The 60,948-nt window shown below is 40.3% G+C and overlaps 1 protein-coding gene across 4 annotated transcripts; it reads left to right on the top strand.

Moving 5' to 3' along the window:
* The first annotated feature begins 323 nt into the window (after positions 1 to 323).
* On the top strand, positions 324 to 55,757 carry ahdc1 (AT-hook DNA binding motif containing 1). 4 transcript variants are annotated; one of them, XR_004221304.1, is made up of 6 exons: positions 324 to 759; positions 37,731 to 37,863; positions 42,772 to 42,809; positions 43,104 to 47,952; positions 48,810 to 48,858; positions 55,180 to 55,757. XR_004221304.1 is itself a non-coding variant. In XM_031896888.1 (4 exons), exons 1-4 carry the CDS (start codon positions 693 to 695, stop codon positions 47,900 to 47,902), a joined length of 5,037 nt encoding a protein of 1,678 aa, XP_031752748.1. In that variant the 5' UTR covers positions 324 to 692; the 3' UTR covers positions 47,903 to 48,503. The 4 variants fall into 4 exon arrangements, 1 of the variants encoding a protein (XP_031752748.1); XR_004221303.1 differs by lacking the exon at positions 48,810 to 48,858; XR_004221305.1 differs by lacking the exons at positions 324 to 759; positions 48,810 to 48,858 and adding an exon at positions 7,283 to 7,520.
* The last annotated feature ends 5,191 nt before the right edge of the window (positions 55,758 to 60,948 follow it).

Genomic DNA, 60,948 nt, shown 5'->3' with positions numbered 1-60,948 from the left:
ACAGGGGTTCAGTTATGAGCCAATTCTCTTGAGATGTCCCATGAGCCACTAAGCTCTGTATACTGACTTATTTAAAGTCTCCGATACAGCCATCATATAGGGATAAAAAGAACACTAGAAACTACGTATCCCAGCGTGCCTTGCTGCAAGAGACTATTAGAATAGAACGCTACAGTCTAATCTGAAAGTAGAAACTGTGCGCATGTGCACTATCCGTGGCCTTCACAGAATACACACTACAATTCCCAGCATGCCTTAAACCTCTTGTGAGAGGCCCAGTGGGGAGGACTCCATGTCCCATCACGCTACGCGGCACTGGGAGGGGGAGTAAGATAGAAGGGGCGGAGCCAGCAGCGGGCGGAGGCGGCTCAGACACACTCAGCGCAGAGACACGGAGGAGGAGAGAGAGTCGCGGAAAAAACGGGGATTTACCGGAGAGCAGTAAGGGCGCACCGTGTAATTCCGAGAACAAACAACCCCCCTGGAGTGTATAGAGCAGCGGGTGACCAAAGAGAGGCGCAACAAGGGCCTGGGGGAAGGAGAGATAGAGAGAGAAATTCCCGTGTGTGTGTGTGCGACTGGGGTGAGAGCCAGATCCCTCGCACGGGCAGCCGGGACTATCTGGACTACAGCCTTATATCTGGGGGTGCCACCTGGGAATTGGATCGCCGAGGCCGAGAGATGATGTGACTATGCTGAGCGTGACCGGAGCCGGAGCAGCCATGAGTGGCCGAGAGGAGCAGGAGCCGGCGGGGAGCGGTCAGTCTTTGCTTCGGGGGTGCTGCTGCTCTGTGTGTGTGTGTGAGAGAGAGAAGCACCGTGGGGTGTCAGTTTACGGGGGAGTGTGCACGGCTAGCATGTAATGTGGCTTTGCAAGTTCCAGGGGGCAATGGTTAGTCCAGTGCAACATCTGGTCCTCTAGCTGTTATTGTACTACAAGTCCCAGCATCCCCCCACCTCCTGACAGCTTAGTGTTTGGGGAGGGGGGGTTGTGATACTTCACTGCGTTCAGAAATAGCCGTGGGGCCTCAATTCGTCCATCCCTGGGGGACCCCAGACATTTGTGTGCTGTTAAGTGTCTCTGGTGTGTGTTAGCCAAAGCCATTCATACTTGTATCTAGATGGAGAGCGAGATTGTAGTAATGATGTACATTCGTATACATAATAATAGCTGTATTCTTTAGTCCATTTATTTATATCGCGCACACATACACAGAATTGGAACGTTCATGCACTCTGTGCTGGGATCTAATCTCATGGGGGCCAATTTGAGTCTTCCTCTGGTAATTTCTATACCAGGGGGTCCGTCTGCCTCATACCTACAGGATACACACAGTGTGTCTCAGGTTTATAGTGTCCGTTCCCCTGTGTGCTATTTCCTTAATTACCTTTTCTGAGATGCTTTTTTTAATCATATGTCCCTGTCTCCCCTGCTAGCAAAGGATACATTGTAACATTTGGTAAACTGAATGACAAGCTGGCTTGCATTAAGGTTTATCTAATTTGTTGCAGGCAATATCCTCTCGGGATCCTATGTCCCCATAACTGTTTATATCTATTTAATACACTGTATCCTTCCCAAATCTGTGTATAATATATATTACATATACAGCAACAAGCTTTGTCTATTTTCTTTCCTTTTTCCTCTTTTATCAGTCTTTAGGTGTAGGTATGCATTAAGTGTGCACCTCCAGCTGTGGTTGTTGAATAATACTGAAATATTAGTTAAGCAACAGCTGGAGGGGATATGCTGGAGGTCCCTGATCAAAATACACGCCTTATGTTATCAACTTCCTATCTTTTTGGGGCTTCCCTACTAATGACTTCATTCTGTGGTCTCTATGTATTATGTACCTCTCAGTCTTTATGTCTCTATAGGCCTCTACATATGTAGGGATGAACATGTGCAGTAGAATGTAAAACACCTAATACAAGGATAACTAAATGTGCTATGGGTTACTTATGAAATAAAAGTTTATATAACTTGGCACTTGTGCATGTCATAATTGTACATACCCCAAATCTGTCTCTACATCTTTCACTTATTGTAGAGCTTTATCTTACTACCCTGCATGACTTGTCTGTCATTCCAGCATTATGCTTGTCTATTTAAGTTTTTCACTACCATGTATGTTACATTGGTTTTTTTTTTAGTGTTTTCATGTTAAATGTCTTCTGTAGCCAGGCACCTGCATGCCACTCTGTAACTGAACATGGTTCAGTTGTCTAGTGGGTAGATTTGTCTGATTTAGACAGCCATGTAATGACCACCTTGTTTTGTTGATAGTTGAATATGTCCAAACTAACAGACCATATTGGCACACCTAAACAGTAACTGTATATCAGAATTTCATTAATGGTACAACAAGAAGTTAGGAGGCAATACTTCTTGTAGTATCCAGGTATTCACTGGCACAGATTGGTTCATTGCTACTTGGTCATTTGATGGGCTTGCATGCTCAAATTTTTGTCTCAGGGTTTTCAATTTTTTTTGCATTCAAGCAACCCGTTTTTGAGCAGACATGTAGACAAATCCCTTCTTAGCATGTATGCTATAGATACATGAAAACTTTGTAGTAGTCGCCAATTACAGTTCTAGTAATAACCAGAAAAATAAATGAATGGATTTTTTGCCACATTTTCCCTTCATTCTTCATTGTTCTGGGCTCCTTACCCATTGGCTTGACCTAGGGTGGGCAAACCCACAAGTTTGAAGCATCTTCTCCAACAGGTATATTATAGTAGTTAACGACCTACAACTCTCAAGATATTATGGAATTCTGCCCACCGATTCATTCTTGGGACCACAGTTGAGCAAAATATGAGTTTTGCTTGGGGTTGCACACCTCTGTCACATTCATCCTTTCTGTGTATACTGACCTGTCTGTCTGCACAGTTGTAGACTGTTTTTTGTTTTAATTTGACCAAATTTAATGTGGAGCATGCTTGCATATACCCAAATTATCCTTGTTGGGTTTCACTTTAGGTTTTACCCAGCGGGTATGCTTAATTAACCCCAGGTGATAGGATGCTAAATGGATGTAATACAGTGTGCAAAGTTTGCCACAGTTCTTATCACCTATAGCAACCAGCATTTACTGGTCTCCTGTATAAAACAAACATCCCTTTGGTTGCTATGGGTTACTGAACCTGGGCAAACATTGTGCCTTTTATTACATATAGGGGTATGTGTTCTGATTTTAAAATGGTGACCACCATTAATGAAGTGGGCCAAGGTACTGCATCTGTGTATTAATATAGTTTTTTGGGATTGGGGAATCCTTGTTACAGTCAAAAAGATGGATGTAATACTGCCTTTTCCTTTACAGACTCCTGCATCTGCCATTCTGCCCATAAATAATATAGATCAGGAAAGACCACAGTTTGTACTCAAACTGCAACATCTGGAATCATATCATTAAAAGTTATTCAGCACAGAACTGCCTATTCCATATGTGGAGCTATCCTGAAAACCTTCTATTGTTATCGTTAATAATAAGCATTTTTAAAAAATGCCAAAATATTACACACCTCTGTACAACAGAGGTATGAATCCCTCAAAAACACTGACACAGTAAAGAGGGACCTGTTTGCTAGAGCATACAGTCTTTTGAAGATTTTTGCTTATGTATTCCTGTTTGTACATAAATGTTTAGATAATATCTTTTTCCTGCAGTCTATTTATGTACCTGTATAGTTATCTTTCAGGCCTCATTCAGCAATATATAGATGAACCCATATACATAATGATGCCTGAATTGTAGTACATGCAGTTTGTGGCACATGTAAACTAGTTCTCTAAACCTTTGTGTTATTTTTATTTTGGCTAATCATTTTGAAAAGACCATCTTTTCAACATGTAGGTGTGTTTTTGTCTGTTGTTTTTTTTTTTTTTTTAATTGCAAAATGATCTGTTTATATCTCCGAAAGCGAACTGAATGAGTATTGTTCTTGCCATCTCTCTCCCTCTCCCTCTCTCTCTCTCTCTTTCGCCTTCTCTTCTAATTAATAGTTGCCATTATACACAGTGAAAAGGGGGGGAAGGTCAGGGGACATACTCCCCAGCTCAGGTGACATTCATTGTCTGCTTCCCTCACTTCCTCTTTCTCCATGAGTCCCCTGAGATTAGATAGCTAGCTAGGGCAGTGGGCATCACTGTATGTTAGCTGTAATTTGTCCATTATTTTAAATACTGATAAAATGACCATAGCCACAAAGAAAATAGATGGAGTTTCCCACCTATCTCTTATTTAGTTGTCCTTATTAGGAAGGGCAATAGATTGGTCAATATGAATGTCATTTTTGTATATCTTACCTTCAGTACTTATACAGCGGTTAAGAATCAGTTATGGTATCTACCCTGAGTCCCTCAAAAGCATAAAACATTGCATTCAACCCTTTGTTAGATTCTTTCTTTGTACGTCTTAAAGGTGAACTAAACCTTAAAACTCATTATGGCTAAAATACCAGATTGTATATATTGAATGTACTGCAGCAACCCAAAGGCTCAGCATCTCTTTAACAGTAATGATCCAGGCCTTCAATGTTGTCCCCAGCAGCTCCCCACCTTAGACTTTGTTTGGCATGTCAGTGACACTGCACATGCTCATTGCACTCTGCACAGCTGTTAAGAGAGTAAGCTTTGAGGTCATGGCAAATCAAGCAAAAAAGTAGGTTCCTCTGTCAAAGAAGTTAATACTAAAATCCTGAGTACTACATTCTGATGCAAATTGCACTGGTTTCTGAGCTGCCGTGTAGAATGTATTACTAATAAGCTCTGTATCATAACTTTTTAAACTTGTGTTGTGGAGCAGAGGTGTGCTATTTAGGGTGCGCGGAAACCCATCTGGAGACAGGAAGAGTATACAGAGAAGTGTCTGCATATGTTACTCCATAGGCCTATGTTTTAATAGTTATTGTCCAGAAATGGTTAGAGGCACGATAGTGTGATCCTGTACTGCAGTGCATGTGTATTTGGCAGGCATATAGAGTTTTATTCTAATTCCTAAGGTCCAATAGGTAAATGCATTTTAATGATATTTAATTGAACATTAGTTTTTTTTCTTTAGTGAAAGAACACATTTTACTATTGCCCAAGTTATAGGGTGGTAGTGCCTACATTTAATTTCCTGAAAACTTTGTCTTGCCATTTTAAAAAGCTGATTTACATAAATACTATTTGCAATAACAGGGAGCTACACATCTGTCTTTTTCCATGCTAATTGGTACCTCAGTAATACACAGGGACCCCAGTTCAGCACCCTTATTGGTCAGGTTTGAGTACTTATCCACTATGCACATTCTCCAAGGCACTGATTTGTATGGCAGAGGAAGAAAAAGTGTTGTTTAGGCTCACAGAGTGAAACTGGTATTTTTTTTTTTTTTGATCTGTGAAATGGTGGAATGGCAGAATGCCACTTTCTGGAATTCAGGGCTGAGAGCACATTTGCATACCTCGATACATTAGGAATAGTTCTCCAGGCATGCAGCATGGTAAATTAATGCTTAAAAATGTCTTTCCTGTGAACACTCCTTTATATGCATTGCCCTGTACTCACTAATTCAGGCCATTATGGTAGAGCATGTATTGGCATTTTATACTTACACTGAAGCAATTTACAACAATTAAATATTGGTCAGGAAGGGTGGGATTTGTAAATCGATATCACAAATTTCAGTGTCTCTGATGCTTTGTGATACACAATTATTACATAGATTTAGATCATTCCTGTTTAGTGTGAGGTAAAGTTTTGCACAGCATATGTGAACTTACGAAAATGGTAGAAAAAGTTTGCATCCATCAGGTCAGCACAGTTTTACTTAATAATAGACATTTATTTAGTGACACTGAAGTTTGCCTTTACTATTTTATATGAAATATTTGTGTACTTTCCCGTTATATATTGATTGTTATAATTTTAACCAACTAAACCAAGTAATTTGTAAAGCTGTGAGCTGTGAGCATTTTTGTCACAAGATCCTTTTTCGATAAATCCATAACACTTGATTTCAGGCAAATAATAAACTAATTACAATGCCTTATTGCATAATCTGTAAAACAAATGTATGTGTGTGTATATATATATATATATATATATATATATAATGTATATATAATGTATATATATGTGTGTGTGTGTACTGGTATATAGAAATTTTTATGCCTTCATATACCATCCCCAGTAGAGTTACCCATACCTGAAGGGAACAAAAACTCTGTAGTTTTGAATTGTAGGAGGAAACCGGTGACATAGGTCTGATTTTGTTATTTAGTTCAGCTGAAAACAATGTTTGGGAATTCTGCTGAGATCCAAATTAAATCCTGGGGTTAATTTATATAGGTTATTTACCCATTTATTAGGCCACAGAGTGGTAGAGAGATATTCTATGATTCTGCAATCTTCAATTTTGTGTGCAGGAATACCACCACTAAAGAAATTCTACTGTATGCTTCTTAAACATGTCAAAGGAGTGCAAATCCATTCTTTACTACAAGCCTTCTAACTTTCACATTGTTTTGTCCTAGCTAACTATCATCTATCATATGCGTATAGCAGGTTGGGTACCTGTAAGTACTTCAGGGAAAACCACAACTCAGAGTAGGTAGTTTTCCTTGTTATTGTTGCTGTGTTTTTGCACCTCCTCAGATCCCTACATCAGTGGGAAGTTTAGGTCAGAAAAATGGCATGCTGGTTCAAAACGTACATAACTGCTTTGCAAAGAACAATTTAGGTAAGGTAGTTTGGTAAATTTCAGACGTTTTGCAAAATCATCTCCAAATGCATGGACCCTTTGGGAAGCAGTTTTAACAAACTATCCTGCAATAAATTGGGTAACAGTTGCAATATCCTGTCTGCTAGTCCTTCCCATTGGCTTCATCTCCTTCCTGCCAGCTTCCTTTTGCCCTAACAAACAGTGCAGTTTGGTCATGTGTCTATGTGGCCCAACGTACAATAACAAACTGTTTAACAGGGAGATTAGTGAGATGACCTGAAAATAGGCTTCTTTTATTGTGTGTCAAATTGTGGCAACTGATCAGTAACTAAAGTTAATACGTATACACTTACTAGTTATACCACACTAACATTAACAGCAATGTTATATTACCTTCTCCAATCTAGCAGACACTCTGCTCTATACTTTTTGTGTGCTATCTGTGCAGGAAGGGAGAGGTGCCAGCTTAAGCTTAGTTATCAGATCGATGGTGGAGCCCTGTCGGATTTCTCCTCCCCACCCTCTCCCCCTTCATGCCCTGGAGCCTGTGCTGGCGCTCTCCCCCTCCCTCCCACTCTGCTGCAGCAAGGAACGGTTGGGGGTCAGCGGAAAATATGTGGCAAGGACCTGACAGACAGCAGGCATCAGAGAGTGGGCCGCATCCCAAAGGAGAAAGGGAGGAAAACAAGAGAAAGAAATGGAGAGAGCTGTGAAGGAGAGAGTTGTATTTTGTAGAAATGGATAGAAGAGAAAATAGTGCAGGAGATGATAAAGTAATGAAAGAGGAAGATGAGCGGTTTTGTAAGGTAAGTTGAGAGAATAAAATCTGGCCTTGTATGAAAAGGAGTGAGTGGTGAAGAAAACACTGACATGGAGTACCCTATGGTTTAAAATTTTGTGGCAGGTTAAGTTTAAAGGAGGCACAATTTCTTGCCATTGTAGCCATAAGTTTTCCACCCAGGGCTATAGGGAGTTATACTGCCTAGCAACTTTGTTGTACCAAATCAAAATGAAATGGCCTCTTCAGTGGGTGCATCGATCTTATGAATAGTATTGTAAAGTACAGGTATGGAAACTTATCCAGACCTGTGGTTTTCAGGATACAGGATCTTTAATTAATTTGGATTACCATACTTTAAATCTGCTAGAAAATAATTTAAACATTAACTACACTGAATAAAAGTGTTCAATTTCCAATAAGAATTAATTATATCTCAGTTGGAATCTGTTACAATGTACTGTTTTGTTTTTACAGAAAAAAGGGGAATAATTTTTGTCCGTGGGAGATGGCCTTCCTTTAATTCAGAGCTTTTTGTGTAACAGGTTTCTGGATAACAGATCCCATCCAAGATAAATATGTAATATTATAGTGTTTGTGTACCAATATCCAGTTTATTGCACCTGTCTCTTCCAAGTTTTGAATGCTGAGAAATCAAATCTGTTTGAAACTGAATGGCAGTGTCAGCATAAACTAATGTGTTCTATATTTGAACCTGATTTTATATGACTAGGCATATATATCACTAGTCATGTCCACTAATCACTTGCACCTAAGATTTGGGAATTAATTCTATGTAACTTAATAAAGACATTAATAATTTGCCCAGTTTTTTCCTACCTAAAGGTGTATGCATGCTTAAGGAACAAAAAAACTTAAAGGGGTCCTGTCACCTTAGGGAATAATTCCAATAATTGTCAAGCAAAATAAACTTTACTTACACTATATAAATTATTGAAATCTTGTGTCCTTCAGTCTTAGAATTCACAATCACAGCAAGCAGGAAGGTGCCATTTTGTGTCTTCTGTTATTAAAGCAAGCTTTGTATCACTTCAAAATCTTGTTTATGTGCCAGAAGGGAGGACCTGATGCCCATGCCCATGCACTGGCTACACAATTAGATGTTGAGGTGGGAGGGGGAAAGTTACTGCTCAATGGAAATTAGAAGTAATTCTCTTCCCCGCCGATATGGATGCAAAAAAGTGTTTCAATTCCAAACTGGTTACCTGATGAGCAAAACATTACGTAATTCAAAGGCCACAATTAAAAAGAGATGTTTTAGTCAAGCAACATTTTGTTAAGAGATGACAGAGACATTGCTTTTAGGGTAAACCTTCTTTATACTATATAGTCCAGGAGTGGCCAAGACGTTGATCGTTGTCCACCTGTCGATCCCCCGTGGATTTCTGGTGGACTGCGATGGCGCCGGGGGATGCAAAAGTGCGGTGTGAATGCGTACGTATGCCGCGTCTTGGGCGAGGAGTCATCGGTCGATCGCTGATGGAAAAAGTCTGGCCACCCCTGATATAGTCCCATGGAGCAGAAGTGGCATCTCAGGAAAAGAGGCCTCTGAAACTAATTGAGTTAGAAATTGTTAGGTTTGCTGCCCTACAGTCCTGTGATCCTAGATTAATTTATCACCAGGGAACTTTGTCTTGAGTTTCTATCCTTGTGCGTCTTTAGGGTTTCATACGAATGCATAGGATTTCAGGGATGCCTCCAGCACTGAGCCTAGTAATGGTTAGTGGAGTGGCCTCTTGTGATGAAATTGTCCTTAGTGCCACTGTAAATGTGGTAGGTATCTAAGACTTTAAGCTCAATCGGCACAGGGTTTGAAGTGCATGATAACCTCTATAAAGCACTACAATATAAATCAGGGATCCCCAACCTTTCTTACTCGTGAGCCACATTCAAATGTAAAAAGACTTGGGGCGCAACACAAGCACCATAAAAGTTCATGGAGGAGCCAAATAAGGGCTGTGATTGGCTATTAGGCAGCCTCTATGCACACTATCAGCTTACAGGGGCTTTATTTGGTAGGAAATTTTGTTTTTATTCAACCAAAACTTGCCCCCAAGTCAGGAATTCAAAAATAACTCCCTGGTTTGGGGGCACTGAGAGCAACATCCAAGGGGTTGGGGAGCAACATGTTGCCCCCGAGGCACTGGTTGGGGATCACTGATATAAATAAATGGCAATAATTAAAATTACCCTTGCTGATGATGATTTGTAATCTTTAGATACTGCTTACACTGTGCTTTACAAAGATTGTTGACCATTCATTTACTGCCCAAAGGGGAGCTTACAATCTAAGTTCTCAACCACAGGCCAAAAATAAACTGTTACATCAGAACATAATTAACCTTAAGGCTGCATTGCCTTTGTATTAGTTTCATGGGTCTTCAGCAGGACTTTTTTTATTATTACTTGTAGTTGGATTTAACAGGACATCTTGCACAAACTTTAATATATCTACTGCTGTTAGTTCAATGCAGATTTTTCCATTACACAGGACTAACAGTTAACACTTGACCATTGAGCTGTGAAGGCTGACCGCTATTGTTTTTTTTGGGGGGTTACAGTTTAAATGGTTTCTGCCCAGGCCTAGACTAGACAGGCTTACAAAACAACATGTGAAGAAACTTCAGGTGAAGGATAGGGGGGCATTTAATGATTGGAGGCAGCTGCTCCAGAAGTTAATTTTTTTTATAGTTATCATAGTTTTTATAACCCACCCAAAATTGGGGTTTTGAATTGGAGCTTCAGGAAAATGCAGTCTGTCTTTTTGTAGCTGGCACCAGGCATCCAGTATTCAGCTATATTTATGAATAGAAATTCGTAAATATAGCTGAATACTGGATGACTGGTGCCAGCTACAAAAAGACAGACTGCATTTTCCTGAAGCTCCAATTCAAAACCCCAATTTTGGGTGGGTTATAAAAACTGATAACTATAAAAATATAGTTATATATTTTATGTTATATTATATAAAATTCCTGTGATGTTATCAGTGGGTATGGTTTGGTATAGCCAAACTGATAACATCACAGGAAGATGCAAATGTTAATGGATATGTCAACCCCAAAAATATTTTTTTTGCCTAGTAAAAGAAAACCTAATGCTAAACAACTTTCCAATATCAATTTATTAAAAAATTATTAGTGCTTTAAAAGTTATTTGTAAATGTAATTGCTATATAAAGCAGCGTTTGCTGAACTCCTGGTTGTTGCTTTTTAAACAGTGTTGCAAGTGCCAGGCTCCTCCAGCAATTCAGGTCTGTCAGGCTGCTGCCTTTTGTTACATTGTTTCAATGCCAGAGCCCCCAGGGCAGAGAATAGAAAGGACAGAGAGACACTGCTTTAATAGCAGTTATATATACAAATAATAAAACAAAAACATGTCCTTTAAGGAAAAACAGTGCATAGGATGCTGTAGTGCAGTTGGGAACTACCACATACCCTTAGGTATAGGTAACATTTACATACAGCTTTCATGTCAGTCCACTTCTTTGGTTTTAAGGAGCTTTGTTTAGTTGTAGATACTTGAATGAGATTTTCATTGAGCAGGGATTTACAAGGGAGAAGATTTGTACTGTTGGGTAGAATATAGACAGTCAGGTATGCTGTGTTTGTGTGTGTATTTGTGTAGCTGTAGAAACGCAGTTGGGTGCTATATGTGTAGTGTTGAGGTATAAAGGGTCGCAGCCCATTAGACACATAAAGTCTCCCCCAGTCAGAGTTTAGGGGAGGGATGTAGGATTTCTCTCTACAGCATTGAGTTGCTATGGAAACACCAGAACTTATAACAAAAATCCTACAAATCAAAGGGAATTTAAGTACTTTCTGCAGGCTCCTGATGCTGAATTAGTTAAAAACCTAGTATATAGACTCCATGGATTAAGTTCTTAGAAACTGTTTAATATTAAGGACATGAAGATGTACAATGGACAGAATAGTAAGCTATGTTAACATGGGGACATAGGCAAACACTTTGCACCTTTGAGATTAAAAAGTGGTAACTGAAGGAAATAACATCTTTTTTTTGCAGGGAGCAGGTGTAATAGAAAGTAATTTTATGCCTCACATGGGGAAAATCATTGGGTAGTGTTGTAAAGAAAGAGATAGGGTTAGAAAAGCATTATATGATAGAAAGCATTATAAGGAGGGGTTGTGTGGAGAGAGGAGGAGTTATGGGGTGGAGTTACATGAAAAGAGAGAGGAGGTATTACGGCACAGAATATAAATATATACACACACACACACACACGTATCGTGATGTTTTAGTTGACGCCCCTTCAACTCCTGCTTTTTAAATGGTACATAGCCATGTACAGCACAGAGGTGGCACATCTTAGAATTGTGAATCTGTGGCCGTATTAACAGGAGAGAGGTTTTTCTGCTCCCATCTGAGGATTAAGACACGTCTGGCTGCTTCTACCAACTTTGCCTCTGACAGCAAGCTTGGAAGCAGGGATCTGTGGAATGGGTTTGGTGGTATTTGACATGACCTTTGAGACACAATTCTGTGAGAAACGGGTGTTGCCTTTCTCTTAAGTAAAGGATTATCACTGGCATTAAGGGGGATATATAAAGTTTTAGCAATTCAGCTATGCTTTTAGAAATTGTCAATATATTCTGCAGTACTGTACAAGTTATTTCTTCATATAGATGATTGTACGTGTACAGTTAAGATTCTGTTTCATTGTTAATATTCTGTGGCAGTTACTGTGACCTAACAAGGAATTTGGCTCCCACTCTAGAATTCTTGTGTTACTATTTAAAATCTGTTTTGGTTGTAGGTTGTTAACCTGATTACACAACCCAGAGGTGGATGTACTGTGTCACATCAGAATCTTAACACAGCAGTGGCTGTATCATGCAGCACTGCATACATATTGTATTACTCAGGAACCTAAGCCAGTTGTGTCTCTATGCTTTGAAACTGCTAATGGGTGTTAGTCTTTAAAAACACATGTGTTGAGCAGCCAGAGCCTCATTTCTATGGGCCTGGCCAGCTATGTCCCTCAAGCTCACCTCCTCCCTCTCCTTCTTTCCTTCCCCCCACCCCAACAGCCGCTGGTGTTCTGGCCTCCTATCCCCTGGATGTGCATGGAGGGAGAAGTAGCCAGCCGCATTCCTGGAGGCTGAGGGATGTGCAAAAAAACCAGTGGAAAATTCCAGCCCTGCAGCCTGGGAGAGAGGGAGCAAGAGTGTGTGTGTGTGTGTGTGTGTGTATGGGGGGGAGGTAGCATTTGGACGCTGAAAAGAGATTGAACAACATGCTACTCCTCGCATTTCTCTCCCCCCATCTGTGCCGTGTTACATGCTGAGGGCTGGCACTGCCAGGTCCCCTGCCTGCTGCTAACTGCTGCCTCTTTTCCTGCTCTCTTTCCTTTTGTATATATTAGCCTTTTTTCCTGTGCGCTCTCTGTATTCTCTGCTCAAAGAATTTGTCTGCTTATGCACCACTGCCTTCAGTGGTGTCTTCACCTTTTTTTTCACCTCTTGATGCATATCAGCTTTTGCCTGATCTGTGACTTTTTTAGTTTTGCTGTTTATGCTCTTAGCCTTCCATACTTCCCTTACTCTACATAATGTTGCCCTCCTATATTTCTTTCCTTTCTTTTTATTCTTTTCATCTTTACTCTCCTCTTCATTTTTCTCAATATATGCCTTTGAGCCACAGTCCCTCTTAGTAAAAATCATGTCCCTTGTTTTTTTTTCCTTTTATGCTTTTTTATTTTTTTCTGTTTAACTTATTTTCTGCATCTCATCTGAGTGTCCACAGATGTACACATTGCAGCCTGCTTTCTTGGGTTCCTTAGGGTGTGTATACATTGTGACACTAGTGCCCTTTCTTCACACATTCTCCCCATGTCAGAGGCTGTAGCTTCCTTAATTAAGGTGTACCTCTTCGCTGCTGTTGCCTGACGGCAATTTCAACTACTTACAATCCCATCACTATTTAAGCCTGTCACTTTGCTAACTATTATCAGTTCTCTTAACTTTGATCATGTTTGTGCTACCATTACACAATTTTAACCTTTTTTCCTACTTGTTCAGTTTTTATTCACTCCTTATTTTCTTCCTGCTTCAGTTCCCATCTCTCATTCTAGCCTTTTCTTTGTATGCTTTTCACGCTCTTGCCTTATTCTGTGCTTGTCTCACTCCCTCTGCTTTTTTCACTCAACCCCCCTCCGTTTCGTTTCTGCTTTTCAAACTCCTTGGCTTCTCTCCCTCTCTCTCTTGCATGCTCCTTTGGTTTCTGTTACCTCTCTCTTCACTTACATCTGTACATTATTTGATGTCTGTGTTTTCCAGTATATATACCTTTATTTTTATTCTCTAGCCTCTGCAGTATTTTTCCCGTTTTGTGTTTTTTTTCTCTTAGTCCTCATCTGTCTCTTCTTTCTCTTTCCCATTCTGCTATTCTTGCGCTTTTCCCTCTTTGTGCTCTCTCTGCACTTTTTCCATCCTGCTTTTCCTACACTCAGCTCTTCTCTCCTGTGCTCCCTCTTTTTTTTTTTTACTTTTTAATTCTTCTATTTTTCACATATCTTCATTGTTCCTTTTTTTTTTTTTAGATCTGCCCATATTTCCACTTTTTGCCCTTGTATCCCTACATTTTCATGTGCCATATCTTCATTTGACTTATTTTGACTCATTGTTTAGTGTGTATTCTCCTGTGCCATCACTTTCTTTTCACAGGCTATCCATACACTCTAGAGGGCAGCTGCCACTGGAGAATTAATCAGGGTCTCCAGATTTTAAATATTATGTCAGCATTATTTTGCTGGTGCAATCCAGTTATCCAACTCCCAGATGTTTTCCTGCCTTGATGATAACTTGTTCTTGCTGCAGCAGATTACTCGAGATAAGGCTAACTCCTGGCTCCTTGTCACACTAATTGCATATGAAAATGGTATATAAGTTGATTCATTTTTAAGAAAGGTCTCTATATCCAAGCCACTTTGGCAACAGTGGGGTTAAGCAGATGGTTACCATATGTTATTTTGCCCCAAAAGTTTGTCTTGAAGAAGGATCTGTTTGGAGCACCAACCCTGTAAACAGGGCTGCAAAGGGCAATAAGACTAGCTGTGTGCTCTTTTAGAGCCTGTTACTGCTATGGTTTATTTTTTAGCCTTAATATATACTTTCTGTATATTATTATATATTAGATTAGCATAAATGTTATCATTGAATTGAAGGTAATCTCAATTCCAGTGTTATTTCACATTTGCCTTTTAGATTTTGATCTTTTTTTCTGCTAGTATCTCCCTGCAAGAGTAGAGAGGAAGGCTGTTTCCTGTATCTTATTTTACCCAGACTTGGTTGTCTCAGTGAAAGTGACACAGGTCCTTCTGTGTCCCTGTTCTACCCCCACTCTCCCATGTCAGGTCCCACACAATGCTGCTCCTGTGAGCTGAGAGCTGCATTGTGAGACAGAGCGCAGTATCCTGCCAGGTGTGTACAGATAGGAGAGTGGAGGGGGGGGGGGGGGGGGGGTGAGGGTCAGTCAGGCCTGCAGCTGGGAAGGAATTCAGAAGATCCCCCCAATCCACTCATTCTCACCTTAACCCTAACAGTCATGGACATTTCTATTTATAGTTTAATAGTTATGAATACAGTTGGCTTTCAGATTGCGTATGTGTACACATATATGCATATGTGCTTATGTATATATTTATATAGTGCAACTTGTTAGTGTATTTAGCATTAACACAGTGTACTTTAAGTAGTTCATTTCTTTCTATTAAATGGTGAGTAAAATAAGGTACTTTAAAAGGAAATAAGTTTAGTACTTAAGATAATTTGGGTCAACTGCCATTCAAGGTTTTCTACACATCTATAGAAAAATAAATCTGTGTAAAACAAGGCTGTTACTTCCAAGAAGATTTCATTTATTGGTGCAAGAAATAATCTAGTGGTCTTTATAAATTCTTTTTCTTTGTTGGAGTTCCAGGCATTTAATATTTGTATCATACGTGATGTGCCACTGATATATTTCTTGCTACTGGTGTATGGTGGCAAAATTTGAAATACATTAACTGCTCCACTCCATGCTACGAAATGTGTAAAAATAATGTTGCATTGAAGTCAATGTGACTCTTGCTTGGTAAACCATTTGAATGTGTGAAAAATGCAAGAAATGTGTGTTTTACATAATTGAAACTTTTGCCAGTGGAGATTCATATTGACTTCAATACAATACTCTTTTTGGACATATTTATACCCAAGCTAAATCTCCTCCAGTGGGCAACAAAATATCTGAAGATACCTTGGCATTGAAAGTACTTTCTGTCTAAGTTGGCACTATCTCCACCTGTAGAGAAACTACCAGTTATGCTCAATGTCGCCCCCATGTGTTTAGACTTTGACAGGAATGGTATGGTCATAGGCACACAGGTTAGATCCCAGGCACACATGAGCGCTAGGCTTAATTACCAAACTGTGCTTTCTCTGGCAGTGGAGGAGAGGCTGGTACAATATGCTACCACCCCCATGCACAGTGACCAGCATTTATTTAAAAAAAAAAAAATTGCTGTTTTGAATTGTTACTGAAGTAACTTTTCAGCATTTTGTCATGAAAAAATTGCTACATGTGCCATAAGCATGATGGGTGAGAATCTTAAGAATTGTGCCACAGTATTGTATCTTAAACCCAGCATACGTAATAATTTACTTTGTGTACAGGGGCATTTTCCACTGCCAAAAATGCCTTGTTCCGTTAACCGCCAGGTGTGTTTAGCCTTAGATCTGAAGCCTAGAGCTGGGAGTTGAACTTTGAAAGTACTTTGAGTTCAAAGTAATGAAGCAAGTGTACAGAGAATATTTACCCTAAATATATTCATTATTATATTTTATTAGGAGAGATAATTATATATAATAAATATAAACCTTGCTTATAAAGAGGTTACCTGATCTCAAAAGGTGGAGCTGCACAATGGGGTTGGCAGCTGCCATGATGACTGTGTCTCCTCCAGTCCCTGGCTCTCTGGTGGTGATAACCAGCCAGGAACACATATGCTGAAAGCCATGACCAGATGAGGATGGCATTCCTGTCAGTGCTACTTATCACAGGCGATATTAGAGCAGATTGGGTTTTTTCTGAGGGTCTTTTCCCACTGGCAGACAAAATGCCACATGTGCCATTAAGCTACTAGGACACATACTGTAAAGCTATTATTGATCTTGATTGGGCGGGTATGATTTTCCCCTCGGATTGGGGAACAAATTGGTTTGTTGATGTGGTCCTTGGTCTGACCATTCATAAACTGGACTTTTTCATTCTTGAATTTGCACAATATCGCCCACCTTAGATGGGCCTTGCCAAACAAGCGACTCTTACCATGTATGGCCATCTTAATATAGTAGCAGGAACAGAGGCAAGCAAGGGAGTTTAGAAAGAGGGTTGGGTAAATCTATGTTGAGATTCAGAATTGACCCTGGCATTTCAAGTACACATAAGTCCGAACAGCACCAATAAATAGTTAAGTCTATGGCATCTTATAACAGCCCCTCTGGCAATTTGTGAATACTGGCAAATGTCAATCTGGGCCTTAAGGAGGGTGAAAGGGAAGAAACAGAAGCGACTGGCTCCCTTTTTTTTTGTTTTGGAAAGTCTTGGGTCTTTTTACCGAGAGGATAAAAGTGGCCATACACAGGCCGATTGTAGCTGCCGATATCGGTCCATTAGACCGATTCAGCAGCTTATCGGCCTGTGTAGGGGCAATAACAAGGGGCATGCCCGACTGACATCTGGCCTGAAATCGGCCAGATATCGATTGGGAAGGTTAAAAAATTTAGTCTGATCGGGGACCGCATCAGCTCGTTGATGCGGTCCCCGAACCGACTATGCCCATTAGTGACGCTATAATTTAATCGTTTGGCCCCACCGAATTAGCCTACATTCGCCCGATATCGCCCGCCTGTAGGTGTATGGCCACCTTTAGTCTTGCCAAGAGATCTGTAAGGGAGAAGACACACGGGGCGCTTACTGACTAACCGCAGCAGGTAAATCAATTATTGCTCTGAAAGGCTAAAATTTGATGGTTGTTGTTACTTTTTATTACATAAATTCCTATTCAGCCCCCATCCTATACTTGTTACTTATTTAAACTACTGCATGGTTGCTAGCCATATAAGACCTTAGCAATCCAATAGATGCTGAAATATCAAACTGGAGAGCTGCTGAACAAACCACTAAATAATTTGAAAAATAAGAAATAATTAAGGAAAAGACCAATTGCAAACTGTCTCTGAATATTGCTGTCTACATCATGCTTAAATTTAATTTAAAGGTGAACTACCACTTTTAATGCTGCTTGTATTAATGCATTCTGTAAGGGGATATTATGCTGAATAGTTATGGATTTAAAAAGAATGCATGTTTTGAATGACTTTGCTTCCTGAGTAAAACCGTTTTGCCACCTTGTGTAGCTGCTGGTTGAAACATAAGGGTACCACTATTTTTCCTAATAAATTGCTTGCACAATAGAGAACTATTATTTAGGCTGCACTAAAGGCTTCCCAGATGGGGCATATGTGGCTGCTCCTATTGTTATGAATTAAAACAGATAGATAGATCTTTAAACATGGCACCTCTTACTGAACGCTTCTGTAAAAATAGCCTAAAACCATACTCATGTGTAGACTAAAGGTGGCCACACACGTGGCGATCTGACGATGTTTCGTGCGACCATCGGTCGTACGAAACATTGTCAGATCCGCCACACACTGTCAGGGCTGAAACAGCAGATAAGGAAACAATAGGATTTCTATCTCCTTCTGCCGATTCAGCCCTGACGGCAGATTTTGGTCAGGCACCTTCTATGGCGCCCAATCAAAATTTTCTAACCTGCCGACATGCCATACACGCACCGAATATCGAGGAAACGAGGTTTCGTACGATAGTATCGGTGCGTGTATGGCCAGCTTAAAGCTTGGCCATATATGTACCGATATAATCAAACAAAATCTAGTTTTGTACGTTTTTTGGACCTTGTGTGGGCTCAGAATTATCAGCCTGATTATTTTCATACCATGGCGACTGGTAGTTGAGTCAATCGGCCAGGTGAAAAAATTCGGTCAGATAATGAAAAAATAAGCCCATGTATTGTGCACGATTGCACAATATTCTTGAGGGACCTACAATGGAAGTCACTTTCATATGATTGGTGCCTTGTAACTATTTCACGTTCAGAGCATTCTCCGATTTATATTTTAAGGGCTTAATCTTACAATTTCAGTCTGAATGTTAGTTTCAGATCGTTGCATTTCGACATACAACTGATATCCAAAAGCTCGTCAGAAGAAGACTAAAATGTGAATGTATATGGCCACCTTAAGGAACATGTTGACTAAGGAGATAAGTATCACAGATGATGTTGCCCATAGCAATTAGATTTGAACATTAGTATTTAAAAACACACCCCTAATTTCCTTTGTGTTTTATATATTATATATCATAAATACATACACATAGACTCACACCTGTAACATTTTCCTTAAAGGTATTTATAAATTGTTTGTCCAATTTATAAATACCAGTTATTGGTTGCCTTTCTTCTGCATTTCTTCTGCTCACAGATCTGCACATATACACATTTCATTTCTGGGTTGCACACAAGTGGCCCAATTTCTGCATTTCTTTACTTTTGGTCCACCATTTTATGTCTCTACATGCAGACAGCTCTGCCTCCACTTAGTATCTACTCTCTTGTAAATTGGATTCCCATATGGGAAGTCTGCTTTACCACATTTTCATTGGAGCCTACTGTGGCTTGTCTAGACAGAATTAGTCAAGGATATTGGTGTAATGTGGAAATTATACCCTTATTCACCAGTGTATTACAAAAGTTGTTCCTTCTAAAACCTTCCCCCCCGCCAAAAACATGCACTGATATATACCTGTTAAAAGAGGAGTGCATGAGTAACAATAATAGTCTCTAGAACCTGTCATACATGGATAGCAATGAATATTTAAATAAATCATATCAGTTTGTTTTTGCTATACTTTACCTTTTCTATGTAAAATGGAAAAATGTAATTAAAAAGGAGAAATTCTTTCAGAGTCTTTCATTATGTTAATGGTACGAAAATAATCTATTTGAAAGTTTTTGATTTTTTTACTTTTTTGCATATTTGGGAAAAGACCCTTTTGCAATTGATCACCCACTCGTTCTAAGGGTGATGGCAGATGAGTGAGGAAAAGCCAATAATACTCATCAATCTATTTTCCAACAACCCCCCCCCCCCACACACACACACACTTCAGTTTGTTCCACTATAAAGAAATTGATTTTTGCAATGGGCTGATATTTTCCCTTTTAGAAGAGTTTTGTCTTCAATCTAATCAGTACAAGGAATTATATTTTATAGTTTGGTCATTCACTTTTGCTTTTTCTTTTGCAATCCATGTATATGCTAACATTGCAGATAGTCAGGATGGGCTTTCTCATCTCATCATCTATCTCTGTACATGCATAGATTTGGTTGCTCAGTTTGGCTGTTTCATGGAAAGTTGGAACCATGTTAATGTTGCATTCCTGGTAAATCTAGGATTATCAGTCCTGAAAGCAAATTTCACTCCACCAATGGCATCAAGTCACCCCACCAAATTATATTCAGGCTCTCCTCCCCGATGTGTTATATAGTGGTATAAACACAATAGGAGTCTGGGAGATGAAAATTAAAAATGAATTCACACTAGCCATGCTCAAGAGTGAACTGCTTGTTTAATCCTGGTTACTACTTTTATGTTAACTCTGTGTCGCCTTGGGCAAAAGTGTATGTTATTTGCATCTACACCTGATGGTTTTTAACTGTTTTGTTGGAAAAAATACCTTTACTGTGACTGTAGGACTTATGTGTCTAAACTGAGACGAATTCGAAAGTAAAAGTACACCTTCTAAAAGCTGTCGAGGTCATGTAGAAGTGGCAGGTGTCTTTTAGGGCAGTGACACACGGGGAGATTAGTCGCTGCGCAACAAAGCTTAGTTGTCGCATGCGACTAATCTCCCCGCAATGCCATCCCACCAGTTAGACTGTAAACCACTGATGGGATGGCATACGCGGCGCTGCAATTTGCCGGAGTCGCCTTGAGAGGAAACTTCGGGAGACTTCCGCAAATCGCGGCGCCGCGTATGCCATCCCAACGGGGATTTACATTCTATCCGGTGGGATAGCATTGCGGGAAGATTAGTCGCTCGCGCCAATGAAGATTTGTAAAAATACATTTAGTGTTAAGTGCTAAGTATGAAGAGACAGGAGAAACGTTGTCTCTGCCCTCTACGGCTTGCAATCTAAGTAATAATTCAGTACAAGTATGGGATCCTTTATGCAGAAACCTATTATTCATAAAGCTCCGCATTACAGAAAAGTCTTCTCCTTTTTAATTAAATAATTTGAATGTTAAAAAATGATTTCTGTACATACATACATTTCTCTAAAAACTGTACCTGATCACAGCTAGGGTATCATTTAATTCTTATTAAAGGCAAAGCAATCCTTTTGGGATTCATTAATGTTTAAATTAATTAATAGTAGACTTAAGGAACAAAGGATCCAAATTACAGAAAACACCTGGTCCCATACATTCTGGATAACAGGTCCCATACCTGTACTTGTTTGTCCAAGCAGTCTGGTCACACTTTTATCTAGGAAGCCCAAAATTGGTGACCTTGCTGCACAAAGAAAATAAAGAGGTTTTTATATACTTACCCAGTGTTGGTCTTTGTCTCGGTTGCCTGTATCCCTTACCCTAGCATCTGGATAGCACTGAGCATTTTTACTACATATTGAAACCATACAAAAATATGATTAGTTATGAAATTTCTTATATGAATGCCACCTGCTAGATGCTTTAAACTTACTATATACACAAACGTTTCAGACCATACTCTGTTTCTCAGGTGCATAATGAACACACAAGCTACTGCTTTCTTTACATATAGATGTAACTAAGAAGGGCACATTTTTACAAACAGATTTTTTTTTAGTCTTCTGAATTAGGGGGCAGGTATAAGGTTACAAGATTTCCCCTATTATTAGTTCAGAAATTGTAAGAGAGTATAATGTTCTTGGAAAAATAAATGTGAACAATCCTAACCATTGCAAATGGTAAAAGAGTCCAGAAGCTTTGTATATTCAAGTGACCTGTTTATGAGTTAAATATTCAGCCCTGCTTATGAGCAATGTGACCCAGTGTCAGAGTGTACTCATTCCTCCCTACCGTCCCACCACAAGCCCCTGCTGATCTCTCAGTATTTTGCAGGGGGTGGAACATCCAAAAATAGCCTCAATAGTTGTTTTAATCTGGCTCAGACTGGTCACTGGCCTGAATGGTCATTAGACAGTCCCCTGCTCCAGTCCTGCAGATGGTCTTATCACCTTTCCATGTTTATTTGGCTTAAGGCTACTTAACCCTTCTCAAGGGCCCCTCCTCCCCCAAAATCACTAGGGGCATATGGTGTGGAATTTAAATCCCCATACAGAGCCCTGTGGAGCATGGCATTGTGTAACCCTTTCCCTGCTTCAATGGTGAAGCAGCAAAGCATTTTCTGAGCAGTGTCTTTTTTTTTTTCTTCTTTGTAACCCCTACTTTGCTAGAAGCAAATGGAAAAAGGTCTATAGAGCGTGGCAGTGTAACCTCAATCTCTCTCCCTCCTCCCTGTTTCCCTACTGCGTGTCTGTGTGGTTATTCCTGGTCTGTCTCAGATGTTGGAAAGAGGTGATAATGTCTTGGCGGATCTGTCTCCCTCCCTCTGCTCTTCCTCTCCCACACTCCCCCCTTCCCCAAACTACTCTCTCTCCCCTCCTTACTCTGTTTATTCTCTGTCTTGCATTTCTACCCCCCCTCTGTTTTTCATCTGACTTATAATACTCTTAACCTCATCAGTCTCAGTTTATTCTTTTCTTATTGTATTTTTCTTGTTTTGATGCTTTATTTGATCTCTTAACCATTTTTTTCAGAATATCACTTTTCAAATAATTTTTTCCTCCTTTTCTGTCCAGTTCTTCTCTCAACAATACACACCATACACACATTACTTCACATATGTTTGGGAAGACACTATCCTTTCAGCACCCCCTCCCTTTTTTCCCTTTATAGATACCACCTCCCCTTCCCCAGGGGCAGGGGTCCTGGAATCCTAGCTCTGCCCTCTCTTGCTCCAGGCCGGATTAGAAGTGGGTGGAGTAAATAAGCCATGTGGTGTTACGACAGAGAAAGCAGGGTGTGAGATTACAGAGGCTTGTTTATTCCCTCATAGGTCCAGATTTTTCCAAATCTCCCAGGTCTTACATGTAGAAAAGCCTTCCCTGTCTAACAATATTTTCCTTCACTGTGCATGAATGAGCAGCACCTTTTTTCCCATCCATTTGTATGGATGCATGTATAACTTTATTTATAAAGCTCTACAATAATAAGAAGTGCTGTACAATCTTACAATATACAAAATTACACATAAGGAGAAGTGTATAATAAATACAATAAATAAGTATAAATACACAGAGATTAAGTGGCATGTGGTAAAGGACACAGTAGGAAGAAGGTCCCTGCCCCGTAAAGCTTACAATCTTCCATGACATTTTGACCATGCGTGCCCTGTGGAACTGTAGGTGAAAGTAATTTTTTTTAGTTTAGCTGGCAGTTTCTTTTATCCTTTGTAAGAATGTGGGTGGGGGTTCTGGGTTAACTGTAATATGGCTTTGTCAGGTGCTAGAGGTGAATTACTGAGTTATTCCCCTGTGCAGAGTGAGGATTTTAATATGGGGAATATGAATACTTCAGCATATAAAATGTGCAAGGTGTGTGCTGTGTAGCTGTATTGCTGAGGGCACACTCTTCTCTCCTCCCTCTCTCCTTGGCCTTATCTTCCTGCCTCCTAATCTCTCTCTGCCTGTCTCTCTCCCTCTTGGCTCTCCATAATTACAGGGTGGAACAGATGTCCCTGGATCTGTTTCAGATCCAACATCCATTAGAATAACCTTCAGCACCGTGTTTAGAGGGAGGCATGCACTCTTAGTGCATCATATAACAATAGTGAGCATGATATACTGTGTCATCACACAATGCGGTGTGTTCTTGCTGCTTTTAGAGACTTAACATTAGTGCAGCATGATCAATATCTGGGGACACACAGTATATTTCTTTACCAAGGTCTGGATGCTAATTATGCATAAAACAGTGTATTTTAAATCCTTGTTCACATATACAAAGCATTATAGAGTACACATTATTCATCTTCATTGCAATTTTACATGAATATAGATGACGTAGATGTTATGTTATGAAATATGTTTTTCTCACTTTGTAGCAGTATTTCAACAGGTCCATCATGTAATGCATTTGTTTCTGAAGAATCCAGTTTACCAGTATAGTTCATTGAGTATTTTAGTTTATAGATTTAGAGCATATCTTCACTGTGGACACGACTCTTATACTTATGTCATAACCATTGCATTAGAAAAGAACAACAAAGCTTTAAGGAACAGTATACTCCTAAAAAAACAGGTGCCTTTTAGCCGCTCATTATCAGGGGCTTTTTGGTGGACTGATAATTAGTTTTATTAGTTCCTTTGAAGTTCTTTAGGATCAGGAAGTACTAAAGTGAAACTAGTTTCATATTCCTCTTTAGTGCCAAAAATAACAAAAACAACAGATATAGCTTAATTAAAACAATAGATAAAAAGAATGTTCAGCACAGGCCTTAATCAATGAACTTATGTTTAAAAGGGGTGTTTCCCTTAAGTAGTGGTCACAGCTTCCTTCCTATTAATGGTTAAGGTCACTTTTTAGGTTAACCTTTAGGATGTCCTATTCTTAGTAACTTTTGAATTCTTCTTTTTGGTAGTTTTTGAATTATTTCCCTTCAATTTCCACCTCTGTCCACTTTCAGATAACATTCTCTGACCCTTGGAGCCAAAAAACATTGTGACGCTTGTTACTGTTATTGTTGCTATTTATTGGTTTATTTATTTATAAGGTTCTAGCCAGGCACTCTCCTATTCATCTTCTAGTCTCTCAAACTATTACCTGGTTGTTATGGTAAATTATAGCCCAACAACCAGATTGAAAAAAATGTATCTATATAATTTTAAAAGTTAATTTAAATGGTAAATACCCCTTTAAATACAATGGAAATTGCACAAGTATGTAACACCAGTGTTTTTGCTAACCTGAAAATACAGCTGCCATGATTTTGGCAACAGTTATATTAGTGTTCTATACTAGTGGTTATCATTGAAAACAGAAAGCAGTTGATTACTGTTACCAGTGCTATTTTTTCAGTTAAAAATAATCACATCAAACATGGATAGATAATTATGTTTCATTTACCCTTTAGTAAAGAGTTTTTTATGAGTGATCTATAGGTGTTCCAAACCTAAATAAATGAATAATTATATTTGTATTGTTAGTTACTTAGTTTTCCAAACCTTTTCTGTTTATAAATACATATATACTACTATACAAATTAAGTTAGATTTTTAATTTTTATTTATCCTTTTCATGTCCAGACTGGTTTGAGGCTACAGTAAACGTAGTGATGATCAAAGTATATTCATGGTACAGTTGTACACTGACAACTGGGAGTGCTTTTTGACATATATGTTTTCACAGCACTGCTACTGATTAGCCACTAACTGGCGGGGAAAGGGATTTTCCATCACCAAGTTGGTGGTGGACAATGAAGCACCAAAAATACCTGTCCCTCTGTCCCGTCTGTCTTAGCCCTTAGAGCGAAGACACACACAGCGATTAGTTGCCGCAACTTTTTAGTCAATTAACCGAAGCCTCTTATACCCTACGGCGGGAAAGTCACTGCGATTAGACGCCGCAACCACATTTTTAAAAAGTTTTGGTGACTAATCGCTGCACTGTATTCCAGTGAGAATAAAAATGTTTTTTGTCTGGCCTCTGATCAGCACCTACTCCTATGAATCTCGGTAGATCACTATCTGCTAAAAGAGTATGCCATAACAATGGAAGACTTTGAAGAAAATGGTGGCATCTTTCCCCAAATTCCTGTTACTGTGACATCATTAGAGGATAATACATAACAGGAAGTACCCAGAAGAAGGATCTTATGTAACCATTTATGTACAAAGCAGTACTGCTGTAATCTAGTGGTCACCAACTCACAATCTACCTGGGCTCTGGGTATAATATAGCAATCATACCATAAAATCCAGTCTTGCTTTCATCCCAGGCTACCTATGTGTCTGTCTGTCTTTCTATCTATAATCTATCTATCTATCTATCTATCTATCTATCATTAAACGTCCTTTAACCCTTGCATGTGTAACAGCTTTTTGGTCCATTTAAGTTGCAGTTTGGGAAGGATTAAATACTTTGTGGCCATGCATGCCTCTGTTGTCACATACCTCTGGTGCACATTTTGTATTTATGCCCTGACAGTTTATGAAATATTTTTTTCTTTACATATTAAAAGGCTTACCACTAAGGGGCAGATTTACTAATCCACGAATCCGAATCCCGAAAGGGAAAAAATCGTATTGGAAATGAATATTTTGCGACTTTTCGTCGCTGTCGTGATTTTTCGTATTTGTCGCGACATTGTAGTCACCGTCGCGACTTTATCGCATTTTGCGTGACTATTTCGTCGCCGTTGCGTTTTTTGACGTATTGAGCGATTGTAAACTGCGGAAAAACCAATCCGATTTTTTTGCAACGGCAACGAAAAAGTCGCAGAAAATATACGAAAAAGTCGCAGAACATACGGAAAAGTCACGACGGCGGCGAAAAAGTCGCAAGAGTACCGATCATTACGAAAAAGCGCATTCTGACGCCTTCGGACCGTTCGTGGATTAGTAAATCTCCCCCTAAGAGTAATAAGGTTCAATTGTCACCTCTCTATTAGATAGTAATTTGCTAGATGATGTACGATTATGCTTATGCGTGTACCACATATGTATCATGAATATCACATTGTGCTCCTCTGTAATAATTATTATTTTATGGTTACTGTCACTTCAAAGATCTATTTGGTAACTTACTCTGTCAATAAATGTTAAATATACACATTTGCCTTCATGTAAAAAAAATTCAACTGTGCTTTTCTAGTGCAAAATTTGGTTTAACCAGCAACAGTGACAAAATTGATGATTGCTAGGAATGAAAGTTTGTGGTGTTTAAAGTGTTAACAGGGGAACTAGCTGCTATCACCATGACATTTTGCTTCAAGTACTTGCTAAAAGAAAATTGTGTCCTTCTTTGGTTTCTATTTACTTGTGTTCTGCTATCAGAGTAATGGTCCACCCCACTGCATGATGTTTACCTTCTATAAACTGATTTTAACTGACATATGGGTTAAATTGTGAACGTGGAAAAAAGTATTACTTCCTAAACAGACTTGGGGCCTTAAAATTTGTGTGCGCACGCACAAGCACACAGCTTAGAGGGAACAATGCTCCCACTCCTTTTTACCATTCGCTTCTTAATACTGGATAACTTTCAGACCCCTTCATTCTCCTCTTAAATTTTTAATTTGTTTTCTTGACCCTATTACTCTTACCCACCATCACAGCCTCAACTCCAGTTGGCATTTTTCCATTTTGAGAGCTGAAGCACCAGCTGACCTTTTTCTATGTTTCAAAGAAAAGTTTAAAACTCCTGCAGCACATTCCACTTCCAGTAGGCTGCTTTCCTCTTACAGCTATGGTACCAACTGCTTGCTCTTCATATCACCCTTCCACAACTTTTTATACAGCTTTCTTTATTTTTACTCCAGTAAAGCATCAGAATTCATTTCAGAATTGTACTGGTATCGTTTTACACAGAGTTAGAAAACTTTGTGAGTTGTCCCCGCTGTGGAATGTAACATTTATAGCCCTGTCTGACAGGCCACAGTAGCTTCATGCCATGTACCTTTCTTGGTGCTTATGATTGGATTATATACACAACAGGAAACCTGTGGAAGGAGCTTGCCAATGAGACAATAACCTATTTATACACAGCAGATTTAAGATGCCCCTTCAGACCAAGTCAGCAGCTTATGTGCCTGCCTATGGCCCTTCCAGTTGATGCCGTTCTCTGCTGACAGGCCTGCATTATGATCCGATCATTTGATCATCAGGTGCAACTACTTAGATTTCAATGCTTTTTCATGTGTTAAGAAACACTGCATTCAGGTGATACTGACCCATAATCGAAAATGTAAAGGTTTGTATTAGACAGTGCTAAATAAATTTAGACGGCGAAACAGCCGATCTGCAAAAATGTTTTCGCATGTTTCCACAGCGGATTTCATGTGTCTGCGCACATGCCGACACAGTGCCTGTCAGTGCAGTTACATAAAGGAGTGGATCAGTTGCTTCTCTATCTTAGGAGGAGAAACAGGTAAGCATTATCCATACAATCACTGACATGGCACACTGGCATATACAAATTTTCAGACGGATTATCTGTCTGAGTGCAGTATGGTATGTTAAAACAGTGTCACCATCTGGCATACATGTCCATATGGTCAGGGCTGGATTGGCAATCTGTGGATCCTAGCAAATGTCAGAGGGGCTACTATATGATGTAATAGACAGGCAGTATTTATTGGGCTGGTGGGGGGGCTGTTTGTGGCTCTGTGAACTTGAAATGCCAGGGCTTGTTTTGAATCCCAATCTAGGCCTGCATTTGATTAAAACTGGCCGAACCACTAGTCTAAATCTTGGCTAGTATGACCAGCTTATGTTTTAATTGCCTAATAAAATACATGATCCTAAGGCTACTGGCACACACGGGTGATTTTTGCCCTGCCTTTATCTGCAGGCCGAGAATCAAAAAAATACATATCACGATACATTCATTTTGGGCATTCTTTTACAGAAATGATAATAATCGGCCCTGCAGCATATGCTTATGTGACAGCTGTAACCTCACTTTCGGCTAATGTTTTTATGATTTTTTGGTAACCCCCTGGCTTCTTCACAGCAGCACACTGAATATGTGTCTTTGGATATAGATGAGGCTGGAGCCTTACCTTGGGTGACCTTAAAAATACAAGTAAAAAATGTATTGTATTTTTTCTTTGTAACTACAACAAGACAGGCCTTTATTTGAGTAGCCTTTGAGGCAGGTCCACAATGGCCCAACTTCTTTGTTTTAAGCCTTAAATCCGTTGCCACGGAATTAAACTATTTCCATTCTCATCGCAAGCAGTGTGGGCTATTTAAGATGATTTGGCTTTGCCTCTGAAGCTACTCAAAACTACAATGTGCCAAGCACTTGAAAATGCCCTGTTTGCCATTAAATATGTAAAGTTAATGTTGCTTTTTCTCCAGGTTTCTTTGGTGACTCGGACTAGGAGTTTTAAGCTCATAGCACAAAGAAGTCTGCATGCCCACTCTCCTCTTAAGGAGAAGCATAAGACCATGGTGGTAAAAATATCCGTGCCAACTGCTTACCATTAATATGAAAGTGAGCATTCTGTTTCAGAGATGGCTATGTTGGAATGCTGTGGCATATCTTTTTGAACGGTAAGAGGTCTACCACAGCAGTGCCAAGCCATAGGCAGTACCTTTCTCATTCACAACAGTGAGAAGCAGCTGTTAGTGGCCATCGCATTTTGATCTTTGTTGCTTTTCCTGGGATGACCATATTATAAACACCTGCTGGCCTTTGTTTAACCCTTGGATGCTATTGTCTGTAGGCTAGCTGGTCCAAACTTCATCTCTATCACAGTTCTGCTGATATTTTTATGATTCCCATTTCAAGAAGGTAATATGACCTGAAAGCCTGTAGGACATAGTGGGACATTACTGGAGGCATGGACAGGATTGTAAATGGACTTATCCACAGCAGCTGTACTCTTGCCTTGCTCATATCCTTACAAAATAAAACTAAGAATTTAAAAAAAAAAAAAAAAAAAAATCTCTTTACTAAACACAGTTCTGTAGAAAAAATTGCAGTAGCCCTTTATGAATGTTCAGATTTTTGCAGACTGGAAAGCAGTGAAGTTACTGGCCTCAGGCCTCTCTAGTATTATTATTATCATCTTATTATTATTTATATAGCGCTATCAATTCACTCAGCGCTTTACAGAATGAAGGGGTACAAAAGACAAAACCGTTAACATGTACATTTAGACAATTCACAAAAAATGGTTTACAGTTACTTTTGGATAAGGATTGAAGACACTAGGGGGAGGGCGCTGCTTGCAAGAGCTTACATTCTAAAAGGGTATCTGGTATCTGCACTAACAAGCACTGTGTGGGTGCACAAACACATGGAATTCAGTGCAAAATCATGTGAATTAATTTTTACGAATTTATCTGTTCCAGTGTCTGTTCACATGCACTGCACTGGCCTAGACACCAGTGGGATAAGGTGAGCAGTTTGGCTGTTTCTTGGCCTGCTTTTAGACAAGAACTGGCCAAGCCACCTTCCACTGAATTTAAAGGAAACCTCTGCCACAACTTGTGTACTACAACTGGTACTGGTTTCTTAAAGTGGTAGTTTACACAAATGTTGTTTTTTCAATCCTATTTTTGTATTGTATTTGTATTGTGCCAGAAATGACTTTTTAATTGCCCTTTTGTTTTTAACACCTTTTGTAAGTATAAAGTCTACTTTTATGTTTCTCAGTAACAAGGGGGGGGGGGATTATCAACTCTGTGACCTATAAAAATTTGATACATTAGTTGATTTCTTTATTTGTGCTTCCACAACTTTACTAAAGATTATTGATACTTTAGTTGTTCACATTCCTTTGATGATGCTGAAAAATGTATCAATGTAGTAGATTGTAACAACTTTGTGACATTGTACATGGCTTACTGATCCCTTAGACTGAAACGCTAAATAAAAGTAACTGAAAAAGTATTCATTGCTAATGTTTTTATAGAGATTTAATGATTTTATACATACAATAAACCAAAACTAACCAACCAGAACAGGAAAACTATCCAGTAAAAATACCTTTCCTTTCTTATTCCCAACTGCTTTTAGCCCCCTCTCATTTTGCTTTACTGCGTTTGATGGGGTCAGTTATTTAGTAATGAAGCTTTTGGTCTACAGTAATTTGTGGATCATGGATAAAATGGCTGCCTTCTCCATGAACATTCCCCTAATGTCAGTTTTAGGATGCAGCATCAGTGGCTTTGTTCTCCGCAGTAGAGCTATCTAGCCAAGGCTGGCCATACAGAGGCCCATCTGGCCTGTGTTTTTCAGGATCCGGTAGAAATGTTTCACAGGCACAGAGTCCAAATCACTGAACTGATTACACTAAGAGAGGTCAGACTCTCTGAGGCCATCCACTGCAGAGCATAGCAGTGTAACCCCTTTCCTACCAAGCAAAGAGACCTACAGAGCGTTACTCTTTAATCCTTTCCAAGCTCTGAACTGAGAGAGCCCTGTAGTGTGGCACTGTTAACCCTTTGCAGACTTGAAGAAATTACTGAATCTGTATAAAAGTGTGTAGTCTAGTGGCACCTTCAGTACCTTGTCAGTTTGCATTTCCCCACTATTCTATGAAGTCAGAATACTCTGTAGGGGTGCTGTGACCCAGTCAACCAGGAACAGAGAACTATATAATAGGAATAACAGCTTTCTGCTTATAGAATGACCATGTATAGATTAATACACACACAAACGCAAGGCAATGAGGGTAACACAAAGCACAGCTTTCTTTAATCTAGCTCGATATGTAAGAAAGTTACATGGACACTGAAAATTGTGGTACAGGTATAGGATCCCTTATCCGGAAACCTGTTATCCAGAAAGTTCAGAATTACAAAAAGGCCATCTCCCATAGGCTCCATTATAAGCAAATAATTCTAATATTTAAACATTTCCTTTTTCTCTGTAATTATTGAACAGTAACTTGTACTTGATCCCAACTAAGATATAATTAATCCTTATTGGAGGCAAAACAAGCCTATTGGGTTTATTTAATATTTTTGACTGATTTTTAGCAGACTTAAATTACGGAGTTCCAAATTACGGAAAGATGCTTTATCCGGAAAACCCCAGGTCCCGAACATTCTGGATAACAGGTCCTATACCTATACAGTTTGCAGCACTGATTTTTTTTTTTTTTTTTTTAATTTATTGGAATTTTTTTACCAAATTGTCTAGCTGAAAGTCTTTCCAGCTGGCTGCTAGTAGTCAGTATGTCTGCAGTGTTTGCTATGATTGGATGCCAGCTTCTGAGTCTTGTCTGCATCACAAAAGGCAGCTAAATTGTGATGTTTGTGTATGGTTTAATGGTTAGGTGTTAGTCCTTTTGCAAATGTCATCTATTATCTTGGGTTGTCATATATAGCACAACATTATTGTCTCAAAACATTGTATATATATTTAATGATATTGTGTGTGTCTGGGTGTGTGTGTGCATATGTGTGTGTGTGTGTGTGTGTGTGCATATGCATTCCACTATCCCCTTCTTTGTGGCTGTGCGGGAGTTAATGGTGAGCACTCCCCATTTGGATGTCACCGTGTCCCCACTGCTGCATGACCCACTTCCACATGCTGTATCCAGGCAACATACTTCTGTTTCCCCCAGCCTTACCTCATGCAATGCCCAGTACATCTGTATCCTGTGCAGAATGTGAGTGACATCAACTACCTATGAGCATAGTGTACTGTATAATGATGCTGAGTATCTATGCACACCCTTTCTCTGTTCCAAGCTGTGTATTTTATCTGCCTGTCTGACAGATCCTGGTTCCAGCAGGGAGCAGCTAATCTGTGCACACAGGAGGAAGCAGATAAATAAAGGATGAGAGAGGAGATAGGACAGGCAGCAGAAAGGGAGGGAAGGAAGGAGTTACTGTGTACAGGCCTTTGTAGTGAGAAAAGCAGTGGAGACAGACATCTGTTTGCAAGGTTAGATTAGTACGATTGCTTATTCTGCAATGTTAGGTATCCTCTGTCTCCATGAGTGACAGTTAAGCTGACCACATAATAAGGGACAATTGTCATTAAAACACACAACTCTTCCTTATACTAATGCATGCAACACTCTTTCTAAAATGTATACACCAGTATGTATTAGTTCTCTTGTTTCACATGTTACTTGCATATTAAAACCAAGACATTACATCAAAATAAGTGGGAATTTTATTTTTCCTCAGACCCCTCAAGTGGCCGCTTTAACTTATCTGATAGGTTACTGCCACACACAGGCCGAGAATCTTGCCTCATACTCATGCATACTTGTGCATTTTGGTGCCAAAATCCACTTCATGTTGATGTAGTGGCTACGGCTGACAGCGGTACACTGCTATCGCAGCAGAAGGCCGAGGCAAGCATAGGGGTAGATTCTAGGCCTGCGTTAATCTGCAGACTGAGGATTGGCATAGGAGAGGCCTGGAAACTTCTTTAAATTGATACATATCTTGCTGTTTGATCCAAGCTATGTTGGACATACCAAATAAAGCTGGCCATACACGTGGCGATCTGATGATGGTCGCACGAAACATCGTCAGATCCGCCACACACCGTCAGGGCTGAAACAGCAGATAAGGAGGTAGAAACAATAGGATTTCTACCTCCTTCTGCCGATTCAGCCCTGACGGCAGATTTTGGTCAGGCGCCTTCTATGGCGCCCGATCAAAATTTTCTAACCTGGCCGATCGGCGAGTCGTCCGATATTAGCAGCTTCCTGCGATATCGGTCAACTCGCCGACATGCCATACACGCACCGAATATCATACGAAACGTGTATGGCGTGTATGGCGTGTATGGCGTGTATGGCCAGCTTAAATCAGATATTCCAAAGACCAGGGTATCCAATTACTAAACATATAGTATTGAAACCAAATTTAAATGGGACTTAACCCCTGCTTTGATCACTGAGGCAACAAATTAGTAAAAGTAAAAATCTTTATTTCCCTACTACCAACACATAAAACTTATTTTAAAATGTACATATCCCATAAAAACAAAGCGGCAATTAATCACCTCTTAATAAACAATGTAATATGCATAAATGTCCTGATAGTGTATCAGTAAACATGTTTAACACATAATTATTACAAAATAACATGCCACAAATTATAGCATATATATACTTATCATATTAGACTGGGCAAATCTTGCTGTTTGACTTTGAGGTGTATGCCGCCAAAGGCATATATTTGAAGCAGAACTTATCTAAGCATCTGGCAGCCACACCCTTGTTCCCACTATAAAGATTGTTGTGCTTTGTGCCTGATACATAAATAAAATCTGCTCTATCCATAAATCTTTTCAAAAAAGGGAAAATTGAGAAATGGAATTGTTTAGCACCATCACTAGATCCTAGTTTGACGGATGATCCTACTAGATCCTACAGAATAGAAACATTATTTTTATTTATGAATGCATCCATCATCAGTATCTCTCCAAATAGGCCTTACCCAATACTCTAATGCTGGGGTAAATGATTTAAGAACATTAGAATCACACCCCAAAAAGGGTTCTATTGTTTCCTAAAAATGCACTAATAAATGCAGACTTAAAGTCATAGTTGGTAAAATTAGATGTACCTAAGTAGACACTACAATTTGTGTAACTTTAATGATAAGGTTTTGGAGCAACATTTTAAATATTGTTTGTTGAGAAAACATTTTATTCTTTAGAGGAGAAGCAGAAGAATTATTCTCTATAGGCAAGGTTTTTCAATTATTTTATGCAACAATACCATTAAAAAAATTAATATGTATGGACACCACAGATTGATAACACAATCTCATTTCAATAAATGAGATAAAATGTTGGTTTTTTTTGCTGTTCTAAATAGGACATGCATGCCCATATGTTTGCTGCTTTTTTTTTTTCTTAACTAATTTTATTAAAGGAATAATGTTACATAATGACACATGGTCTATAATAATACTATAATGTTTGCAATTCCAACCCACAGTTAGTGAATTGCTGACAGGGAGCATGATGGCAACCTCTAGTGGTGATGTCTCTTGTACTGCTGGTTGTGGATACTCAGATTCCCAATCTGTGCACCTAGTTTGATATGGCCTTGTATTATACAGTGCACTTGTTTATTGAGGCCTAAAGGTGGCCATACATGTTGAGATCCTCTCAATAGGTGACCTTGTGTTAGCTGATCTTCTCCCAATATGCCCACCTAAGGTGGGCTATACCAGACTAAATCTATCGTTTGACAACAGGGCCAATGCAGTCCCTGATCCAATGAAAAATCAAACCTGCCCGATCGTAATATGGCCAATTTTAGGCCAGATGTCTCTTAGGAAGGCCTGTCAGGTGTGCCCAGATACAGGCACCACCACAACAGCAGTTGCTAAGCTCACACTGAACAAATATTATAAAAGTTTTAGACTCCTGAATCTACCTCAGTCTTGGCGCAACAAAATGTCTGTTTTTGCCTTTTCAAGCAGGCGTGAATATGGGTTATTTTAGACCGGCTGAAATAAAAGCCATCCAGTTTTATATTCCCTCCTGTAACATATTTGAATAGGATGTTTTGCACAATACACACACACTGGCAAGAAAGGGGTTATCGGATCAAGCTCTGCAGGGTTTTTTCTCTATTAACTGGGATAGGGTTGCCTGCCAGGATGTGGTTCCCTGGCTGAGTGCTTTCTGCCTCAGAGCATTCTGGGAGGAGGGCAGCTATAATTAGGCCTGTGCCTGGAATGCAATGACTGCTCTCTCCTCTCATCACTGCACCATCTGTCTGCCTCCAACCCCCCCTGCACATACAAAAAAACGCATACACTGTTGCAATACAAGCATGCTTCCTGATGGGTGAGTGCATTGGTATATGAGAAGAAATTATTGGCTATATTTTGGCTTTTTGCTATCATAAAAAAATACCCTGTGTTCTTTAGTGCCTAAAAAGTAAGGTACAATTTTGCAGGTTAACATATCTAAAAATCAAACTGCAGTGTCCGTAAACTAATAGTTAAACAAGTGTGCTGTGTAATAAGTATCCTCATTATCAACCCCTAATTCATAAATATCACTTATCACTCATCTTGATCCAATGTAGGTTCATGTGTTGTTTCCCCTTCTTTATTGGCCTTTACCTACACCTGCTACACACAGGCATGTATCATGTTTTTGCCTTTAATCTCATTTTGTCAAGATATTCTCTGTATGTGTGTCTGTATTGTTTCTTCCATAAATTTGTCCCTCTGCGTGTATCTTCTGTGCTCTTTATGTTACCCCAAGGAAACCCTTTCCCATATCACTCTCACTCTTCCATATCACTCTTCCCATTTTTATTTCCTTTTCTCCGTGTATTCCCATTTTATATGAATCCTTCTAACCTTCCATGGATTCCCCCTCCCCCTCTTTGCACAACACCACATTTCTGTGTGGTCTGTTCTGCCTTTTAATTGCTCGCATCCAGTGACCTGCTGAGGTCCAGAGACTAATGATGGAAAGCAACTGGAGTAAAAGAAAAAAAAAAAGAGGGGAGAGGAACAACCTCACCTGATTTTTACGGCTTACCTGTAATCCTTTGAATTGCTACGTTGTGGTTTCCATTGCCCATACATCTCCCTTAATTTATGTGCAAAGTGTATGAGTAAACACACTTAGTTACATTTTATCTGAATGTCCTTCTTTTATGCAGTGTGAAACACAAGGTTCCTAGGATTCTAATTTTGCACTGAAGGAAACGGTGGTATTTTTAATTTGATTACATGTAGCGCTTGTTTTAAGGTTTTAGGTCTGTGATGTTAAGGTCTGCTGCTGGTATGTTGCGTGGAATATTGCCACGCCAGCATATGTTGTATTAGTAGAGCATTATTAAACACTTTTTATAGAGATGGGGGTCATATGGACCATCCATTGCCACATAGGTATGCAAAAATATATGGTAATGGCCAAAGAGTGAAATAATTAAAGATGGTTTTGCATTCACACAGGCCAAAACATAAATCTGCTACTGCAGATGGAATGCTACAGATTAGGGTTTTTCCTGCTGACCCATGGAGGTTTGTGAAAACTAGACAAGGAATTGCTTGTTTCTGAATTATGGCAGTTGTGTTAAACCTGTAATCCAGTGAGAGTACTAATTTGTCCCCCCATGTAAAAAAAAAAAAAAAACACCCAGTTTGCCCAGGAGCCATAACCCTTATCAACCAATAAGATTTTTTTTTTTTTTTTTAAACAGTTCTAACAGTTCTAACAGTTTAAACAGTATTCATTTGGATAGTTTCTTCAGTCTTGGGCATTTCACTGAAAGCTACTGGGGGCCGTGAATTACTTTTACCTGTTTAACTCTATTTTACAGCTTTATGGATAATTTAAGTTATATAAGATCATTCTGTGGGCCCCGCTCAATTGCTCATTCAACTATTTAACTAGCCAAAAAAATTTCCTTATTCAAATATTAATCCCTATTAAATGATGTATTCTCAGATTGGCCAGTCCCATATTTTCTTCTTTATACTGGTGCCTGTGCTTGTACACTTCCTTAGACACTGGCATGCAGACACCACCAATTAAGGACTTGAAGTGTTGAGTGCCAATAAGAAGAGAGGGAGTAAATAGTAGTAAAGACAATTAAGTGGTACATGAGAAAAGAGGAGTAAATGGAAATAAAAAAATATAATGGAATGCTTGTCGGGAAAGTATAAATGGTATATGCTGTTGTTGAGTTAGAGGGGAGAGTTTTGGATTCAGATGGAGAGAAGACATGAAGCCTTGAGGGGAGACGTGAGGAGATCATGGGATTAAGTTGGAGAGAGGACAGGAAGAGCGCACAGCCCTGAGGAGAGGTCTTGTGTCTGTGTGGAGGAGAGACACATTATATATACACCACTCTGCAGGATATTGAGAAACAGATAACAGGAGAGAGGAGGAGAGGCAGGAGCAGAAAGACAGCAGGGGAGAAAGAGAAAAGAGGGGGAGGAAAGAAGATGGGAGGGAGGGACAGAAAGAAGAGGAGAATGAGTGGGAGATAGAGGAAAAGTGTGACAGGGACAAAGCTAAAGAGAGGGAAGAAAAGGGTCATAAAGGTACTGAATGGCATGTGAGCTAATAAATAGGGGCATTCATATAAATATTTAAGAAAGAGTTAAAACAAATCTGGTGGTGTTGTCACCTTTAAAAAAAAACAGATGAAAATGCCTCACCGGTGTTGTTTACACAGTACACTGAAACACGTGCATATTTTTTATAATACAAGCAAAACCAAATACGGTTTAATTTCATATGCATCGATAATGTCGTTTCCACACTGCATTCTTAATAATCTGTAAAAGTTTTTTTTTAAATATTTTTACAATTATTTATGTTTCTTCTTCCCATACAGATCTTAGCACTGCTGGCCTTGTATCCCCAGGCTTGGAAAATGGAGAAGTTACTGCTGAAAGGCGATCCCTTCACTCCAAGGAAACCGAAAGAAATCGCAGAGTGACCCTGGTCTGCAGACACCCACGATCAAGGTGAGAAATCTGTTTCATAAAATTTAGGCAATCGTTCATTTGTATTAATAGTTGCTATCTGCTTTTCTGACTGCCCTTAGAACAATGATCCCTAACCAGTGGCTCGTGAGCACCATGCTCACCACTCCCCTTGATGTTGCTCCCAGTGGCCTCAATGAGGTGCCATTTTTAAATTTCTGGCCTGGAAGCAGGTTTTAGAAGCACAGAGACACAGTTTTACTTCAAGCAGAACCTTCTGTAGGCCAGCAGTTCACATGGGGCTACCAAATAGCTAGTCACAGTCCTTATTTGGTGCCCCCAATAATGTTTGTGTTGCTCACCAACACTTTTTACATCTGAATGTGACTCACAAGTAAAAAACGTTTGGGGATCCCTGCCTTAGAATATAGAATCATGTGTGTGATGTTCCTATGAACAACATTTTTGTCCCATGTCAACTCTTCACTGTCTCCAACACTTGATTCTTGAAACTTATAATACATACTCATTACATGAATTTGGATAAAAACGTACATTGCATATATATATATAGTCCATTTGCGGCAACAAAACCTGGGTGCTAGTACCAAAAAAAATGCACTGTAACAAGGGCAGCACTCCTAGGATTTAAAGAATTGTGAGCAAAAATGCAAAAATAGAAAGGTTTATTGCTCAACATATATAGGTTATATATACAGTGGCTTGCAAAAGTATTCGGCCCCCTTGAACTTTTCCACATTTTGTCACATTACAGCCACAAACATGAATCAATTTTATTGGAATTCCACGTGAAAGACCAATACAAAGTGGTGTACACGTGAGAAGTGGAACGAAAATCATACATGATTCCAAACATTTTTTACAAATAAATAACTGCAAAGTGGGGTGTGCGTAATTATTCAGCCCCCTTTGGTCTGAGTGCAGTCAGTTGCCCATAGACATTGCCTGATGAGTGCTAATGACTAAATAGAGTGCACCTGTGTGTAATCTAATGTCAGTACAAATACAGCTGCTCTGTGATGGCCTCAGAGGTTGTCTCAGAGAATATTGGGAGCAACAACACCATGAAGTCCAAAGAACACACCAGACAGGTCAGGGATAAAGTTATTGAGAAATTTAAAGCAGGCTTAGGCTACAAAAAGGTTTCCAAAGCCTTGAACATCCCACGGAGCACTGTTCAAGCGATCATTCATAAATGGAAGGAGTATGGCACAACTGTAAACCTACCAAGACAAGGCCGTCCACCTAAACTCACAGCCCGAACAAGGAGAGCGCTGATCAGAAATGCAGCCAAGAGGCCCATGGGGACTCTGGACGAGCTGCAGAGATCTACAGCTCAGGTGGGGGAATCTGTCCATAGGACAACTATTAGTTGTGCACTGCACAAAGTTGGCCTTTATGGAAGAGTGGCAAGAAGAAAGCCATTGTTAACAGAAAACCATAAGAAGTCCTGTTTGCTGTGTCCCCCACATGGCTTGTGGCAAACTGCAAACATGTGGAAGAAGGTGCTCTGGTCAGATGAGACCAAAATGGAATTTTTTGGCCAAAATGCAAAACGCTATGTGTGGCAGAAAACTAACACTGCACATCACTCTGAACACACCATCCCCACTGTCAAATATGGTGGTGGCAGCATCATGCTCTGGGGGTGCTTCTCTTCAGCAGGGACAGGGAAGCTGGTCAGAGTTGATGGGAAGAAGGATGGAGCCAAATACAGGGCAATCTTGGAAGAAAACCTCTTGGAGTCTGCAAAAGACTTGAGACTGGTGGGAGGTTCACCTTCCAGCAGGACAACGACCCTAAACATAAAGCCAGGGCAACAATGGAATGGTTTAAAACAAAACATATCCATGTGTTAGAATGGCCCAGTCACAGTCCAGATCTAAATCCAATCGAGAATCTGTGGCAAGATCTGAAAACTGCTGTTCACAAACGCTGTCATAGTTACATAGTTACATAGTTACATAGGGTTGAAAAAAGACCATTGTCCATCAAGTTCAACCCATCCGAGTAAACCCAGCACACAACCTATACTAACCAATCTATACACTCACATACATAAACTATATATATACAACCAGTAATACTAACTGTAGATATTAGTATCACAATAGCCTTGGATATTCTGCTTGTTCAAAAACTCATCCAGGCCCCTCTTAAAGGCATTAACAGAGTCTGCCATTACCACATCACTAGGAAGGGCATTCCACAGCCTCACTGCCCTCACCGTGAAAAACCACCTACGCTGCTTCAAATGGAAGCTCTGTTCCTCTAATCTATAGGGGTGACCTCTGGTGCGCTGATTGTTTTTATGGGAAAAAAGAACATCCCCCAACTGCCTATAATCCCCTCTAATGTACTTGTACAGAGTAATCATGTCCCCTCGCAAGCGCCTCTTTTCCAGAGAAAACAACCCCAACCTCGACAGTCTAACCTCATAGCTTAAATCTTCCATCCCCTTTACCAGTTTAGTTGCACGTCTCTGCACTCTCTCCAGCTCATTAATATCCTTCTTAAGGACTGGAGCCCAAAACTGCACTGCATACTCAAGGTGAGGCCTTACCAGGGACCTATAAAGCGGCAAAAATATGTTCTCATCCCTTGAGTCAATGCCCTTTTTTATACAAGACAGCACTTTATTTGCTGTAGTAGCCACAGAATGACACTGCCTGGAATTAGACAACTTGTGATCTACAAAAACCCCTAGATCCTTCTCCATTAAGGATGCCCCCAACACACTACCATTCAGTAGATAGTTTGCGTTTATATTATTCCTACCAAAGTGCATAACTTTGCACTTGTCAACATTGATCCTCATTTTCCAGTTTGCTGCCCAGTTTTCCAATTTTGTCAAATCGCTCTGCAAAGCGGCAGCATCCTGCATGGAACTTATAGTTTTGCACAATTTAGTGTCATCAGCAAAAATAGAAACAGTACTCTCTATGCCCACCTCCAGGTCATTAATAAACAAGTTAAAAAGCAAAGGACCAAGGACTGACCCCTGCGGTACTCCACTAACCACACTGGCCCAATTAGAAAATGTTCCATTTACCACCACTCTTTGTACTCTATCCTTCAGCCAGTTTTCTATCCAATTACAAATATTATGTTCTAGGCCAATATTCCTCAATTTGATCATTAACCTTCTGTGCGGTACTGTATCAAACGCTTTAGCAAAATCTAAGTAGATGACATCAACTGCCATTCCAGCATCAAGGTTCCTGCTCACCTCCTCATAAAAGGCAACTAAATTAGTCTGGCAAGATCTGTTACGCATAAAACCATGCTGGCACAAACTAATAGTATTGTGAACTGCAATGTATTCAACTATCCTATCCCTTATTACCCCTTCCAGAAGCTTTCCTACTACTGATGTCAGACTAACAGGCCTATAGTTTTCAGGCTGAGAACGAGATCCCTTTTTAAATAACGGCACCACATTAGCAATCCGCCAGTCTCTCGGCACCATGCCAAACCTCAATGAATCCTGAAAAATTATGTGAAGAGGCTTGGCAATCACAGCGCTCAGCTCATTTAATACCCTGGGATGAATCCCATCCGGTCCTGGACCTTTGTTTACCTTTACATGTTCAAGTCTCTTTTGAATTTCCTCCTGAGTGACCCATGCGCCAGTAGCTAAATTACTAGCACTGGGTATATTAAAAGGGAAGCCTTCATTATCTGGCTCCTCTAATCTGACTGAGCTGGAGCTGTTTTGCAAAGAAGAATGGGCAAGGATTTCAGTCTCTGGATGTGCAAAGCTGGTAGAGACATACCCTAAAAGACTGGCAGCTGTAATTGCAGCAAAAGGTGGTTCTACAAAGTATTGACTCAGGGGGCTGAATAATTACGCACAACCCACTTTGCAGTTATTTATTTGTAAAAAAATGTTTGGAATCATGTATGATTTTTGTTCCACTTCTCACGTGTACACCACTTTGTATTGGTCTTTCACGTGGAATTCCAATAAAATTGATTCATGTTTGTGGCTGTAATGTGACAAAATGTGGAAAAGTTCAAGGGGGCCGAATACTTTTGCAAGCCACTGTATGTATAATAATATATATATATATATATATATATATATATATATAATTCTTCTCGAAGGCACTCACCACTTACAAGGCATACGCCGGGTGCTCACCAAATCAAATACATATACTGTACATAGAAGGCACTCACGGCTCCAAGTAGTTCAAAGAGTAACATAATTTATTGCTCCACACTCATATATATATATATATATATATATATATATATATATATATATATATATACCTTAAAAAGACAAACGTCACCGCACTCATCCCATAGTGTAAATTCCGGTGCTCAGCAACTTCAGGATACCGTCATGTCCCTCCACAATAGATACAGTTGAAAAAGATGCGGCACACATTATTTGCAAAAGAAGGAATCACAAAAGGTATTATGTGATGTGATTCCTTTTTTTTTTTTATACACACACACATATATATATATATATATATATATATATATATATATATATATATATCCAAAAAAGACCAGCAACACCGAGTTATGTTCCAAAAACAATCAATTGTGTATTAAAAACGCATGAACAGCCAACGTTACGTTTCGGTCCCCATCGGGACCTTTCTCAAGGCAACCATGCTAACCAACCCCATGTTCTACTTATCCATAGTGAACCAGCAAAACGTTGGCTGTTCATGCGTTTTTAATACACAATTGATTGTTTTTGGAACATAACTCGGTGTTGCTGGTCTTTTTTGGATATTTAAATCATTTACCTTGCACCCGAGCTAAGAGGCACTCTGCTTCAGCTCTATATATATATATATATATATATATGTAAAAAAAAATATACACACACCCAAATCAATTAGCACTTATAGCCATAGGTTTTTCTAGCCAATGATAATGATAATTTCAAATTTTCTCTGTTCACAGAGACACCAAATACAGCGGAAGAAGTACAAAACTGCAGAGTAAGTATACAGCAGTCAAATGTCAAATTTGCTTTTCATCCATTTGCTTTTCATTTCCTTGATGTGGGACATCTTAGGATGCCCATTATTCAGTCCCTTAAAACCTCATAATGAATAAGGTTAATTCAACTATTGTATACATGAGGAAGTCAGTCTCTGGCCAACTAGTTTTTTCCCTAATGTATTTCCCCTAGAAAGTTTGTGCAACTGCTCTGTATTCCATAGAATCCGTCACTACATTTTATATATGTATTGTACATTCACTTTTAATTTATTTTTATATTTGTTCATTAGATTCCTCTTTGGCCCATCCGGAACCCAATCTCTCCTCTTCACAAGAAGATAATTCACGTCCTCCACGTAATGAGGCCTGGAGCCGTGCCAACAAGCCACTCTGCCGCCCATCAGTAGGCCCCCCCAGACTGGGAGTAGATGGAATCATTGCTTTGTTGAAGAGCAAGTGCGGTAATGGACGCGTGAACCTACAGCCTGTAGTGAGGTTGATGGACATCATGAAAGATCTCAGCCAACTGTCTAGTGATCTACAATCTAGTGGTGTACGTTTGGATTGCACCCATGTTGCAAGCTCCCCTTCAGAGTCAGAAAATGCAGAACCAGGATTACAATATAGTTTCTTCTCATCTCAGAGTTTGGCATGTGGTCTGAGAAGCCCAGAGGAAAAGCCATCTGAGACTGTCGAGAAAGAGCCAGTTCCTGTTTCTCCCAACCCAGACTCCATGGAGTCTGCCAGTTCAGAGGTCTTGAGAGAACTAGCAGCTCTAGCCTGGATGGAACCTCAACAAACAGAGAGCAAAGGGGAGATAGAGGAGAGGATTGAAAGGAGACTGGAAAAGGTGGAAGAAACTAGAGGCCAAAATGAAGAGACATCAAAGGAACTTGACCATAGTGAAATGGAAGATGTGGGGCCTAGAGAGGAAAAGATCACTAAACAGGAAGATGATGAGTCAGGTGAGGAACCAGATGAAAGTAAACATGAGGATGAATCAGGGGAGGAACAAGATGGAAGTAAACAGGAAGATGATTCTGGAGAGGAGCAAGAAGACCTTAAACAAGGAGAGGAATCATCGGGAGATGATCAGGAAGAGAATAAACAAGACGAGGACTCATCTGAGGAAGATCAGGGGGAAAGTAAACAGGATGAAGAATCATCTGAGGATGAGCAGGACGAAGGGGCTGGGGACAATGAGGCAGAAGACCCAACAGATGGCAAAATGAATGAACAGGGTGATATAACATTAGTCCAGGAAAATCAACTTAATTTGAAAGATATGGGGGTAGCAAGCCTAGATGCAGATTTGAAAGAACAATCATCTGATGAGGAAAGCAGGGAAGATGAAAGCAAACAAGAAGAAGAGAAAACAGTAGAAAGGGAAGTACTCATGGAGACACAAATGGAGCAGTTGCCCTGGATGCTCCCGCTCTTTTCTCCTTCGGTTGATAACATCAGAAGAATCTCCTTTTCTCACCGTGGTAGATTTGGTCACAGAGGACGCAGGGGTGATAGGCCTGGTAGAGGACGGCGAAGAAGACCAGGTAGGCCACGAGCTTCAGAGAGCCTTTCAAGGGCATATGTGATGCCACCCTATCACCGAACCCCTGAAGAGCCAAGGGCATATCGGCTCCATGAGCAAAGCTTACATTTTACACACTCCATTAACAACCCCCCCTCCATGGAAACACCTAAAGAAGAAGGCCCCCCCAAAAAGCCAAAACGCAAGGGAGTTCGCAAGATGGTGGTTCGGATTGCAAAAATCCCCATGCCTGTGGGTAGAAGAAACAAAACAAGTTACAAAGTGTCTTCTTTCAGCAGTACATTGAGTGTGGAAGGAGGAGAACTGATAGGTGGGTCTGGCCCTGGTCCTACATCACTTCTCAAAATGAAGAATAATGGGCGCAATGTTGTCATGGTGTTTCCACCTGGTGAACTCCCCATCATACTTAAAAGGAGGAGAGGAAGGCCTCCAAAGAACCTTGTGTTAGCACGTGAAACCCCTCCAATGCTGCCCCAGCCACCCCCCAAAGAACCTGCAGCACTGCCACCTCCAACTTCCCAGCCTCCCACACCATTACCAGAGGGTGAAATGGTCAAGAAGCGGCGGCGAAGGAAACAGAAACTTCCATCTCCCCAGCCATCATATGTGGCAGATGCCAATGACAGCAAGTCTGAATATAGTGATGTGCTGGCAAAGCTTGCTTTCTTAAACAGACAAAGTCAAACAGCTGGGCGCAATTCACCTCCCCGCTGCTGGACTCCAACTTTGCCAGAATCTGTTCACCAAGCCCCTGACACTCACAGCATTTCACAGTTTCTGCACAGAGTGCAAGGTTACCGCAGGCGAGGTGGGCGTGGAGGTGGCCCAGGTCGGCGAGGAGGATGTAACAGCCATAACCCAGAGTTGTCCCGTTGTTCCTTCAGTGACTTCTTTGAGGGTATTGGTAAGAAGAAGACCAAAGCAAGGCCTGTTGACCCTCTAAAGCCACGGAAACGGAGACAGCCGCGAGCTGAGCCAGATCCCAATGCTAAGCCCAAGCGCAAGAGGAGATCACGTAAGAATGGTGCTCTTCTTGGTGAAATGGGTGGAGAGGGAAGTTTAGGCTATCAAGGCACATCTGAATGGGGACCTGAAGGTAAAGGAACACCATGGCCGGGTCAGCTTTCTCACAGCCAGTCAGGTGGTAGACACTGCAGTTATCAAGGACCTGAAAACAGGGGATTTTCTTCAATGCACAGTGGATCCCCTAACAGACCTAGTTACTATGCAGGAGCAGGATCAGTGTCCCATGCCGAGGGTGGAGGGCAGGACCGCCACAGCCTCTTTACTGGGTATTTCCGCTCCCTCCTTGACTCAGATGACTCTTCTGATCTAGTAGATTTTGCCATGGCTGCCCAGAGACAAGAAGCCCGGAAATCAGCATCAGCCTTCTCTGGATCGTCATCTTCCCCTAACACCCGAGCTCTCCAGTCCTATTCCAACTCCCGGGGCACTAAAGCTAGTGCTCAAGAATCAGCATACCAAAGCTCAGCACCAGCCAGGCAGCAATTTCCACCAAGTCGAGGGTCATCAAATTATGCAGCATTAAATCAACAAGACTGCCATGGCTCTGATGCCTTTCAGAAGCTGGTGTCTCGTTCACCTAATTCTCATCATACTGGGGGCTTTAGCCAATATAGTGGTTTCTCTGGAACTGGTGGTCAGAGCCTTCCCAGCCATGGACTTTTTGCACCTAACAAACAGTATCCCTCTGGACCCCCAGATTGTGCAGGCAACAAGGACTGTAGTTTCTCATTCAGTGGAGGTAACAGCCTCCCTTCATCACCTGGCAGTGCTCATAGTGGTACAGGTTTCAGCCATCAGCAGCAACAACAATTGCCTGCTGTAGGATCTGGAGTTAACATGTCCAAAAACCCCTTCTTTAATACATCAGAAGTGCCCCCTTTTCCCCCCCTTAGGAGCGAGAGTCGATCAGGTACCTCCTCACCTGCCAATTACATGCTGCCTAAAGCTGCTGGATCACTCTTCCCTGGGGAAAATAGCCGTACCTTTCCAGGGACTTCAAGTCAGTGGGCTTTTAGGCAGGGTTACAGCCAGACAGATTGGGGTCCTGACAGTTTTGGACAGCTCTATGGAGCTGGTTTTGATTGTCACATGACAGAGTCCAATGTTATCTTAGACATTAGCAACTATACTCCCCAGAAAGCCAAACAGAACACAGACAACATTTCTGAATCATCCTCTGACAGCACACAGTACACACAGCCTGGGGCTGGCTATCGCCGGGCCAACAGTGAGGCTTCATCTAGTGAAGGGCAATCCAGCTTATCAAGTCTTGAAAAATTAATGATGGATTGGAATGAAACATCCTCTGCCCCTGGATACAGCTGGAACCAGAGTGTTCTCTTTCACCATACTGCTAAACCTGGTCGGGGGAGAAGGAAGAAAGCTGATATTTTTGAACCCTCACACCCACATCACCATCACCTGGGCTTCTCCTCATCCTCTCCTTCTTCCTCCTCTTCCTCAGCTGCTGCTCCTCCTACAGGCTTTCCCAGTAAACGAGGAGGGGGTCCAAGAGGTCCAAGGGGTGGTCGTGGTGGGGGCTGTTCCACAAACAGGAAAGAGAGAGGTTCAGGAAAGGCTAAGTTTGTCCCAAAACCACCTGCTCCACCTCCATCATCCTCTGTGAGCTCCCTGTTCCAGGAGTCCTCAGAGCTAGGATTGGACTGCTATAGTGGGGATAGTAGCATGTCACCTCTGCCTTCCCACTCACGGGCATATAGTGTAGGAGAGAGAGATCCCCCTTGTGACTTTTCTGGACCTTATTCCATGAACCCGTCTACCCCTTCTGATGGCACATTTGGTTTCCAGAGTGACTCCCCGGGGCTGTGCCCTCCCACAACAGAGCTAGAGCCTGGAAAACACTTTTCTCACCTCCCACCATCCGGAAGTGCCACCTCTGGTGCCCCACATCCTCCTCCACCACCTGGCCTGGGTTACGAACATCCCATGCAAGACTCTCCTTTTTCTCCCAACTGCTCCCCTACACTTGAGCTACGGCCAGGGGAAGGAAGGAAGCTAGTACCCTCTTCTCACTCATCCTGTGATCCCCTCAAACACAGTTTGCCTCCACACTTGCCCTCTTGTCGTGAGCAACTACCATCCCAACCTTCCACCCATCACCGCTATGAGCCCCCCAGCTGCAAAAATGCTGGCTACTGGTACCCACCTCGCAGTCCTCCTTATGATGGAAAAGGGGGCTTACTTTCAGACTTTATGGGCAGGCGGGGGGAGGGAGCATCCTGTCTGAGCCCCCATATCCCCAGCCCTAAAAGGGACAAAGAGACGCTGGACATGATGAGAGGACACCACAGAGCCCCATACCCTTGCCCATTGCTCAGTGATATCACCCATTCCCCTGTGCAAAGAGACTCCATGGTGCAACTACAGGAGACCTATCGCTACCCAGCCTTTCCCCCCCAGGGACCCCCAGTTCTGTCCCCTCCCAACATGAAGGGTGGGTTTCTGGGACCTGAAAATATTCCTGAAGACAACTTTACAGTCACCTCCCTTTAGTGAGGTGACTTGTCTGGAGTCATCGGGAGCAGCAGAGGCCGGGGGGTGAGGTGAGAATTGGATAGGGAAGGAAATCAAATGATTAAAGAAGGATATGCAATTGCATTGTTCAGTTTTGTGAAAGTGCTGCACATTTTCTATAAAAAGATTGCTTCTTGTCTAACTATAGCTGTAGCAAACTTGACTTACATGAGCAGAAGACTGTAGCTATAATGCAAACTGCCTATATAAAAAACAATATTTGTCATTTTTGTACAAAAATATTTACATGCATCAATTTATGGTCCTACACACACATGTGGACTGCGAGTTTATATACCACATACTGCTGAAAAGAAGCACACAAACTATTTGAAAAAAAATTCCATAGCATTTATGGATCGTAAAGCAGCAGTTTGTATTTAGCTATACTTTTTGTGTTCACTTCAAAATTGAATGTCATATCTCCTCATTTTTACCATATATATGTCTGGATAATTAAACGGGCCTTAATTAGTCAGGACAATTGAAGGTTAAAATTGAAAATCTGATGCAAAATTGACAACATTTTTTGTATTCCTTTTTTTGTGATAAACTGTACTGTGATGCAAAAGATAGTTAAGTTGTGTACTTTTTTTTATAATGACTTTTAGGTTAAATTAATTTATTTATATACGTAATTTGTGTGAAGCCTCCCCCTAAAATCTATAGCATACACACAGGCTTAGTTTAGAACATTTGCCAAATATACACATAAGTAACCCATAGAAACTAATCAGTGACTGTCTTTTTTTTTTTTTTGCCAACTTCAGGTTGAACAATCAAACCAAACATTTAATTTGGTTCTTATAGGTTACTGCCCAGTTGCAAATTTGCCCAATGTTTATAATGAACCCCAATGTGTTTTAATTGCCACTCCTTATTGCAGGATCTGAATTCAAATAACTGCTTCAGACCATATGCAACTTATGTGAATGGTAAGCTCTATGGGTCATTGTGATTGATAATTACCCGAGACCAAGTTGATCATGGCTACAAGTAACTGGGATCACAGTACTTTTTTTGCAATTACCCTTAAGGTAATTCTTGTCCATGTGTATAAAACCTGTATTCTAAACATTTCCCATGGCCTTGCACCTTCTTGATTCCAATACTCTTGAACCTGAAGGTGTGTCATTGCGGGGGCTTTTATTTTTTCCTTTTCCAAGTTTTCATCTTTAGCTATTTTATTGATACCAATAGCCCGCATGGCTGTTTGATGACCATTTTGTTATTTAGAAAAATTTAGGAAAATCTCCTTTGAGAAATTACTTCCCATTGACAAAAAGTGAAGTAGTTCCCACTTGTGTGCCCTTGTGTCATTAGTCTTGTTTTACACAGTTATAATAGTAAATAATAATAAATAGCAAAGGATGCTGACGCTTATGGAACATGCTTAATTTTTACCCTTCCCCACCTGCAGGTATTTTCCATATAGATAAATGGATAATACTCTTCCTATGGCAGTCACTGGCTCTTCCAGCTGGTTATGAACTGGAAATGCTGAAGCAAGCATTCCAAAGTGAATCCTGCCTGACTGCATCACTGTCTGTCATAGGGAGTGTATTTTCCATTTCCCATTTTTCCACTGGGAAGCACCTTTCAGGCAAGAAATTGTTTTTATTGATTGATGTTTTTTATTGATGGCTGTTAGAAGTCCTGTTTCACTTTAAAACAACAAATTGTTGGCTTTTTAGGCTGAAATGTCAATCACACATTATGGTCAAAAACTGACTACTAAAACAAAACTTCTGTCACTGTCAAGTTTTTGTTTTTTTTTTATTGAAAGATTAAATTTATGTTGGTCTTAAAGCTTTATCATATATTCATGTAAAATCTTGCAGTTCTGAAGCTGTAGTGTGGGAGGAACAGCATGGAGAGAACATACAGAGTCCATGTAGACAATGTCCTAGTCAAAGCTAAACATTGTACCTGCAACAGGTGCATTAAGAGAGCAGTACTGACCACTGTGCCAGCATTGATTGGATTATCAACACAATAGGGATCCTGTTGCAGGCCATTAGGATGAGGGTGGGGGGGTAAAGCCAAACTGCAGTAAGACCATGGTTGCTTAGGCAAATCTAAAATTTCCAGCTTAGCTAGTAATAGGATCCAGAGGTGATGTGCCGAGTTCGGCCCGAACCCGCCTGATCCAAGGGTATCAGGCCGTCCTGCATATCAATAGCTCCTTGCTATTTGTGTGCTGCTGGTTGTGACTCTTGAAACAATGTAACAAAATGTAATTTGAGCCTTGCCTGAAAGAGAGGTGATTTCTGGGTTTTTTTTTTAATAATCTGAACCAGGAAACAGAAAGGGATAAACAAAAACTGCTGTCAGTTGCAATTACATTTACAAATAACTTTAAAAACCCTCTTTTTTTTAATTGATTTTGGAAAGTTGCTAAGAATCCATTTTGTCTGTAAAGGCTAAACAAGTGTTGGATACACAAGTTATTTACCTCAAATAATTGTATCTGTATATTAACTGAAATGTGTGGAAAGCACCATTGTTGGAGGGGTTCCATCTTATAATTGCTGCTACATGTTCTGCTTATTTCCTTTAGAAACTGTACAGTGAGGCCCAAACCACTGTTGGCCTCTGAGTCAGCTCATTAACTGTGAGCGTGTTTCATTTTCCCCAGTTTAGCTTCGATATAGATATATTTTTGCAACAATAATCAATCTGTAAGACCCAGAAAGATCTGCAAACCCTTGTTTCTAATTGAATACTAATTATATTGTTTAATGGTAAAAATGCAGTTTTACTTGAGGAATATTTTCTCTGTAGGAATTTTATTTCATTATTCCCTTTGTACTGTCCAGCTAATATATGGGCATCTTGCAGTTTTTCCCTCTTGCTTTGTTTTACCGAGCTTCTTTGGCACTTTTGGCCTTCACTAAATCTCCATTTACTGAATGCTTGGTCAGATGACCTCCATAGCCTTCCTGTAATGTCATAATAAAACCTACATTTTGCCAGCAGGGGGCACAGCTAGTCAGAATAGGACATAAATAGAATTATAGATGCATAGCGTTAGCAGGAACAACCACTTAAGTTTTTCGAAGACTGTATAGAAAGATACTGTAGAAATAGGTTTGCCAGTTCTGCAAAAATGTGTTTTTTGTGTACTTTAAAGAAAAGCCATTATTATGTACATGTAACAGTACAGAGATTTATATTCATATGATCTTTATTATAAAGCGTAGCGTACTGCATTCCTGTCCTTTTTTATGATTTCACTGGAAGTGCAGCTAGTCACATGTAAAAAAGGGTAAGGCTTTATTCCAAAATGATATGGCAAGAAAATATGTCCAAATGCAATGGCATTTAGTGTATGTGCAGCACTAGATATCTTTCCCTTTGGCAATTACTGTGTTTACTAGAACTTTTTTTTTGGTAGAGTTTAAACTTTTGTAGTCTATAAAATTTAGCATATGTAACTGAAATTGGTATATATGTGAAATTTGTATAATGTGCTGTCCATACTGATAAAAAAAATCTATGTAGTAATTTTATTACATCAGGCACCTAACTTTGTGCTAGCCAGAAAGGCCCAGGCCTAGGGCGGCATGCTGATAGCTGTTCCTGTCCACCCAGTCCCCAGTCAGCCAATCCACACGGGAGGTGCTTCACCTTCATTAACACCTTAACACTTTCTTAACAACTTTTCAATTTGCTTTCCTCTTCTGACTATTTCCATTTTTTAAATAGCAGTCACTGACCCCAAACAGCCAAAAAATCTCTCTGTGAGCAATAGTTGATATTACTTACTTTTTATATAGGCCCTCCTCTATGTCTCTTTCAAACTACTGCCTGGTTGCAAGATTAAATTAGACCCCACCAACCAGACAGCAAAATTCCAAACAAAAGCTGCTAAACAGAAAGCTAAATAATTTAATACCTGCTAATAATGAAAAATGAGGACCAGTTACAATCTGGCTCAGAATAGTGCTCTTTATGTTATACTAAAAGTTAATATAAAGGTTAATTACCCCTTTAACATAAAACGGACTGGTCAGGCTCCTAACGAAGCACATATTCCAAAAAGCGTCATGAAGGGGTAAAGCAAACTTGCATACAAATTTAAATGCACTGGTATGAAGAATGGTACAAATTTAGAGAAACTGTAACCTATATTATTAGTATGCATCCCCTTCAGGACTTTTTCATTATGCCTTAAATGACTAATAAAAAGTTATATAAATGGCTGCTATTACAACTCATGGAACTCTATACTACTTAGGTAGCAGGTCCAATCCCAATAGGTTATAAACCCACTGCCTGCAACTGCACACTGAGGGGGTGAGCCATGAAAACGAAGTACAAATGGTTTCCAATTTTAAAGTTAATAGGCTACGTCTGACCATACACCACTGCATCCAAGCATGCCACTGATCTGCAAACCCAAAGCCTTCCAGGATCTGCAAATTTGTACTTTGTTTTTTTTTAGGGCCCCTAAAAGTATTCCTTAAGTATATGTGTGTGTTTGTACACATATATATTCAAAACTCTTAGCCTTTTCTCTGTTTCTTTAAGATCTCTAATTTCCCCTCTTCAGTTCTCTTAATGAAGACAGGTATAGGATCTGTTATCAAGAACTCTTTGGGCCTGGTATTTTCCAGATAAGGGATCTTTCTGTAATTTGGATGTTCATAATTTAAGTTTGCACAAAAATTATTTAAACATAAAATAAACCCAATAGGATTGTTTTGCCACCAATATAGATTCATGTAGCTTAGTTACCATCAAGTACAAGGTAATGTTTTATTATTACAAATAATAAAAAGGAAGTCATTTTTAAAAATCAGAATTATTATTGCTTAAAATGGCATTACTGTAATTCTGAGCTTTCTGGATAAGGGATTTCATACATGTACCAGGAAAGTAAAGAAGGAACATTTGGGCCATTGACTGACTTTTGGCATTTGGATGACCAGATCATGTACTATCAGTTTGGTAACCTGAACCCTGTCCCAAGTATGGCTGTGTTTTAATTTTTTACAAAAGCATTTAAGACTCCCTGTCACCTCCCCTAACATGGATATCTGATATAAAGTAGGAGTCTGGTTGATTGATGACTACCTGGAACCTACACAAATATTCATGTATTAAAGTATTTTTTCTTCTGTTTACCTTCACTTCACGGAGGAGGTATATCCATATCTCACTGCCACACAACACTAGTGCTCACCTACCCCAAAACATAAAAAAAAAATGGCAGGGATGCTGGGCTAGGGCCTTGCATAATAAGTGGTAAGAGTGAGTAACAGTATTATTACAAAATCAATCACCCCCCCAAAAAAATAAATACATACATAAAAATAATTGTATATGTATATTTGCACATAATTAATGTACTGCATTTATAAAAACTGTACATTTGATGCTCTATTGCATGTCTATTATCTATCTTATTAACCCCTTTTTTAGAGGCAGATTCCATGTAGGCAAACTAAGGGGCACTTTCATGAAAACACGAGTTTGAATCCCGAATGGCAAAAAATCGTATTAGTCACGATAATATTGTATTGGCGATCCGAAAGTCACAAAATTTTCGTACTGAACAATCGTAAAATGCAGGAAAACCTTTCCGACTTTGATCCTTCTGTGCATGTTTTTGGAAGCCTCCCATAGAAATCAATGGCACTGTGCAGCTGCAACCTGGCCCAAGGAAAGTCACGATACCGAAGCTTGAATGAATCTGAAACTTTCATAACTCGGCACCACAATACGATTTTGTCGCACAAATTTTGTCAAAGTACGAAAAAGTTGTGAAAAATACGAAAAAGTCGCCAAAACGTTGGAACGTTCATGGATTAGTAAATGTCCCCCTAAGTGTTGTCACTGACAAAAACCACTAAACTGCTCGCACATGGTTCAAATTTTAGACCATTCAACCATTTAAACTGTTTCAGTGCACTCTTGCCACACAAATGGATTGCCAGATTTTACAAATATTAGACCAAAAGGCCAAGGCTCGTCAGTCCTATCACTAGATAGCAATACAATTCATTTTTGCCATCAGTCCTGTTGTATATATTAGCTAAACATCTAATAATATATATGTATGGATGTATGTATGGATGGGATCCCTTATCCGGAAACCTATTATCCAGAAAGTTCCAAATAAGGGGAAGGCCATGTCTCAGACTCCATAATAAGCAAATAATTCTAATTAATAAAAATGTTTGTACTTGCCTTGTACTTGATCCCAACTAAGATATAATTTAATCCTTACTGGAGACAAAATTATTGGGTTTATTTAATGTTTAAATTACTTTTTAGTAGACTTAAGGTATGGAAATCCAAATTATGAAAAGATCCCTAATCCAGAAAACCCCAGGTCCTAAGCATTCTGAATAATGGGTCCAAAACACACACACACACATATATATATATATATATATATATATATATATATATATATACAGTATATTATATATTCATCACAGGTTTCATATACAAATATTTAAACTCACATTAGTGTTCAGAAGGAAGACTGTTCAGGCTGTTTACCAAACTGTGGTTTGCTGGTGCCTGCACTCTTTCCCCCCCATCCCCCAAGTGATGCTGGAAGAGGTCAAGCTCCCCCCATGAAAAACAGCTTTCAGCTATATCTCATTAGCTTCTCTATATAGCTCACTTCCCCTGTACCCCTTTTATCTTTTGTACTTATTTGCTTTCACCAGCCAATTCTTTTCTTTTTTTCGAACCCCTCGCTCTATTTTTCTTCCTTGTAGATTTTTTTAATTTGATTGGGGTGGATTTTTTATGTTACAAAATTGACATGGTATAGCCTTAAATAATATACCTAGATTTTTAAAATTCTCCACTCTATTAGTGCAAAGTCATCTAACACAATATTCTCTGCTGTTGAGGCCTCAAGTCCATGGGTGATTTTTGTGCACCTGCTATACATGAAATTTTGCTGCACTGTTTCACTTTGTTAGACATGGATATATTGAATAACTGGAGGTTAGCCTGTGATGTACACACATGCAGCATGAACTAGACTTGCAGAACAGTTTCCTTTCTTAATTAGCACGGTGCCTGTATGTTTGTTTCAGGCCTGTGTCCATCTATAAAGTATAGTTGTTGTGCTGCACACAGTGGATGAAAGGTAGGGAAAATGTACTTTTGTACCTTAGGCCAAAAACTGTTTTGGTTCCTTATCCTAATATGTTCAACAGTGATTTCTAAAAACTGTCTAAGTTTATCAAAAATGTATTTATAATTAATTTTTTTTCTTAAATCCACAGCTCAGACCCCTCCTCCCTCCATCGAAGCCAGAAGAAATGCCGTGGGATCTCCCTTCTGAGCCTGCACCCCCTAAATCATAAGAGTGTGCTCTCCATCTTCCCCCTAATCTCTGGGTCCCTTACCTTTTATTCTTTAGTTTCCTTTTTTCTGTTTTGTTTTGTTTTTCTTCCTCTTCACAAAACCAGCAAAAATTGTACATAAGAAATTTTTTAAATGTTGCAAAACTGTACAAAAAGAAAAAAGAAAAAAAAAAAGAAAAATGCGAAGGTGGGGAAGTGTGTGTGGGGGGAGGGGAGGAGAGACTTATCTGTTATTCCCTCTTGGTCAACCACCTGCAACACATTAGCATCTCTGTTAAGGAAAGGGTTAAAGGCCCCCCACACCCTCAGTACCCATAGTCTGCACCACCCTCCCTCTCTCCCCCCCCCATCTACCGGCTGCACTGAAATTGCGTATGTTAAATCACCACCACCCTCGGCGGTTACAACTATTTATTGTAAATAAGGATTTCTCATAAATTGTGTATTGTCCAAAAACAGTTTTGTGTTTTCAATGGGGATTAAAAATATTGTTTCTGCTTGTGTGTGTGTCCATGCATGTAGAGGTGTGTGTATATTCAAAATATATGTAATGGGTTGTTTGGAAAGAGAATTACAGATGTTAGAAAATGCACTCACAAGAAGGCTCATATGCGTGCGGATGTATGGTACTACCAATATTGCTCATGCTGTCTGGGTGCTGCTGTGGGTGAGCTCTTCTACATACTAATAGTAAAAATGTGTATTGTATTATGATAACCGTTTCCAAGGCTGCAGCAATCAGGGCTCACACCTCTATTCCTTCCTCTTCTTTATCTTCACACTTTTTGTTTTGATTTCCCTTTTTTGCCCTCTGTCTTCCATTGCATGGCTCTCTTCCTCTCCCTAGCCTTGTCTTTTGCCCTCCATCCATGTTCCATTTACATTCTTTAATATTTTTCAATTTCTCTCCATTTCCTTTCATCTTTCACCTTCACATAGTTCTTATATCACACAACACCTGCCTTCATTTTATCTCATATATCTTAAGTTTACCTTCCTTTTTTTCTTCCCTTTTTCAGTCACTTCCCTTTTTGGCTTCTTTTTTCCCCTCTTACATATCTTACCTTTTCACCTCTTCTGTTGTGGATGTATTTTCATTTTCCCACCATATCCTGTCATCATCTTAGGCACCCTTATCAATTTCTGTTCTTTCCTCTTTAATCTCAGCCTTTCTATTTCCACTACCACTTCCTGTCTCATATTTCCTTTGTCCCCCTGCTTTCCACTCTGGCACACATAAGCCCTGTTCTCTTCACCTCCACCACCTAAACTCCTTTCTTTGCCTTTCCATTTCCCTAGGTTCTTTGCGTTGCTCTCCCTCCCTCTCTACCAGTTCGCACCAGGCTCTTGATGTCCTATTCGTCAGTTCCTCTCTTCGCTGTGCCAGCAGTGTGACAATCTCCTGCTGCTCTATGACCCTTCTTGCTCAGAACAGACTGTCCTCCCACAATCCCCCCTGGCCTTCACCACTCTTCCCTCCAGTGCAACCCAGCCCCCACCACAATGCTTCATTACTTTTCTTCTCTCAACCCCCCCACACCACCTCCCACAAATTCTCACCCTAAATATAGTTGCAGTGGGCTATCAGGGTGCAACAGACACAGACTATATTGGAACAGCAGTTAAAATATTACATTGTAGTATTACATGGGTATATACATATAAGTTGAAATCAACTAGCTCTGTGGCAGGGAAGGAGTTACAAAATCCTCACTGACTAGGTTGCTCTGTTTTTCTCTATAGGGCTATCTGGCAAAGAAGGTGTTACCCTGCCACTCTGCAAGATCTTGTTAGAATTCCATGCAGCAGAATCCCCTGTGGCAGTTTGCTGGTTAATCCTCCATTTTGGCCTTCGCTTTAGATTAGTGGGGGGGGTGGAGGTCACTGCTGCTCTTCCAGTTTTGCCTTGGGTGGGGGGGGGGGGGGGGATGTCTTGCTGCCAGGTAAGTGGTGAGTGGTGGAGGGGCTGCGTTGCTGGGCAACAGCCCAGATGTCTGACCCTGTACAATGTGCACTGACACAGCTGTGTGTGTGTGTGAGCGAGAGAGAGGTGTGCGTGTAAGAGAAATCAAGGTCTGTGGCAGCAGTGTATGGGATTAAAAAAAAATCTTATGTCTAAGTGTATGCAAAACAATATAAGTGAAATATTAAAAGGCTTGTGCAACAAGTCTCTGTGTAAGTTAATATAAATGCCTAATACTATATAACCAATGGTTTAACAATAAAACTAGTACTTGTAGTATAGTGCAAGATCATATATATAGGGAGAGGTTTTCTTGGTGATGGGGTATGGATTCTTGCAATTTTATAAACATTAGGGCTGAAAAAATGTAATAATGAAGTCAATATAAGGGGCTTTATGTCATTCATTATGTGCAATATTCCCTTTTCAAACAATCTGGAATTGTATGAAACATGGTTTAAGACTGACTTTTCTTTTTTTGTTTGATATGGTATGTGTGTACAAATGTGTAAACCCTTTTTTTAAAGTATCATTACATAAGATAATTTGTGGCACAATTAGGTTTGCGGCCAGGCTGGTAAGAATGATACTTAATGGTCATGTTCTTAATAGGTTAGCTGAGAATACAGAGCTTAGGAAGCCTAGCGTTTTTTTGTATACTTATGATATACAATTTTGTATCTAGAAGAGGTGTGACCGATATTGCTGCATAAAGTAACATTTTGTGTGTGTACAAGACACTCTCCATCACTCAGTGTCAGGGGCTGGGGACAGAGCCAGAAGCTGTTTGACATGTCAGGGACAGAAGGTGTGAGGGTGACACGTTACCATGGAGACCAGAGAGGAGAGGAAGGGCCTTCACTGCTTTTAGCATCTCATGCTGTCCATCTGCAGTTATTTTCCTTTATTTTTAATCTCTCCACCCCAACACTGCCATCTCTATATATTTGCATGTATACCTTTTCACAAACCACATCTGTCATAAGGTATCCAGATCCTTTTTTAATTGCATAGGACACAAGTTGTTATGCACTAGGATTTACACTTTTATGGATGTAAAATACCATTTTCCTTTGTTTTTAGCTTGCTTCCCTATTTAAAACATAGGCATCAAGGTGTGTGTAAATAATGTTGGTATTTTGGGGGTTTGTGTCATTGTGAACATGTGGCAGAATCTTGTTGAGAGATTACTTCAAGGATGATGGGTCTTGGTAAGAACATGGAATGTTAAGATCTGAGTAGAAAATGGGAGGAGTACAATAGGGGTTTGGATGATGAGGGGTGGGAGCCTTTCAAATAAAAAGTGAGTCACTGGGGGTCCAAGAAGGCATAGTACACAAAAGGTTAGAGAAGGTGGCTTGAATGTTTAATGTTAAAGCTGGAGGAGTCTGTAATGAGGTCAGGATGAACTAGCAGAAATAGCAGCTCCTTGGCTTAATTGCTAGGCTGAATTTCTCCTCAGCCCACCACTGGGAGGCAAAGCTGAACTCAAGGAGGGAATGGGGATATATATATATATATATACACATACACACATACCAGATACACAACCAACCTTTCTTAATATAGTGTGTGTGTGTATATATATTATTTACAAAACCGTACTTGCACGGGTATAAACAAACCTTTAAATGAACATCACATATTTCAGCCTTTGCAGCTGAAATTCCTGTTTTTAAACCAGAAATTTGGCTTTTCTGGCGCAGAGAGATAACTCTCTGCACTAGTGATGGGGCACATCCTCCCTGTTGGAGTGGAAAAAGGGTAAAAATGGGGGGTCACGGGGCACAACCTTATAAAAGAGTAGCTGCAGCGGCCAGCCAGGAGACAGATGAAGAGCCGGAGGAAGCTCGGGGAGCCGCAGGAAGCTCGGGGAGCCGCAGGAAGCAGGGGGATGCTGGGGAGGATGTTGGGGAGGGAGCTGGAGGACGTTGGGGAGGATGCTGGGGGGAGGTGGAGGATGTTGGGAAGGATGCTGGGGGGGATGGAGGATACTAGGGGAGGTGGAGGATGCTGGGAGGGAGCTGGAGGATGTTGGGGGGGAGCTGGAGGATGCTGGGAGGGAGCAGGAGGATGTTGAGGAGGACACTGGGAGGGAGCTGGAGGATGTTGGGGAGGACACTGGGAGGGAGCTGGAGGATGCTGGGGGGGAGCTGGAGGATGCTTGGAGGGAGCAATGTTTTAGGGGGTCAGTGCCCTGGCAAAAATGCAAAACACCTGGCTACCAATGTTTTAGGGGGGGCCCTGGCTAACAATGTCTTTGTACTGATGGGAGGGGCCATTGGGGGGCAGGGCATAGGAGGATGCAGGGGGAAGCTGGAGGACATTGGGATGGATGCTGGGGAGAGCTGGAGGATACTAGGGGGGGAGCTGGAGGATGCTGGGGAGGACACTGGGAGGGAGCTGGAGGATGTTGGGGTGGGCGCTGGGAGGGAGCTGGAGGATGCTGGGAGGGAGCTGGAGTACGCTTGGAGGGAGCAATGTTTTAGGGGGTCCCTGCCCTGGCACCAATGCAAAACAGCTGGGCCCTGGCTAACAATGTCTTTGTACTGATGGGAGGGGCCATTGGGGGGCAGGGCGTAGAAGGGGGAGGGGGGCCGTGCTTTCTGATGGCGGCCCTGATAGTTTATATAAATAAATTACTGTGTAGCCATGGAGGCAGCCATTCAGACTAAAAAAAAAAAGGAGAAAAGGCACAGGTCACTTAGTAGATAAAGTTCTGTAGAATACAATGGGATTCATTCTGCTTATCTGTTATCTGTCTGTGCCTTTTCTCCTTTTTCAGACTGAATGGCTGCCCCCATGGCTACACAGCAACTTGTTTACCTAAACTATAGTAGTATTACTGAAGCAAATGCACCAGTTTTACCAGTGCAGGGCTAAAGTACATTGAATTTTTTTACTTTAAATGAGAAGGAAAGGTCTATGTAAATACAGCCATAAGCACTTACAGTAATGCTGCACCTCTGACTTCCTCTCTCAGAAAAACCCTTCATTCAGGGGCCAGAGTCTGCTCAGTTTTCTCCTCTCTCCTGCTTCCCCCTCCCTCAAGAATGCTAAGTACTCCCCCCCTTAGGAATCTCAGCTATAAGGGCTAGAGCTATACAGCAGGAAGCTATGAGGACCAAGCTTAACTGGCAGCTGCAATCTTAATATTTAAGCAACCAGAGAAAGCTTCTAGGGCTTTAGGTACGGTAGTGGTTTCTGCAAATAAATATAGTGTTCTAGGTGGCACTAATAGGTTGAATCATTTGGCAGTAAAATGCTAAAATTACTTTCTCTTTTAATTTACTTTTATATTTTGGTGTTACTGTTTCTTTAAGCAAGTCCCTTATATGGTATGGGATCTCTTATCCAGAAACCCATTATCCAGAAAGTTCTGAATTATGAAAAGGCCATCTCCCATAGACTCCATTATAAGCAAATAATTCTGATTTTAAAAAATGAATTCCTTTTTCTCTAATTTATAAAACAGTACCTTGTACTTGATCCCAACTAAGATATAATTAATCCTTATTGGAGGCAAAGGGAAAGATCCCATATCCATATTCTTTTGCCTATCTGCTGTTTAATCATCAGTTATCTTTTTCCACAACCACCTCCCATTTATATTGTAGTCTTGAATCCATATTTTTTTTCATTTAAAAGCAATGGCACACAGTGCAGCTACTTGTAGTGGCAACTAAAATAGACAATGCTGATCATTTACTGATAAGTCTCAACGT

The sequence above is a fragment of the Xenopus tropicalis genome, chromosome 2 (assembly GCF_000004195.4).
Source record: "Xenopus tropicalis strain Nigerian chromosome 2, UCB_Xtro_10.0, whole genome shotgun sequence".
NCBI classification, from domain to species: domain Eukaryota; kingdom Metazoa; phylum Chordata; class Amphibia; order Anura; family Pipidae; genus Xenopus; species Xenopus tropicalis.
Note: the sequence above shows the minus strand (reverse complement) of the source record. Positions and strands in the feature narration are given on the sequence as shown.

Bases quoted from the DNA above. Each gene is read 5' to 3' on its own strand.
- ahdc1 (XM_031896888.1), top strand. From the start codon at position 693: ATGCTGAGCGTGACCGGAGCCGGAGCAGCCATGAGTGGCCGAGAGGAG. The intron at 760-37,730 runs GTCAGTCTTTGC...CTTCCCATACAG, and splicing joins GCAGGAGCCGGCGGGGAGCG to ATCTTAGCACTGCTGGCCTT. The intron at 42,810-43,103 runs GTAAGTATACAG...TTTGTTCATTAG, and splicing joins AAGAAGTACAAAACTGCAGA to ATTCCTCTTTGGCCCATCCG.